The 72,089-nt window shown below is 42.1% G+C and overlaps 1 protein-coding gene and 1 pseudogene across 2 annotated transcripts; both read left to right on the plus strand.

The window, feature by feature from the left end:
- The first annotated feature begins 3,870 nt into the window (after window positions 1-3,870).
- Window positions 3,871-20,690, plus strand: LOC311078929 (butyrophilin subfamily 1 member A1-like; annotated as a pseudogene). The gene is made up of 7 exons (XR_014609575.1): window positions 3,871-4,041; window positions 6,493-6,823; window positions 9,839-10,132; window positions 10,484-10,585; window positions 10,664-10,684; window positions 19,010-19,051; window positions 19,138-20,690. The product of XR_014609575.1 is annotated as a butyrophilin subfamily 1 member A1-like (transcript).
- A 6,184-nt stretch (window positions 20,691-26,874) lies between these two features.
- LOC311078930 (butyrophilin subfamily 1 member A1-like) lies at window positions 26,875-45,689 on the plus strand (the record flags this gene model as incomplete). Its single annotated transcript, XM_084107981.1, has 10 exons — window positions 26,875-26,974; window positions 27,986-28,345; window positions 40,348-40,641; window positions 40,986-41,078; window positions 41,186-41,206; window positions 43,185-43,223; window positions 43,422-43,463; window positions 44,340-44,378; window positions 44,932-44,973; window positions 45,097-45,689. 10 exons carry the CDS (start codon window positions 26,875-26,877, stop codon window positions 45,687-45,689), a joined length of 1,623 nt encoding a protein of 540 aa, XP_083964107.1.
- Between the last annotated feature and the right edge of the window lie 26,400 nt (window positions 45,690-72,089).

A 72,089-nucleotide genomic window follows, 5' to 3' on the forward strand; every position in this document is an offset into this window, starting at 1 on the left:
TGCACATTAATAAACTAATGTCTGAAACCACCACTCACTGTTAACTACGCACAATATGTGAAGCAGAAATATGATGCTGATCACGTAATTCGTGCTGCTGAGACTTGCAAGCGACCACAATAATGTGAGCCACAGTATATGACAGATTATTTTAGCATGATGTATTTCCCGTTGATAAAAACAGTGCAAATAGTTCCGTCTCTTTGGATAAAATGGAAATAAAAATCATAATAGGCTGAACTGTACCATCATATGATGTCCATAACATCGGACGGTTCACGCCTCGCCGTCGTCCATTAATACCTGATAATGGACACCTCGTCGGGCATTAACCCTTACATATATGCTGGCTTTCTCAAGCCAACATAATACAGAAAACTCAGAAAAACATTGACCAATTAAGTATGTAATCAAATTTTATTAGTTTTATAATAAAACTAATAACATTTTAAAGGTATGCCGTGCTCTTCAACCGACATGATTTGAATTAATCCCAAATCTGCTAATTAATGTACGTTCACTGATTCTAGCTTCTCTCTTTTCTGTCTCTTTATTTTCATGTGAACTGAGTAGGATACACATGCTTACAGTCATAAATATAAACTTTATTTCTATTGAATTTTCAAAATTATGTATACGTCACACACGCCTACCTGCCTTTTGATGTAAATAAAAGGCGAGAATGGTAAATGTTACGGACATATTATCATGGTACAGTTCAGCCTATTATTGATTTTTATTTCCACTTCCCTTTTATCCAAAGAGGCGGAACTATTTGCACTGTATTTATTATCAATGTGAAATACATCATGCTAAAATAATCTGTCATATACTGTGGCTCATATTAATGGGGTCGCTTGCAAGTCTCAGCAGCACGAATTACGTGATCAGCAACATATTTCTGCTTCACATATTGTGCATAGTTAACAGTGAGTGGTGGTTTCAGACATTAGTTTATTAATGTGCATTTGTCAGTGCCGCACTCATACTGACTCTTATTCTGCCTGACAGAAAGAAAAGCTTGTAATGAAGGCGGAGCGGTTTGACCAATCAGATGAAAGGGCCGTTTCAGCGCCGCCCACGTGTGCAAATGAAATATCAAACCCATAAACCGATTTGTAAACCACAAACTAAAAATTATTTTTTGTTTTGTAAACTAAACTAAAAAACGAATAAACGAGCTGGTTTTCATTTCTTGTTATTCCATTACAAACAGGAAATGAAATCATCAAAAAGTACACGGACCGTATAGGCCAACATCAGGTTCAGACGTCTGCAAACGTCATCAAAGAAAGTCAACGACGGGGTCGCGCAGATTATGATACAGCATAAATATATATAGGACTACATTCATATTTTTATTTTTATTATTATATTATATATTTACAATTATATTGCACTATTTTACAACTACCTAAAATAAAATCACTTTACTTCACAAACTAGCTAAGCTGGCTGCATTCACTGAGGTAAATTATAATCATCAAAAATAGTATATGTAATATTCACAACAATAACCGTTAAAAAATACTGTCATTTGTATAACAATGGCGAAATGTATGAATACTTACACACATAACGTTACGTAAACTCCTCCATCGTTAGTTATGACCGTTCTGACTGGTGATGACGTGGTGCGCGAAATGACAGATGGGTGATCATCGCTCTCCACTTCCTGTGAAGTGATGTATCGATGTTCCCTTATTCCCTATGCCGTGCGCAGTGCCCTTCGAACTGAACATGTTCGCTCCCTTCGGATTAGAATCTCACTTAAGATGGCGGAAAACCCTGTGAAGTCCACTTCGCAGTCCACTTATGGTCAAATGGAACGCACCTCATGTCTGTCATGTGATTCCCTGTTTGTCATGTGATCCTGCCATGTGTCTTGTCATTGGTTAATTGTCTGATCATTGTTCACAGGTGTCCCTTGTCTTGTCATTAGTCTGTGTATTTAAGCCCTCATGTTTGCCATGTGTCTTTGTCAAGTATTGTTTCCTGTAACCACTGTTGTGAGTCCTGTTCCTGTTCCTGTTCATGTCCATGTCTTGTTTTGAGTTTTCATGCCACGCCATGTTTTTGTTTCATGTTTGGTTTTGTTTATAATAAACTGCACTTGGTTCTCATTTACACTTGCCTCCAGTGGATCCTTTACAGAATACTTGACCTCCAGCAATGAACCCAGCGGTTGCCCTCCTAAACCTACGCCAGGAGAATCTTCCCCTGGAAACGTATGTGGAGAAATTTTGTGGACTGTTTTGCCAGGTAAAATTTAATGATGTGGCTCTTGAAGACATTTTTCGTTTTGGGTTGAACGATCCGGTGCGGTCCCAGTTGCCAGGGGGAAAATTTCATTTTTCCCTGGCCCAGTATATTGACTATGCCCTTTTGTTAAGCGGCTCAACTCTTACTGTGGGTTTAACGGGTGAGGAACACCGCAAACCCCCAGTATCCTCTCAGCCTGAGTCTCTTCACGTCATGCCTGCCAAGCCTGAGTCTCTTACATTTACATTTATTCATTTAGCAGACACTTTTATCCAAAGCGACTTACAAATGAGAACAATAGAAGCAGTTAGGACAACAATATGCAAGTGCTATGACCCTTCTCAGTTTAATCTAATGCAGTTTTTTTTTTTTTTTATAGAGCAGAATAGAATAGAGTAGTAGAGAAAGTGTTAGTATTACTGGATCAAGTGCTGTCGAAAAAAATAAGCGTCTTCAGCCGTTTCTTGAAAGTGGCTATGGACTCAGCAGCTCTGGTTGAGTTAGGCAGATCATTCCACCAGCAGGGAACAGTCATGGGAAAGGTCAGAGAAAGAGATTTTGTGCCTCTTTGAGATGGCACCGCAAGACGTCGTTCGCATGCAGAGCGCAAGTTCCTGGATGGCACGTAAGTCTGAAGTAAAGAGTTAAAGTAAAAGGGAGCAGAACCAGTGGTTGTTCTGTAGGCAAACGTCAGTGACTTGAATTTGATGCGAGCGGCAACTGGCAACCAGTGCAATTTTGTGAGGAGAGGAGTGACGTGTGCTCTCTTCGGCTCGTTAAAGACCACTCTAGCTGCGGCATCTGGATCAGTTGCAGAGGTTTGACCGTGCAAGCTGGAAGACCGGCCAGGAGAGCGTTACAATAGTCCAGTCTGGATAAAACTAGCGCTTGGACAAGGAGTTGAGTAGCATGTTCTGATAGGAAGGGCCGGATCCTCCTAATGTTGTACAAGGCAAATCTACATGACCAGGCAGTTCTAGCAATGTGGTCTGTGAAGTTCAATTGATCATCAATTACCACACCAAGGTTCCTGGCTGACCTAGATGGAGTTATGGATGACGAGCCTAGCTGAATGGTGAAGTTGTGATGAAGTATTGGGTTGGCCGGGACCACGAGTAGCTCTGTCTTCGCAAGGTTTAGTTGAAGGTGGTGGTCCTTCATCCAGCCAGAAATGTCTGTCAGGCAGGCTAAGATACAATCGGCTACCGTCGGATCGTCAGGCTGGAATGAGAGGTAGAGTTGTGTGTCATCACAGGTAGAGTCGTCTCTTCACGTCATGTCTGCCAAGCCTGATCCTCTTCACGTCATGCCAGCCAAGCCTGAGCCACTTCACATCATGCTTGCCAAGCCTGAGCCACTTCACGTCATGCCTGCCAAGCCTGAGCCACTTCACATCATGCTTGCCAAGCCTGAATCTCTTCACGCCATGCAAGCCAAGCCTGAGCCACTTCACGTCATGCCTGCCAAGCCTGAGCCACTTCACATCATGCTTGCCAAGCCTGATCCTCTTCACGTCAGTGGATCCCTTGATAGAACCATGGAGGCCACCCTGACCACCTGGTCCACCTTGGCCACCTGCACAGCCTGCTCCGCCCTGGCCGCCATGCCATGACCCAGGCCCGTCCACACCATGCCATGACCCATGTCCTGTCCCCCTGCACAGGCCTGGCCCACCATCCCTCCCCCAAGACCATCACCGCTCCACCACCCTCCTTGAACATTTTTTCTTTTGTTTGGGTGTCAGGAGCCATCCTTAGAGGGGGATCTGTCACGTTTTGGGTTTGTTCATGTCATGTTTCCATGTCTGTCATGTGATTCCCTGTTTGTCATGTGATCCTGCCATGTGTCTTGTCATTGGTTAATTGTCTGATCATTGTTCACAGGTGTCCCTTGTCTTGTCATTAGTCTGTGTATTTAAGCCCTCATGTTTGCCATGTGTCTTTGTCAAGTATTGTTTCCTGTAACCACTGTTGTGAGTCCTTTTCATGTTCATGTCTTGATTTTTGAGTTTTCATGCCACGCCATGTTTTTGTTTCATGTTTTGTTTTGTTTATAATAAACTGCACTTGGGTTCTTATTTACACTTGCCTTCAGTGGATCCTTTACACTGTGTTTATGTCAGATATTTAAATTTAATAAATTAATTTAATCAAACAATATCTGTTGCCAATGTGGCACAGAAGCTGTAATGTTATGTTTAGTTACACTTACAGGGCCCTATCTTGCACCCGCGCACAGCGGACTTTTCCCTCCACAGGCACACGTCGGTAAATTAGGGTATGAACTTGCACTCCCGGGGGCGGTTCAGCGAAAAGAGGAGGCGTGTTCCGGCGCAAACGTTCCCTGGTGCTATTTTGCAGTTTCAGAAAACAATTCCGCCACAGACCAGGAGAAACCTCGTCTAAAGTCAGTGGCGCGTTTTCAGTGGCGCGTTCAGATGCTATTTTAAGGGCGCATGCTTGGCCATAATGTAGCGTGTGCACAACGCACACACACTTTGCTTCTCTTACAGTATCTACACACAGACGCAGAGGTTCCCATTTTTGCAAACCATACATAATTACAAGGAAAAATATTAACACACGAGGGAAATCATTGTTGTGTCCATGAAGATGTGAAAAAATAGGCATAAATCTAGTTTACACATTTACCCAAATTATCATACGCCTGTTTAACCGAAGCTAATCTGGGTGTGTTTCTCCATCCCCATATAATGTCACTTCTCTGTGTTTTACGGCCCTGACGAGAGCGTCGGTCTCCTCGGCTGTGAACCGCTCCTGGCGTGCGTCTGGCAAATCCGCCGTTATAATAGCAACCCGCCATGGAACAAGCACGCCTACTCCTAAAGGGAATGTGAGATGACGCTGTCATTGGTTTATTTCATGTTACACCCAAACCACACCTATGAGTAATGAAGCGACTTCAGACCAACACATTTTAGATTTGCGTCGGGCGCAAGAGTCATTTATCCCGCCGGTAAAATAGCAACAGCGCCCGGGATCCGCACACAAAGTTACTTGCGTTTCACGTTTGATACTTGCGTTTCAGATCGTTAAAATAGGGCCCTCAGACTGAATAATTCTGCTCAAGGGTGGCATAAATGTATTTACACAACAATTGCATAATGTTATGAGATCAACATAATTTTAAATTGGCTACATGAAGTAGGCCTTTATAAATTGTAAAATTAAACAATATGATCTTCTTACAGGGTAGGGGTGCAATATTATTATTATTGTTGATTTTTGTACTTGATATTGAAAAAAAACAAACAAGTCTTCACATTGCTTATCTTAGTAGCATGAAAAACAAAACCGTTATTTTTATTGGGAATAAATTATAGTTACTGAAAGTGAGAAAAGAACGTTCACATAATTGTGATATAATTGTGTTATAATAAATAATGCTGTCTACACTGCATAAAGATGTTTTTATTGACATCGTATCTGAACTTAGTTGTTCATGATGAGAGAATTTGTGGGACTGCAGAACTCTGTCGGAACGCTTGCTGAACAAAACTCCAGTGTTGCAGATTTCTTCCTCAGCGATGACTAATGTAAACTCCTCTATTTGCCCGTGGATTAATGTGGAAACTTTAATGGTTATGATGCTCAACGCTGTAAAAACTGCTTAAAAAAGCTTTGATGCAACATGAGTAGATATAAATATAATTCCACAATTGACACTTTTTATTCATGTTCACTTTTCACTTTAATCACAACAGTCAATCGTTTTAGCTTTTGCACCTGTATTTTAAATTTAAGGCATTTATGTGAGCATTGGGGGCATTTTTACCCCAAGCCCAAAAAATGTAATGAACATAACAGGTGCAGTCTTTAATCCAGTCATTCCAATGGGAATCTGCACGATTGAAGTTTCGCTTGAGTTTCACTCGTATTCAAGTTGGTCGCTTGAATCCACTACAATGAGAAACATAAAACAGCTTGGTTTTAAAGTGACTTCTGTGTGAGCTGTACTTCATACATTGTTACATTATTGACAATAGATAATGGACACTTTTTGCATCCAAATTTTAGCTGAAATATTGCTAATGCTACGAGTCACTGTAACTATTAAAATAAAATAAATACAGTATATGCATTAAAGACTAATGCATAGTATTTTTTCTGGGGGGGGGGGGGGGGGGGTATATCCTTTATATCTTTATATCTATAGTATATCTTTCTGTCTCTCTCAGAGTCGTTCACTGTTGTGGTTCCTCGTGATCAGACAGTGGCTCATGTCGGGTCCACAGTCACTCTGCCCTGCTGGATCTCTCCTCCTGAGAACGCTGAAGCTCTGGAGATCCGCTGGTACCGTCAAGACCAGTTCAACAAACCTGTTCTCTTCTATCAGCATGGGAAGATCCAGGACATCCAGGAGGAATCGTTCAGGAACAGAAGCTCACTGACTCTGTGGTCAGATAAGTCTGGTGGACTGAAGGATGGAGACGTCTCTCTACGCCTGGAGAAACTCAGGATTCAGGATGAAGGTTCATTTCACTGTTATGTCAGTGGAGAACTTGCATTTGGCAGCAGTAAAGTGGTTCTCAAAGTCACTGGTGAGTCAAAAACTACAATATACAATACATTATGTTTTTATGGATCTAGAACTCATTAAATGAATAGTTCACCTATTGTGTTGCATGAGTAGGCTTTTCTCCAGATTTCAACCACTATAACTCTGAAACCAATGGAATAACAAACCCAGTTTTTTGCAGCATAATGCTGCCATAATTTTCCAAAGAAATTGTCAACCCAGCAATCAGGGAATGTTTTCATAACTGTTCTGGCAATGTTCTCTCAAAATAATGAACAAATATTCTTCTAGTAACATTAATAGAATATTTGTTAAACTTTATCTGGTCTAATAATGCTAATGTAAGGTTAGCACAAAAACGTTATTTATACATTGTTGAAGGTTTTATAAATGTCCTGATCATGTTGGGAGAAAATATTCTTAGAGCAAAGTTTTTGAAAAACATTTAGAATGACAACTAACTTCAAATGAATAAGGCTGTGATTGGTGTTTTAAAGCTGATTTGTAGCAAACCAAGAATACAGACTACTTAGCTGTTATCAGTACTGTTTTTTAATGTTATTTAGTGTTAAATTATTGTAGTTGGTCAGGCGGCTTTGGTTTTATTGTAAATTTGTTGTGTTTTCTATTTAGGCTACTTATTTAAATATATTTAAGGATACTTTGAATTTTTTATTTTATTTTTTTCAATAAAAAAGCCATTATTTAATGTCATTCATCATCGTTTTGAGGCTCTTAAATCTTTTTTTTTTTTTTTTGTATCGGTTCAGGCACAGTTTAGGCACCAGTACCGCTTTAAAAGAATCAATTTGGCACCGGTATCGAAAAAACCCAAACTATACCCAACCCTACAAAACACACCAGCAACTGGTCTGATTCCGCCAATGAGAAGACCTCTGAACATAAATATTGAGAGCTCTGACAGGGCAGGGCAGATGGAGTCTCTCCTCTTCCGCCTTCATGTGAGGTGGAGGATCAAAAGCCTGCAGAACCATGGGCCGTGCCATGTTAGAAGGCACCTTAGGCACATAACCAGGCCTGGGATGCAAGATAGCCTTAACCCTTCCAGGAGCAAACTCCAGGCACTCAGGAGATATAGAAAGGGCCTGAAGATCTCCTATTCCTTTAAGAGAAGTGATTGCTAAGAGAAAATCTACCTTGAGTGAAAGATTCTTGGCCTCTAAAGGTTCAAAGGGGGCCTCGACCAGCCCTTCGAGAACCACTGCCAGGTCCCATGTGGGAACTCTGATCTGAGCCGCAGGCCTCATCCGCCAAGCCCCACAGAGGAATCGTACGACCAGCTGATGTCTTCCCAAAGGCCCATCACCCAGAGGAGTGTGGCAAGCTGCAATGGCAGCAACGTACACCTTGAGTGTGGACGGGGTAAGACCAGAAGAGAAGCGATCTTGGAGGAACTCCAGCACTAAAGCCACTGGGCGGTTAACTGGGTCCACCTCACGCTCTCTACACCCAATGGTGAAACACATTCCATTTTAGGCCGTACAATTTCCTTGTGGCGGGAGCTCTAGAGCTGAGTATGGTCTCAACTACTCCTGCTGACAGGCCAGATTCTAGGTACTGTGCCCACTCAGGGGCCAGACCCACAGTTTCCACAGCTCTGGCCGAGGGTTGAATATTGAGCCCGGCCACAACGGGACTACTAGAAGTAGACTGACCCCTTCACGACCCCACACTTTTCTTTGTGTTGAGCCTTAACCCCACCTCTGAATGTGGGCAAGGACGACATCTCGATGCCGAACTGCCAGCTCCTGCGACTGGGCCAGAATAACCACCCCGCTGGATTTCAGTGGGCAGAAATCGAACCGCTGCCTGTAACCCTTTTCTATTGTACACGGGACCAAGGAGAAATATTCGGCAGGTTTTGCCATGCTTTGAATTATTCTACTAAGGGAACCAGCCTCACAAGGGAACCAGCCTCTCTCATTTGAGATTCGTTCTCGATCCCCTGAAGCGGCTCTCCAGCAGGGTTTGGTCGGTTTTGGACAGCGGGATGCAAACATTGATTTCCTGTGGGCTTCGTGAAAGGAGGCGACCTCAAACGCTCCGCCGCGGAGGGGACAGCCCGAAGAGGCCCTATGGCAGCTAGGACCTCTTTCCCCAAGCCTTCTTAGCCTGCAGGACGGTCCTCAGATCAACCTTCTTCTGAGAAGGCTTCGGCTTCTTCGGTTTCGGGCGGCGAGGAAGATATTGCTCAAAGGCTGCAGACTGTTTTTTCGCCTCCTAAAACCTGTTGACGACCGCATTGATATTGTCGCCGAACAGGCCAGAAGGCGAAATCAAGGAGGAAAGCCCTGTCTTTCCCAAGTGGACAGACGAGATGAATGAGGTTTGTCCCATGATTTACACAAAGAATGGCAAACCCCGGCGGTGAGGTTGTTCCCTCTGCTGCAGGAAGCGCTCGTACAACTTGCTTCTCGCTTGCGTTTCCTGCCTTTCACCTGGCCAGTTGATGTTTAATCTGTCCACAACACGAGAAACCAGCTCCTCATATGCGGGGACATGAAGTGGCGAGTCATCTTCAAAATCCCTGCCTTCGATAATGAGCACATCCACTTCTTCAGAAGCTCAAGCATCGGGTTCTCCACTGCTTGGGAGTGCAGCACACTCAGGCAGATCTCGAGGGAGCCTGTGCAGATTGTGAAAGGTTGCCGATCTGAGTGCTGCCCTCACGTTTGACCATATTCAGTGACGATGGTCAGGCTTACTCTGTTGTGTATCGGCGTCCCTTTGTAGCTTCTGTATTTGCTGTCAGACATTACGCCATGACTCAAAACCAATCAGGATTGGCTTAGTTCCCCAAAGTGTTGTTCCGACGTAGTGCGATTTCCCTCGAAAGGGAACTGGATATTTTAAAGCATAACCAAAACAGAATGTTTGGAAAACGTTCTTAGAACAAACATTTGTTTGCTGGGAAGCAGCCTTCATTAATCCACTAGAGAGGCATTTACCCCAAAAAATTAAAAATATACTTGCACAGTTTGGGAGAACGTCTGAACGTCTGTCTCTTCTCTTCCAGCTTTAGGATCCGCTCCTGTCCTGTTTCCACAGCCTCTGGATGATGGACGTGTGAACATCAGCTGTAAGTCCAGCGGCTGGTATCCAGAGCCGGACGTCACCTGGATGTCAGATGAGCGAACGGCTCTCCGTCCTGGAGGAGTGTCTCGCAGTCGTGGAGCAGATGAGATGTTCTCTGTCCACAGCTGGACGGCCGTCTCTCACTCGGACGCTCAACTGGTCTCATGTTCAATATCTCTCAAGACTGGAGAGTTAAGAGAAGGAAGATTGAACATACAGGCCGTCATGTCTTCAGGTCAGAGAACATTTTCACTTATACTTGATGTTTAAGTTGCAGGACATTGCAGGATATTTGTACTTATCTCCTACAACGTGATTAAGTTTGCTTGAACTTCACATAATTTCCATGTGATCATTTCCAACACCTTAAATGTTTTCCCCTGCTAACTTGTGATTTTAAATTTAATTAAGCCTGCTCATAAATGTTTAAAGTCAGTTACATAAAAACGTGGATTGGCCTAATTTGAACCGGAAAGTAAGACTGATTACCCCCAACTAACTGTTAGTTGGTCATACTAGTTCTTAAGACACAGTCTTAACATAATGGCTATGTTTATGCAACTGGCCTCTGGTTTCTCTTTCTCAGATTCATCAGATCCATGGAAGGCTCCTTTCTTCATTGTTCTCATTTGTGCTGTTCTGGGTTTGGTTGGGTTGATCCTGTACATATACAGAAAGAAACTAACAGGTAAATGACAGAATTCATCTTCAGGAGGTTTTTATGTATTCAGTTTGTCATTTGTTTATATTTTTATTTGTTTTACAGGGAAGAAACAAGAAGTTCAAAGTAAGTAACATGAACTGACTTCATCAACATCTACATACAATCATAAAGTGAATTACCCCTTTCAGGCACAGAGTTACCAGGGGAAAATGCCAGTTTCAAGCAAAAAAAAAAAAAAAAAAAACTTAATATTTTATGAATATCTGTTGCTTCTGAAATTGTTACCAGTTAAACTGAGTTGACTTTTAAATACATTTCTGTATGTTTGACTGAAGGGAACATACAGCATGAGAAGCTATAAAGACAATTATACCACTATAAAATTAATCTTATAAGTGAAACATTGTTTTATCTACATGCATGTTGTAGCAGAAGAAAACATGAATATAACAGGTTTGGAGACTCTGAGTGGAATATTGTAGAAAAGTTGTTTTGAATATTGAAAATAGAAAGAACAGAACAACAAAATAATCATAAGTTAAAAATAAACAAGAATCTGCATTTGAGGTCCAAATATCTGAAAACAGCACTGAAAATATTACTTTTGTATTGGTCTAACCCAGAGGTGGGTATAACGAAGTACATTTTCTTCGTTACATTTACTTGAGTATTTTTTTGGAAAAAAAGGACTTTTAAGAGTAGATTTGAATGTGGGTACTTTTACTTTAACTCGAGTACATTTCTAATGAAAAAACTGTACTTTTACTTCATTACGTTGGGCGACGTTCCTCTCGTTACTTTATTTTAATGCAACATATGTTGTTAAATGCGTAGTTTATACAGTGGCGGCTGGTGAAAAATATCTTGGGTGGGGCTGTGTCATATTCAGCCGGTGTCAATAGTCTGGTAACCGTGGGAGTCTTTAGCGTAGTGGCTCCGAGGTTGTGGAATGCTCTTCCTCAAGACATCCGTCAAACATCCACCCTTCTCTCCTTCAAAAACACATGTTTCATCTGAATATTACTCTTCAGCTCACAGTCTGTAAATTCTACATTGTAATTGATATGCTATTTGTTTGAATCCCTCTTTGTTTGTATCTTTAACCTAACTTTGTAAGTGACCTCTGAATATTAGGCCTACTTTCTGCCCTTGGTGTGTGTTTTGATGTTGATGGTTATTTTGTTCTATTCCTCAACCCAGTCCCAGTGGTTCTCAAACGTTTTAGAGTTGTTCCCCATGAGGCTTTAATATCCTTCTGCGTACCCCCACTCTTCAGTCACACCTTTCTCAGTAAGGGACAATATTTGCCCCCTTAAATCATTTTTCCAGTGCATTTTTACCTTTACAAATACCTTTATAAAATAAATAATGCTTTAAATAATAAATGTTCATAATAAATGTTCAATAGAGAAATATGCAATGATGGTAAAAACGGAGTGATGCTTTTAAATATTAAATTAAAACCGCCAGTAGATGGAGAGTCATCGAGTCATTCATTCACTCAGTAATGAAGCAAGTGGCTGTATTTATGAATTAATCATTGAATCATTGACTCTAAAGATTCGTTCACAAACACTGCTGTGCTGCAGTTCTGCTGTGGCTTTCGTTGGAGCTATTAGTTTGTTGTAAAAAAAATATTGACAACTGTGTTGAAAATGAACATCACTTAATATTAATATTTCGTTTGTTGAACTGTTGTATAAAATCAATGTCACATTCGCAATCGTGTGGATCTTCATATAATGTGATCATCATTAAACACAGGAACTCACACAGGGTATGTGTTTGTATCGAAGAGAGTTTGAATCTTATATTGATCTCCATGCACAGCCTGTGTCTATATTTGTTCTTCATGCTAGTAAGTGCTAAATCCCTACTTTTACAAAGGTAATGTACATTGTTGAGAACGGCAGTATAGCGTGATCTGCCGAGGCAGCAGTCTGTACCAGACCTGTCATATAGCCTACGCTGCTTAAACACAGACAGTTTTGACCGCAAAAGATGAGGTAATTTGATCGGATGTCATATATTTACAGCATTTTACCTGATAGAAATGCATGCTCAGTTTAAATCTTATTTTAAGGTGGGGTAGTATTAAAGGAACGGCAAAATTCAGCATGTTGTTCCCGCACCCCCTTCTGTCAGCTCACGTGCCCCAGTTTGAGAACCAAAGTGACCTTGGGTGTTGGAAAGGTGCTATATAAATAAAAATAAGTATAATAATTATTATTATTAACCACCCAAACACAATTTAACACAAACTGCATGATACCAGTGCTCTGTGAAAAAGTCAGTAATTATTTAATGCCATATTGCAATGCTGAGGCGTCCTTACACAAAAACAAACAAACTGCACAAACTTCCCATTTGCATTTGAAATTGAACTCACTTCCTTCACTCCGGTAACTGTCCATGCCGGATCTGTCCAGTTGTTTTAAAATGTAAAGCAAAACAAGGCATTAGCATTAGCATTAGCCAGGCCGCTGTCTGATGGAGATAGGCGCGCATGAGTGTGCGCGCAGCTTGGGGCGCTAACAGAATCACCCACAGCTGACTAGATTTGAGCTCGCTGATTGGCTACAGTTTATGTCAAACATTTATCTTAAATCAGCAATTGGCTAAGCTGCTCCACAGACCCGCCTCTCTGGGGCGATTGACTCCAGCGCTGATGAGACGTGCACGCAGCTGGAGGAGACGTGTTGAAAAAGCAGACATTTTTCATTTCTATCATATTTTTCACATATACTGGGTGCATTTAATACTTCAAACACACAAATACTTACAATTTGTATGTGGGTGGTTGACATGACATGGCCTTTTTTTGCTCCAATGTGTCAATGTCAAGTAAATTATAGAAAAATATATCAAAAACTGTGGTGATATTGTTCAGAAAGTGCTGTTTTATATGAACATACAGAGCATTCATGGGTTTAATCTTCCATTTTTTCACAATTTTCAGCCAAACCAGAGTAAACTCATATGGCGTGACTGTCCCAAGCACATTTCACAAATTTTGATTTTGAATAAAAACAAGAAAATGAATTAATTTTCTGTTTATTCAATCATATATTGATATCCCAGATGTCTACTTGTGAGTCTGCTTGACTAAAAGTTCAGGCATAATATTTTGAAGCCACCCTTAACTAAAACATTTTGTCCCAAAAATGGATATCAACGGGCAATTGTTTGGAGACCTTTGAGGTGTGGGGGTCCTCCTTCTTTCAGGAGGAAGAGCAACACCTCAGGAGGACACTGAAAGTTACAATGCGAGTTTTCTCCCTTCATGTTTTCAAACAAATCAAGTATATCCGGCACTCCTGCTTCAGTTCCCTTTTGCGCTGTCTTTTGGTGTGACACATTTTACACAAAAATGCCCAAATGAACTTTTCAGTCAATATTACCTTTAAAACTATATTGTCATATTGTAGTTAGCATGGTTTTAGCATGTTAGCATAAAAGCACATTGCTTAATGACATGCTAAGCATAGATATCATATATAAAGGCTAGATGTCTCGTGCGCGCTGCTGGCCAATGGAGGTCGACGTCCGCACGTGGCGGCCATCTTGCCACAGTGTGCTCGCTCACTCGTTTAATGGTGCATGTACTTTTAAATAACCATAACTTGCTCAATTTTCTACCGATTTTCAAACGGTTTGGTTTGTTATAAACGTCAGAGATGTAGTTATGACACTGCATACATACACTGCATACATATGAATAATTATAACATACATGTTCAAGCATTCGGAATTATAGCCACGTTAATAACGTTTGAAAGAAACCAAACTGTTTGTAAAAACCGTCAAGATTTCAGCGAGATAAGAGGATTTGTGTGCATGCTGATCACTCACCTTAATTCACAGCTTCCCTGTGGCAAGATGGCCGAACGGTGATGCCGGAAGTGACTGCGCCATAAGACATCTAGTGGTTATATATGATATCTATGATGCTAAGTGCATGAAACCTCATATGATGTGACACACAATCATAAGGTGTGACAGGGTTTTCTTGTCACACTATATGATATGAACTGCATTTAAATACATAAACAAATATTGCATCACAATAAGTGTAATTGTGATTGTCAAAACATTTGGTAACTAAATAGAATTTTATGAAGTTTAGTGACAACATGTTACAATGTTTACATTGTACAATGACTGGTAGGATACAGTTTTTATTATTGCTTGACCAAAATTTCAAGATTTCAATTCCATTCTTGTGATTTGATTCCGATTTTGATTCAATATTGACTAATTTGGATACATGTTTATTTCAAATTTTATTTAAAAAAATAATCTCACCTAATGCTGTAAACATAGAGGGCCCAATCTGCTGGTATTATTAAAGGTTAAAAATAACAAATTAATTTAAACATAATGGAGTTTTTGTTATAATAACAATTATTTAATGACATAAGTAAAAATATGTAATATAGTGCTCAGCAAAATCTCCTCTCTAGATATTTTTTCTATTCAGTTAACATGCTATGGTCATTAAATGGATTTCCTGAGGTAAAGGTAACGTTATGTGACATAATTGTTCTCCTGCTGTTATATTGACCTCTTTCCGTGGTTGAAAAACACTAATTGGTCGATATTATCAGAGCCCGTCTACGGAGAGCCTTGGCATTTCCTATTAGCCCCATTGTATCGATCTTGGCTGCAGTTCCATTAGAATTCCACTGGAGGTGATCGCGGGCGAGTGCAGACTGAATGGGAGTCTATGGGGCTAGACGGCTAAATGTGTCTCTTTCACCCGATTGCCGTTGAGAAATCTCAGATTTTATTGTAGGTTTTGCAAGTTCAACATGGGTTATAGGTCGAAAGTTGAATGAACGAGTACTTATGTCCTTTCGATTTCTTACAGGTTGAGTTGTTGTTGCCCATAACACGCTAGCATTCTGCTAATGACGTCAGCATTCTGACGTCATTGACATTTTAAAAGACTTTTTAAACCAAATAAGTGACTCTAAAAAATCTAACACCCAGCAATGTGTAATTTCTTTGCATCTCCTTTCGAATACAACATTCAAATTACTAGACAAAAAATTATATCCTGAGAAAAGTGGATTTTGAGGGGTATTTCGCCATAGACCTCCATTCATTCTGCACTCGCCTGCGAGCGCCCCCGCATGGACAGAGGCGTGTTACTGCAGCCAGTCCAGAAACCGGAAGTAACCAGAGAGTGCCAATTCTCTTCCTATTAGACATTCTCTGATATTATGTATACTTGCGGTAAGTTGTACTGCGTCTTTAAATAAAAAAGTAACAGGTGATCGGTTCATGTGCACTTGAACTGAGGCGCTCAGCGATCTGTCACGTCACATTTACAAGCGCCAAACGTATTTTTGTCTGAATTTCGTAATAAAATTGACGGAATCTAAGAGCTGAGAATTAGTTTAATATTAAAAGTACCTCTTTGCTCCGCAATTTTTCTGTGCGTGAGAAAATGGATGTGTGGCGTGAGAGCGTGTGAAAAGTGTCAATTGCGTGAGTCTCACGCTCAATGCGTGAGAGTTGGCAGCCCTGTTATACATTAAATAAGCCATTGTCCACAGTTTTATGAACAGCCGCCATCTCGCGGTAGTGTGTGTGTTGTTGCGCAGTGGCGCGCGAACTCGACTTGACAACGAATGCCTTTGCCTGCCGTAGACACAGTTAACCAGTTTAAACATGCTTGCAGAAATATACATGTAGCGGGTCAAGTGGTTGAGTTGGGAAGTGTATCTTTAAGGCCGGCTGATTATTTGGATCAGGTGGCGTAAGCGACGCATCCCTTTAAAGGTGTTGAGAGGAACAGAAAAATGGTGCGGCTTGAGGGAAGAGTGAGTCTCTTGGTGTATCGGCTGTGCGAGGGGGAGAACGTGGGTCTTTTTGGGAGGTTATGTCTATTCGTTGTTAATATTGAACCGCTTATCACGGCTCTTTGTTTGTTTGTTTGTAGCTCGGTTGGGTGTCTGCGCTTATGGTGTCCAGTAAATGGTACCAGCGCCTGCGGTTACGGTGTCCAGTAAATGGTACCGGCAGTGACGAGCCTTCAGAAACTTGCTTTCATAATAGCGAGTAGTGATCTTGCATAGGTCTTGCAGCAACGTAAGTAACGCAAGTCCTTTTGGAAGTCCATGCCTATTTGTTTTTAAATTCATTGAACTGCTTAACACGGTTCATTGTTTGTTTGTCGGTAGCTCGGTCTGGTGTCTGCGCTTATGGTGTCCAGTCAATGGTACCAGCGTCTGCGTTTATGGTGTCCAGTCAATGGTACCAGCAGTGACGAGCTTACAGAAACTTGCTTTTATAATAGGGAGTAGTGATCCTATAAGAGTTGCAGCAATGTAAGTTCACTGACTCTTGTTTCTTTTAGATATAATGTATAAGGTTTAGCGCTGATTATTCTCTTGTTAATTTCACCTATGAATAGAAACAACACTGATGAGAGTGCGCACAGTTATTAGTCATCCACACCACTTAATTGTATTGCTACGGGGCATACGGCGTTGATTCAAAGAAAAACGTAAGTTTGATCCTTTTCCTGTTTTAATCTTCCAATTAGAGATTGGTTATTGTTTTAAATTGTCATAGCATCATAAACCACTTATGCTTGTGATTTACAGGAGGATTGCCTACGTCGGTCACTAGCCACTGTTTTTCCTGAGCTTAATCTGTCTGTGTCTGTGTCTGTGTCGGCTACTCTCTGGATGACCCGGACCTAGTTGGGCTTAGGATTGAGCCCTGCTTGTGGTAGCCTGTTCATTTAAATGTTGTGTTTGCTTTATTTCCTTGTTTATTTTCTGTTTGGCAGTCACACTCCCCACATTCGGCCGATGGGCATCGAGCAATATCTCCTTTAGGAACAGCGTCTATTTTGTGATGAAATGTTCACTAGTGAAGTGTGAAATGCTGTGTTAGTGTATGTTTGCACGGCCGAATTGGTTTGAAGTGTTTTTGCAGTGTTTTGTGAACAGTACCTATTTATTCGACTTTATGCACTGTAGTTTTGATATTGTTAGACTTTATACCCTGTAACTCATTTACTATGAGGCTTTTATTCACTGTGACCTATTTATTGTAAAATTGTTTACCGTTACCTGGGGGGACTATTTGTCTGCCCTGATTGCCAATTCTTATATTTGTGAGTGTTTAATAAATTTATAATTGAGTACATCAGTCCCATTTCTGTTCCTTCATTGGACGCAACCTGCCTAATTATCTAAAAGGGGAGCGTGGGTTTTTGGGGTCTCTATTCTAAATATCCAAATTGTGCGTTGGAGCGCCCCCTAGGGGTTACATACATTTGATTATATTTTGGAGAACAGACAGAAGAAGATCCGTCGATGTACTTTTGTTTGTTTTTGTGTGTTCAGATGTTCAGTAGCGGTCATGAGCGCGAACACATGTGAAGAGTTTTAACTCTCTTCTCTGTGTCAATCACATGCCTTTGAATGCAACTCTCTGCAGATTCACTTTATTTCCACATTGTCTAATAATCCAAATGTAGTTGCATAAGTTACTATTATACAAATCAAAGGACAGGCAATGATTTTCGGGCTATATACAGATGGCATAAATAATGCTTGTCTCTTCTGTTTTTGTTGCAAAGATAGCCTATCTACTTATGATAATAATAGTCATTTAAATAAATAAAAAATCTAAATAATATCATTTTATATATATGACGACTTCAGATGCAAAAGCCTCTAAGCACCATCTGAAATTTTCTTCTAAAAGAGCATTTTTATCAAGCTTGTATGTCTGTTCAATTATTTCACTTAATTGGCAATGAAAAGTACCTATTAATTGTCATTAAAGTGAAATTACTGAACTTAAATATACGAGCTTGATAAAAATGCTTGTTTTAGAAGAAAATTTCAGATATATATACACATACATACATATATAGGCCTATATGATCCGAAGTAACTCGCTACTTGAGTATTTTCATTGGATAGTTTTTTACTCTTACTCAAGTAACTATGAAGATTATTACTTTTACTTTTACTGAGTAAATATTTTTATAGTACTTTTACTTGAGTACTCTACCCACCTCTGGTCTAACTTAATATCATGCTTCTTAAATAATGTTTTTAGTATATAAAGAGCATTTTGCGCTTCATTGGAAGCCAATTTTACTTGATAGTATTTCTTTGTATAAAAGATTAAAAAATTTGAATGGGATTTTTTGAATCCCAAATTTTTGTATCCCACATTTTATAAGTCTCAGATTTTTGGACAGTATATATTTTACAAACTATTGCAGACATTATAAATGCAATTTCTTATAAATGTCTATGACTAGAACATAATCTGAACAATCAAATATACTTCAATATTCGAAATAAACAATACATGAAAGTTGAATGTTATTTGAAACTATATATCAAACAGCTAAATGTTATCAAGTACAGCTGCAGTTTTCTTCCTGTAAAACCTCATTGTTTTTCATTTTAGTTGTGAGAGAAGAAACTATAGAAGAACTGAGAAAACATGCAGGTATGACATCATCTCAGTTATATATGCATATGTGTAAATATTATACACACAAAGATTATTAGTTCCTGTGTTTTTCTCTTCCTCAGTTCAGATCACTATTGACCCTGAGCATTTACATCCAGATCTGACGGTTTCTAAGGACTGTAAAATAGTGAGAGACGCTCAAGGATATAATCACACTGGAGAGGGATTTCCATATGAGTTATGTGCATCTGGAGCTCAAACATTCACATCTGGCCGTCACTATTGGGAGGTTGATTTGGCAGTTTCACGTAGCCCTCCTAAAATCTACTGGTTAATTGGTGTGGCGAAACGGAAATTTTCGCTTAAATAACAGCTCTGCTTTAACTCCATCAAGCGGTTACTGGTTCTTGTGTTCAGACGGTCCTAATGGCTTTTACATCAGCTCTGATGTTAACAGTAATCCTCTGATTACTCTCTCACTGACGCCGAGACCTGAACAACTGGGAGTTCTGTTAGATTGTGATCACGGTCAGCTGTCATTTTACAGTGTCAAAGAGAGGAAACATCTGCTGACCATGAGGATCAGATTCACTAGACCAGTCGTTCCGCTGTTTAATCCAGGAGTAGGAGATCAGAGTGCACTTATAATTCTGGATTGTCCAAAACCTGTAGAATCAGCTGTAGAGTCCAGTGAACCTTTACTGAGTAACAGCTCAGAGCTTGACTGACCAATCCAGTGTGTTTAGACAGAAGAACGAATATGAAAAAAGTAAATATCTTCTCAGATATACATACTAGAAAAGTGTATAAAATGCACAAATAGAGCATGGCACTAGCAACATCAAGGTCATGGTCATGAATACTGATAAAATGTACAGCTTGAACACAGCAGCATCAGTTCAGTCTTTAAGGTACGACAACTTTAGATGAAGCAATATTATTACAATAATCCCATAAGATCATCAGATCAAGTGCTGCACATTCTCTGCTCACAGCAACACTATTACAGCTCGAGACACTCTTGATCTGACTGATTCAGGGATCTCGTCTTGCTCTGATACTGGCTGAACTGCAGAACAGAAAACTGAACATGAACCAACAGTGTCTGACATTCATCTAGTGTCTGAAAACAGAGATGATGAAGTGAGTTATTACAGTCTTCACATATTAAAGAGTTCTTCATCCTCTGTTACTAACACATATATCCAGAAACACATGAACTTACTATAACTATACATTATACTTCCCTGCATGTAATGTCCATAACCTGGTTATTAATCTGTGTCCTACTCTAAACTTGTGTATTATGAATATTGTTGGCTCTTACGACAAACTGCTTGTTCCTCATTTGTAAGTCACTGATAAAAGCCTCTGATAATGAATAAATGTAAATCTTCAGTCTTACAGGAGGAACAAAAGTCTTCATGCCTTTAAGATCAAGGCTCACAAAACATGATGCTCAGAAATATTTGTACTTTTTTACTGTATATTGATGGAGAAACATGATGTCTAAAATGTTTGATAAAATTGTCTAAAGGTGCCTTGATCAAATACTCTTGATATTTAACAGATGATCGCTGTACTTTGGGCTCTTACTTTTCTCTTATAAAACACTGTAACTAATATTGAAATGCACATTGATTGATGTTTGTGTTCATTTAATAAAAAACACAATGATCTGAAATGTAAACTTATCTTTGATAAGTAAACGAGATATTTTATGCACAAATTAACTTTGTCTAACATAGTTTTACAGTAAATTGAGAAAATATCAATGTTTCCATGGCAACGCTGTACCACAGTAGAATTGCAGTAATGTATTTCTACATTGGGATTTTTTATAGATAGTAGCATCAACAATATGATTGCAGTTATTTATTTATTTGAAGTGTTTATTGTAGTATAGTTGTATTTATGTATAAATAACAAATTGGTTTCTTCTTTTCAGAAAATGAATACAGCAATATTTAACGGGAAGGGCAACAGTGCAGAGTTAGCTCTTCATGTGATGAGAGAGAGGAAGAGTTAGACAAATGACTGGGAATGATGGGATTAAATGATAGGGATCTACTTATTTTTGGTTTGCATGAGTTCCTAGTATATAAATCTAGAAATTAGAATACATTAGAATAAATCTAGTATATAATAGAAAAGAAAATCATAATTTTATAGAAAAAATTAAAGTGTTGTGAACAAACTAATCTAACCTCAGATAGTGGAGATGAAATAAGATTCTTACAAAGTAACACAATCAGACTGTGACATTTGTGACATTTATGTTGATACTAACAACACTGATTGTCACATTGTGTATATTGTAATATAATTAAATGAATAACAGTTTTTTTCCTATCAAGTATTTATACCTTAATATGTCACTATTTTGATATTTTGCCAATTAAAATGTACAATATTTTAATTTCAATCTCCAACTTTTATTGATAAAAAATAAAAGATTGAATAAATCCATCTATAACCCTATTAGAGGATCAGATTCAACCCTTAAACAACAGTAAAGCTCAGACCGTTCGCTTTAACAGGGTCAAACTAAATGCAAACCCAGATTTCTGTATGAAAAATATTCCCAAAGCTGTTCATGCATCAGATTCATCTTCACTGAGCAGAAGAACCGGCTGATGAAGCTTCTCTCCTCATCCTCATAACTAATCAAAAAAAAATAAAAAAAATCTGATTACGTAATGCACATTACTTGTAAAGCATTACTTTACTCGTAACATCAAAAAAGTAATCTGATTGCGTGATGCATGTTATTGTAATGCGTTACCCAACACTGCTCATTTCAGATGAGATTGAAAACCCCTGATCTCTAGGTTTTCTCAGAGGAGGGCCGTGCTAGAAATGTGTCCATCTTGAACATAATCAGAATGATCAGCTAATAATGGTAAATCTCCATACTCTGGTGCACTGGAGGAGCATCTGAGCGGTTTCCACAGTTGTACCGACAGGCTGTAGAAAGTTCTGATGGAATCACGTCCTCATGATATCAAAGACACGCGAAGGTCAACTTGTATGAAGTTCAGTTGCCTTTGCAATATTTCACATTTATATTTTTTGTATATATTTTAGTATGAGGTTCCATTTGTGCCAAAATTCTGTCGACATGCTGTCTGTCTATGCTATGTGTCGTCTTCCATGTCTATGTGTCTGTTCACTGTCTGTCTGTCTACGCTATGTGTCGTCTTCCATGTCTATGTGTCTGTTCACTGTTTATGTCCATGTCTGTCTGTCTATGGTATGTGTCGTCTTCCATGTCTATGTGTCTGTTCACTGTCTATGTCCATGTCTGTCTGTCTATGCTATGTGTCGTCTTCCATGTCTATGTGTCTGTTCACTGTCTATGTCCATGTCTGTCTGTCTATGGTATGTGTCGTCTTCCATGTCTATGTGTATGTTCACTGTTTATGTCCATGTCTGTCTGTCTATGCTATGTGTCGTCTTCCATGTCTATGTGTCTGTTCACTGTTGTGATTGCCCACATGACTCAACTTTTGTCTTTGTCCACTCAACTTACTCCTGTCATCTGTCCTTGTCGTTTGACTGTGTCGTCTTGCGTGTCAATGCTGCATGTGTCATGTGTTTCCATTCTGTCGTTGCTATGTGTCGTTGCTATGCGTCGTTTCCCTCTGTCGTTACAATGTGTCGTCTTCCATGTCTATGCTATGCGTCGTTGCTATGCGTCGTTTCTCTCTGTCGTTACTATGTGTCGTCTTCCATGTCTATGCTATGCGTCGTTGCTATGCGTCGTTTCTCTCTGTCGTTACTATGTGTCGTCTTCCATGTCTATGCTATTCGTCGTTACTATGCGTCGTTTCCCTCTGTCTTCTTCCATGTCTATGTGTCTATTAACTGTCTATGTCTATGTGATTGATTGCCCACATGACTCAACTTTTGTCTTTGTCAACTCAACTTACTCCTGTCATCTGTACGTTTTGATAGTTTGTTTTCCTATTTGAAATGAAATAAGCAGAAACGAGAAAACGGCCCCTTTATTCGTTTTTTCGAAAAAACGAAAAAAGAGATTTCGGCTTGATTTTTCGTTTTTTAGTTCACAGGCAAATAATCGATTTATTTTTTATTTTTTATTTTTTTATGGGTATTATAAAATACCCATATTATAACAAATAGCCTAAATAAAATATATTTGGAAATTGCCCTTTAAAACGAAGGCTCAGGGTCCGTGTACTTTTTCGTTCATTCATTATTCTTTTTCGGAATGAAGATGAAATTTAAAAAAGGGTGCAGTTGGTTTTTTGTTTATTAAAAGAAAAAAATCAGAAATGGCTGTATTTTGTTTTCCAGATGTATTGTTATCTCGGTAACCTGTGTTGAAATCACCTGCTATTATGACTGGACAGTTAGAAAGGTTTGAAATGGAGGAGAAAAAAGTCTGGAAAAAAGATGGGTCATCTGTGTTTGGGCCATTTAGGTTACCAATTGTAATTGGGCTATTATTAATAGAAACGTTAATGATAATAAATCGTCCTTCGGGTCTATAACAGTGGTGTTATGAACAAATGAGATTCTTTTACTTATTAAAATGCATACACCTCTTTGTTTTGTGTTGTAGTGAGCCGAGAATAAGTGGTTGTACTTCGATAATTTCATTTTGTTATGATCTGATTCTGATAGATGTGTTTCTTGTAGAAGGCAAATGTCGGCTTGTAATTTATTTAGATGATTCAAAACTTTGATCTTCTTTGTCTGAGAACCAAATCCACGAGCATTCCAGGTTAAAAAAGTAACAGTTGACATGTTTTAGTGAAAACTAAACATAAACGTATATTGATATGTGGGCCTGTTAGTACACAGTATGTGTAAGTGTGAGTGCATGAGTTTGAGCTGGTATGGCAGTGAATATGTGTGTGTGCATACGGCAATGTTGTTGGGAGATTAACATAAATACAAATACAAAAGTGACTCAGTGTATACATAAGTAAAACAATAACATCAACAGCAAAAAAACTTACATACATAGGGTGGAACATGGGGATGAGGGGCACAAGACCTAGGTGCTAAAATAAGAGCACATCTCAGATACAAAAATAAAAGAGAGAATGAAAGAGAGAGAATTTAGTTGCATTTGTGATTATGGCAGTTATTGACTGTGATTATGAAGAAGTGTTCAGAAAAGCCATGGAGTAATGTCCTTATCGCGATAGAACTGTCCATCTATATATAGTTTATCCACTGTAATGATTGCCTTTTTTCCTTCGATCATTTTCTGTTTTCGGATTGGGAAAAGTTTTTTTCGTCTTTCGAGAATGACCTTTGGGTATTGTTCGTTGATTCCATAGTTTGTGCCTTTAAGTTGCCTGCCTTGCTTTTGAACCAGTTCTTTGTGTTTGTAGTGTTCGAATTTCGCGATGATCAGTCGTGGTCGATTGTTATTGTTTTGAGATCTGATACGGTGCACAAGGTGAAAAGTGATGGTCTGTACAGTTTCAGCTGGTAATTTGAGTTGTTTTATCATAAAGTCCTTGACTGATTTTTCGGAGCGAAAAGATATTTTTTCTATATATAAAAAAAGATATTTAAACTATTTATTTTGTGTTGTTTACAGTCAGACGGGAGCCGCCATATTAGGTCATGCACCGGGTCTCGTGAGGTCTCGCATTACTCAGTTACGTTTAACATTAGTGAACCAGCTTTACAGAGCTGATGAGGAGAGACAATAAGCACAACCTCTTATCACTATTAAGGCTCATCCATGTTTATATCTGTTTATATCTCAGAAATACAATGTGAGAGAAAAGAAACATCCACATTTTGACCAGGATTGGAGTGGATATAAATCTGAGTCTCATCTGCACAGAAGTGATCATTACGCCTGAGTGTTCTTAAGAGCAATCCAGGAGGATATACTGTATATAAATGATAAAAATGAAGGGGCTTAAAACCGAACCCTGAGGGACGCCAGTCAATCTCAGACCTGAAACCACTCATAAAAACAAACTGGTAGCGGTCAGAGAGATAAGATATAAACCAGGTTAAAACAGTCTCAGAAACACCAAAGACAGTTTCAAGATGGTTGAGTAAGAGGTTGTGATTGGCAGGTTTGGATTTCATTCAGTTTTATGGCATATATTCCAAACACACGATTCCTGATAGATCAACAAATGTTGATATTTATGGAGTAGGCCTACATCATATATGTGAACTCTTTCAATTGGATATTATGGCACTGGGTTACAATGCTTAGACATGGAAGGTTATTAGGTCAATGTGACACCAACCAAGCTAACTCATTTTTGTTCTAAGAACGTTTTCCAAACATTCTGTTTTGGTTATGGAAACGTTAAAATGTCCAGTTTTCTTAATGTTAGAGCGTTTTCTAAAAGTTTAGTATGGTGTTCTTGAAACATTCTGTAACTTAGTCCACTGAAGCAAGCGTATGTAGAACCCATATGCAGTTTAATGAAAATCAGAATCAGACATAGAAACAAAAAACATGGCAAGGCATGGCGAACACAAACTCAGGAACATGAACTTACTAAGTGGTTACATCAGCAATACAAGACCCCGACACACGGCAAACATGAGGGCTTAAATACACACAAGACTAATGACTAGACAAGGGACACCTGTGAACAATGATCAAACAATCAGACAATAAACTCATGACAAGACACATGGCAGGATCACATGACTACAAGGGATCACATGACAGACAAGGAAGCAAACATAACAAGAACAAAACCAGACCAAAACCGTGACAGAATCCCCCCCTCTAAGGGCGTCTCCCGACGCCCTGCAAAACATAAAAGTTCAGGTGGGTGGTGGAGCGGAGGCGGTCTTGGGGGAGGGATGGTGGGCCAGGTCCGTGCAGGGGGACAGGACATGGGACGTGGCATGGCGTGGACGGGCCTGGGTCGTGGCATGGCGTGGGCGGACCTGGGCCGTGACAAGGCGTGGGCGGACCTGAGCCTTGCGGACCTGGGCCGTGGCAAGGCGTGGGCGGACCAGGGCCGTGACGAAGCTTGGGCGGACCAGGGCCGTGACGAAGCTTGGGCGGACCAGGGCCGTGACGAAGCTTGGGCGGACCAGGGCCGTGACGAAGCTTGGGCGGACCAGGGCCGTGACGAAGCTTGGGCGGACCAGGGCCGTGACGAAGCTTGGGCGGACCAGGGCCGTGACGAAGCTTGGGCGGACCAGGGCCATGACGAAGCGTGGGCGGATCCGGCAGTGCAGGAAGCCAGGGTGGATCTGGTAGTGCAGGAAGCCAGGGCGGATCCGGCAGTGCAGGAAGCCAGGGTGGATCCGGCAGTGCAGGAAGCCAGGCCGGATCCGGCAGTGCAGGAAGCCAGGGCGGATCCGGCTGTGCTGGAGGCCAGGGCGGATCCGGCTGTGTGGGAGACCATGGCGTTGCAGCCTCCATGGTCCCATCAATGACCCTATTACCCCCTCCCAAAATTTTCTTGGGGAGAGCCAGGGGGTATAGGACTGGCTCAGACGTGGTGAGATCAGGCACTGCCTGGGCAGACGAGGCGTGGTCAGGGGCTGGCTGGGCAGACGAGGCGTGGTCAGGCGCTGGCTGAGCAGACAAGGCGTGGTCAGGCGCTGCCTGAGCAGACGAGGCGTGGTCAGGCGCTGGCTGGACAGACGAGGCGGGGTCAGGCGCTGCCTGAGCAGACGAGGCGTGGTCAGGCGCTGGCTGGGCAGACGAGGCGTGGTCAGGCGCTGGCTGAGCAGACGAGGCGTGGTCAGGCGCTGGCTGAGCTGACGAGGCGTGGTCAGGCGCTGGCTGAGCAGACGAGGCGTGGTCAGGCGCTGGCTGAGCTGACGAGGCATGGTCAGGCGCAGTATAGGCCGACCACACACACCAAATGGCTGTGGCAAAAATGGTGAGTGTGGCTGTCATTGAAGGCTCAGATGTAGCGGCAGCCATTTTGTCCGAAGACATGGCGTGGAGAGACTCAGGCATGGCGTGGAGAGACTCAGGCATGGCGTGGAGAGACTGAGGCTTGGTGAATATTATGGAGTTGTGGGGTTCTTCATAAAACCTCACGTTCTCCACCTCACCCACTGTGTAATTAGAACCAGTTAAAAACAAAATAAAGTCTATTTGCTGGCATAGTGTAGAATGGTGATCAAATGAAGGCATTAACTCAGCGAGTTCATCATCCAATCCATTTTGAAAGCACCATTTTAAATAAGTCTCATCCCAAGATACCTGATCCGTGAAACATATAAAATCCTTAATATACGCTTCCAGGGGACGATTCCCCTGCCGTAGATTTAGGAGTGCAGCTGCTGGGTTCATGGTTGGTCTTGTATTATGTAACTTAGTCCACTGAAGCAAGCGTATGTAGAACCCATATGCAGTTTAATGAAAATCAGAATCAGACATAGAAACAAAAAACATGGCAAGGCATGGCGAACACAAACTCAGGAACATGAACTTACTAAGTGGTTACATCAGCAATACAAGACCCCGACACACGGCAAACATGAGGGCTTAAATACACACAAGACTAATGACTAGACAAGGGACACCTGTGAACAATGATCAAACAATCAGACAATAAACTCATGACAAGACACATGGCAGGATCACATGACTACAAGGGATCACATGACAGACAAGGAAGCAAACATAACAAGAACAAAACCAGACCAAAACCGTGACACATTCTTTCAACTTACTTTTTATCAACTATTTTTCACTCATATTCAAGTGTTTCCTTGAATTCACCGCAATGACAAACAGAAAGCTGCTTAATTTGAAAGTGACTTCTGTGTGAGCTGTGCTTCATACATCGCTATGGACTTTTTTCATGTGAAATTTCCCTGAAATATCGATTCGCTAATCTGACCAAGTCTTATTTATTTTATTTTTGTCACAAAAAACATAGGCTACAGATTTAGAATCACTGTGACTAGTAAATATAGCACATAAATACAGTATATAATGCATGTATTACATTGGGTGTGTCTCTCTGTGTCTCTCAGAGTCGTTCACTGTTGTTGTTCCTCGTGATCAGACAGTTGCTCATGTCGGGTCCACAGTCACTCTGCCCTGCTGGATCTCTCCTCCTGAGAACGCTGAAGCTCTGGAGATCCGCTGGTACCGTCAAGAGTTCAGCAAACCTGTTCTCCTCTATCAGCATGGGAAGATCCAGGACATCCAGGAGGAATCGTTCAGGAACAGAAGCTCACTGACTTCGCGCTCAGATCTGTCTGGTGGACTGAAGGATGGAGACGTCTCTCTACGCCTGGAGAAACTCAGGATTCAGGATGAAGATTCATTTCACTGTTATGTCACTGGAGAAAGTGAATATGACAGTGGAGAGGTGTTTCTCAAAGTCACTGGTGAGTCAAAAACTATAATTAAAGTATTGTTTTTATGGATCTAGAGCTCATTAAAGGAATAGTTCACCTATTGTGTTGCATGAGTAGGCTTTTCTCCAGATTTCAACTACTATAATTCTGAAACAAATGGAATATCAAAATCAGTTTTTTGCAGCATAATTGTCACGATCCACACTCAAAGAGACAAGGGAAGATCCAATAATGCAGTGATATTTTATCAGGGTAAATCCAAAATCGTAGTCATCCAGGCAGGGTTCAAAATCCATATAAACAATCCAACACTGTCACATGCCTGTCCTGTCTTGTGTTGCACATGGGTGTTTTGTTATTTTGGGCCATGTGCTCATGTCATGTGCACATGACATCTGATCCCTCCCCCTTGTTATCTGATTATTGTTTGAGTTCTTCCACCTGTTCCCTTATGACTAGTTCCCTTTATAAGTCCCCTCTTGTTTGCAGTCTGTGTCGGTTCGTTGTCTGATGTTTCCTGTTCCCTGTAAATCCCTAGTAAGTTCTGGTTCTGTTTTTGGTTTTGTATTTTCCAGTTATGTTTTTCCCCCTCGTGGGTTTTGTTTTGTATTTGTTTTTCCATTTATAAATAAACCATCATATCTCTGCTCTTGAGTCCTCGCACTTTTTTGCAATCATCCCTACCGTGACAGAACGAACCGACCATCTGAGGACTCAGCAGAAGAAATGGGCATCTTCCTTTTCCCATCTCCCTGCCCCTCCGCTCAACAAGTGGATCAGTGTAGCAAACTCCTTTCGCTTCAACAAGGCAATGCCAGCGTAAAGGAGTTTGCTCACCAGTTTGTGGTTGTAGCGGAGGGGCTCAACATCAGCGACGCAGAGCTCAAGGACATTTTTAACACCAGCCTTAATATGCCTGTGCCTGCCTGGGAGATGGGAATGCTGGGGATATTGTCATTCTGGCAGTTTGTGGGGTATGTTTACCATCGCGGATGGGAGGGTGGTCTTCCGCCCCTTGGCCCACCTCCCATTTACCTCACAAACTCCCAAGTCCCCAGTCCTCCGATGACCCCTTCGGGGAGAGGGAGGAGGAAGAAATGCTCCAGCCCATCTGCCACCTATCCTGAGGTGGAGGAAGGGGCGACAGAGGACCCGACTCCGGTGGTCCCGAGACGGAGGAGGAGAAGGAAGACCTCCTCCGTGACAGTTCCGGTGGTCCCAGTTCCGGTGGTCCCGAATCCAGTGGTCCCAGTAGTCCCAGTTCCGGTGGTCCCAGTTCCGGTGGTCCTGAGTTCCGGTGGTCCCAGTTCCGGTGGTCCAGAGTCCGGTGGCTCCAAGACGCAGGAGGAGGAGAAAGGCTCCCTCCGTAACTGTTCCGGTGGTCCCTGTTCCGGTGGTCCCTGTTGCGGTGGTCCCTGTTCCGGTGGTCCCGAGTCCGGTGGCTCCGAGTCCGGTGGCTCCAAGACATAGGAGGAGGAGAAAGGCTCCCTCCGTAACTGTTCCGGTGGTCCCTGTTCCGGTGGTCCCGAGTCCGGTGGTCCCGAGTCCGGTGATCCCGAGTCCGGTGGCTCCTAACACGGAGACCATCCCGGAGGTGACTGCCATCCCTGACGCACAGCCCAGGCGTCTTGCTCTGCCCGCGCCGCCCAGGCGTCTTGCTCTGCCCGCGCTGCCCAGGTGTCTTGCTCTGCCCGCACTGCCCAGGCGTCTTGCTCTGCCCGCACCGCCCAGGCGTCTTGCTCTACTGGCCCCGCCCGAGCTGCTCGCAGTGCCTGCACCACCCCAGCGATCCGTCACGTCTGCCCAGCCAGAGACTGTTCACGTCACGTCTGCCCAGCCAGAGACTGTTCACGTCACGTCTGCCCAGCCAGAGACTGTTCACGTCACGTCTGCCAGTCCAGAGACTGTTCACATCACGTCTGCCGAGCCTGTGTCTTCGGACAAGATGGCCGCCACAGAGACTGTTCACGTCACGTCTGCCAGGCCTGTGTCTTCGGACAAGATGGCCGCCATAGAGACTGTTCACGTCACATCTGCCGAGCCTGTGTCTTCGGACAAGATGGCCGCCGCCGAGCCGGCGTCTGTTCCTGAGCCGGTGGTGTCTGTTCCAGTTCCTGAGCCGGTAGTGTCTGTTCCAATTCCTGAGCCGGTGGTGTCTGTTCCTGTGCCATGGCCGCCCGAGGGGTCGTCTCCGCCCTGGCCGCCCGAGGGGTCGTCTCCGCCCTGGCCGCCCGAGGGGAAGTCTCCGCCCTGGCCGCCCGAGGGGAAGTCTCCGCCCTGGCCGCCCGAGGGGAAGTCTCCGCCCTGGCCGCCCGAGGGAAAGTCTCCGCCCTGGCAGCCCGATGGGTCGTCTCCGCCCTGGCCGCCCGAGGGGAAGTCTCCGTCCTGGCCGCCCGAGGGAAAGTCTCCGCCCTGGCAGCCCGATGGGTCGTCTCCGCCCTGGCCGCCCGAGGGGAAGTCTCCGTCCTGGCCGCCCGAGGGAAAGTCTCCGCCCTGGGCGCCCGAGGGAAAGTCTCCGCCCTGGTCTGTCCCTCCCGTCCCGCCCTGGTCTGTCCCTCCCGTTCCGCTCTGGTCTGTCCCTCCCGTTCCGCTCTGGTCTGTCCCTCCCGTTCCGCTCTGGTCTGTCCCGCCCTGGTCTGTCCCTCCCGTCCCGCCTTGGTCTGATGGAGCATCTGGTAGCCGCTCCGTAGGGAGGGGGTAGTGTCACATGCCTGTCCTGTCTTGTGTTGCACATGGGTGTTTTGTTATTTTGGGCCATGTGCTCATGTCATTATCTGATCCCTCCCCCTTGTTGTCTGATTATTGTTTGAGTTCTTCCACCTGTTCCCTTATGATTAGTTCCCTTTATAAGTCCCCTCTTGTTTGCAGTCTGTGTCGGTTCGTTGTCTGATGTTTCCTGTTCCCTGTAAATCCCTAGTAAGTTCTGGTTCTGTTTTTGGTTTTGTATTTTCCAGTTATGTTTTTCCCCCTCGTGGGTTTTGTTTTGTATTTGTTTTTCCGTTTATAAATAAACCATCATATCTCTGCACTTGAGTCCTCGCACCTTTTTGCAATCATCCCTATCGTGACAAACACAAGAAACAAAACGAGAACAGGCAAGCAAACAGACTTCAGAAGTGGCGTGACATTCAACAAGGACTCCGTAACAAACACTGAAACAGACAGGGTATAAATAGACAGAAACTAACAAGGTGACGGGAAACAGCTGTGTGCAATGATCAATGAGTGACAGAACAGGATGATGGGAAATGTAGTATGAGTGAAAGACACTGTGGGGGAAGAGGACCTCTAGTGGTTACCCAGGGAAACACAAACCAGACAATGTGACATAACCCCCCCTCTACGGAGCGGCTACCAGACGCTCCAAGACGTACAAAAAACAACTAACACAAGAGTCCAGGAGGGAGGTGGAATGGTGGCGGATCAGGGGGAGGGATGGGGGGCCAGGTCCATGGAAGGGAACGGAAACAGGGGGTGACGGTTTAGCCGGCGGCCAGGGCGAAGCAGATAGTCCATCGGGTGGCCAGGGCGAAGCAGACGATCCATCGGGCGGCCAGAGCGGAGCAGACAGTTCATCAGGCGGCCAGGGCGGAGCAGACAGTCCATCAGGCAGCCAGGGCGGAGACTTTCCATCGGGCGGCCAGAGCGGAGACTTTCCATCAGGCGGCCAGGGCGGAGACGACCCTTCGGGTGGCCACGGCGGAGACGACCCCTCCAGAGTGGAAAATGGTGTCGGGATTCCTCTCGACCACCTCCTCCACTGCGGCCTCCACGGGTCCCGTGAAACTTGGCCAACCGGGTCCCCTCAAAAAACTGTCTTCTCTCCCGCTCGGTGGCTGGGGAAAAGACATTGAGAAACATACCGCTGGATCCTTGTAATGACGGAGTCCTTCTGTCACGATCCACACTCAAAGAGACAAGGGAAGATCCAATAATGCGGTGATATTTTATTAGGGTAAATCCAAAATCGTAGTCATCCAGGCAGGGATGAAATCCATAGGGTCTGCTTCGACCTCTAGTGGTTACCCAGGGAAACACAAACCAGACAATGTGACAATAATGCTGCCATAATTTTCCAAATAAATTGTCAACAATCAGGGAATGTTCTCATAACTTCCGCTAATGTTCTGGCAATGTTCTCTCAAAATGAATATTCTTTCAATATTTTTCTAGTAACATTAATAGAATATTTGTTGAACTTTATCTGGTCTAATAATGCTAATGTAAGGTTAGCACAAAAACGTTATTTATACATTGTTTGTTGAAGGTTTTATAAATATCCTGATAATGTTGGGAGAAAACGTTCTTAGAACAACATTTTTTTAACATCCTTTAAACATTTAGAATGAAAACTAACTTCAAATGAATAAGGCTGTGATTGCTGTTTTAAAAGAACATCCTTGGAACGTGGGAAAGTTTTGTAGACTGTCCCATAGTAATTGTTCCTAACTTTTTTTGAAATCACCACAGATTGTCATTAGTAGAAATCATTCTTTGAACATCATTCTTCGAACGTCCATTAACCATCAAGCTTCACTAATGGCTACACAGCAAAACCCCCTGTATTTCATTAACCGATTGTTTCAAAGAAATTTTACAGGGATTACAGGAAAATTATGCATTTCTGCTGTTCAACTGAAGTCAGTTCAGTGTTGATTTAATTCCGTTGTAAAGATCTTCAATTATAAAATTACTTAATTTAATCTATAATGCAGTTCTGCAAAAAATTATGTCATCAACCAGACTATGGTAACCTTGGGATAAGGACGAGACATACAGACTAATATTAGCGTTGCGTAAGAGCTTGCTCAAGTACTGGGAAGCTAAAACATTTAGTGCTTTGTAAGTAATCAGCTATATTTAAAAATTGATATGATGTTTAATAGGGAGCCAATTCAGTGTTGACAAAACCTGGCTAATATGGTCATACTTCCTCGTTCTAGTAAGAGCTTCTGTGTTTTGGACCAGCTGGAGTTTGTTTATTAAGCGTGCAGGGCAACCACCCATAATAGCATTACAATAATCTAGAACTAACTGTTCCACATTTGTGATTGAGAGCAAATGTCGTAGTTTAGATATATTTTTATGATGGAAGAATGTGGTTTTACAGATGCTAGAAACGTGGCTTTCAAATGAAAGATTGGTATCAAAGTGCAAACCCAGGTTCCTAACCGACGACGAAGACTTGACAGAACATTCATCAAGTGTTAGACAGTATTTTAGGTTATTACGTGCAGAGGTTTTTGGTCCAATAATTAGAAACTCTGTTTTTTTTTTTTCAGAATTAAGTAGTAGAAAATTATTCATTTATAGTCATCCAATTTTTTATATCAGCTATGCATTCCAATTTTTTATTTTTTTTAATTGGTAAGTTTCATCGGGGCGTGAAGAAATATGGAGTATCATCAGTAAAACAGTGAAAACTAATTCCATGCTTCCTAATGATATCTCACAAGGGTAACATGTACAGGGTGAACAGCAGCGGTCCAAGTACTGAGCCTTGTGGTACTCCATACTGAACTTGTGATTGAACATTTTCTGGTCTCACACAGATATCTTCATCTTTTCAGTGTTAATGCACTACAGTGATATCACTATAGCTGGTTCTGTTTTTTTGTTTTTAAATTAATGCTCCAACTTCATAGTTGTTAAATTTAAGCCTATCATGAAAGTACAGAAAAAGCAGTTGTTTAAACCACTATAATGCAGTAATTTGACTATCATTAAAGGTCCCGTTCTTCGTGATCCCATGTTTCAAACTTTAGTTAGTGTGTAATGTTGCTGTTAGAGCATAAATAATATCTGTAAAATTATAAAGCTCAAAGTTCAATACCAAGCGAGATATTTTATTTAACAGAAGTCGCCTACATCGAACGGCCCGTTTGGACTACATCCCTCTACTTCCTTCTTTAATGACGTCAGTAGAACCGTTTTTTGACTAACCTCCGCCCACAGGAATGCTCCCTCAACTCTACCGAAATTCGTTTATGTACTTGCGCACTTCTTATAACTTACTGTGTTTACTCATACATACAAGCAGATGACAAATACGTTATAATAACCGTAATTAAACTACTAAACTATACCTGTTTCATCTCTATACAGCACTCTGACTCTGTAGGCATTATTGTCCGACTCGAAATGAACACCGTTACTGAGAGTTTCTGATATCATCATCATTCCGTGAGATGAAATTGTCCTGAGAGACTGAGCACGAGCTCATGAAGCTCCGCCCCCTGGGTCGTCCAGCAGCAGCTTATTTGCATTTAAAGGGCACACACTAAAACAGCGCGTTTTTCTGTGCCCCAAAAAATGACAATTTAAACATGCTGTAAAAAATGATCTGTTGGGTATTTTGAGCTGAAACTTCACATACACACTCTGGGGACATCAGAGACTCATTTTACATCTTGTGAAAAGGGGCATGATACGGGACCTTTAAAGTAGTCATGTTGATATGTTTTTTCATTAATCTCTTTTTTTTATCAATGCAGTAATGTACTCTGAAAACAGTAATGCAATTTTCTGAAAGAGAAATCAACAAAAGTCAAGGGTCAAGAGATCAACTAAAGATTTTGCTGTGAAGAATGTTGTTGTTAATAAAGAATATAATGGGAATATAATGGAATATAATGCTGACTGTAAAAACAAAAAATCCTCTAATATAAGGAAAACGTCTCGGGTTACGACTGTTCCCTTAGAAGGGAATAACGACACATTTTAGGGAACGCCCCTCAGTGTAGCGCCTCTGAAGCATGAATGAAACTAAGCCAATCGTGATTGGTGTTGCGTCATGATGTAGTGTGTGACGACATACACAGAAGCTACAAGCTACATAAAGCTACTACTACTACTACTACTACTACAAGGGGATGCCGGCACACAACAGAGTTAGCTTCTGTGATGAAGCAAGTTGCTCCCAGGCAGGGGAGGCATGGCAAAGGGACGCAGTTTCTCATTCCCTTCTCAGGGAACAAGGCTTGCAGTCATAACCCGAGATGTTCCCTTTCGAGGGAACTCACACTGCGTCGGTAACGACACTTTGGGGAACAAATACCCACTATGCCACAACAAACCCCGCCTGTCACAGTGTGAGGCTGTCACAGGCACAACTTAGGACAAAAGCACTCGTGCACTCGTGCACCCGGCATCGAAGGAAGGTCCAGACTATAGAATCTTGTAAATGTATGAGGGGTGGCCCATCCAGCCGCATCACACACTTCCTGGATAGAGGCCCCTGAGAGGAGGGCTCTAGAGGACGCCATGCCTCTGGTTGAGTGAGCCCTTATGGCCAACGGTGAAGGCAAACTGCAAACTGCAAAGGGCCATAGACCGCATCACCGCGAGTATCTGTTGATGGGTATCCGCACGCATTTAGTGACGCACGCAATGAACGGATCGTTCGCGAACGACACACATCACTACATTTCAAACATTTTAACATGTCATACCTTAAAAATCTTCTCATCTTCAAATCGCGTTCTTCTGAGGTAAATCCAAGGAAAACAGCACAGCACAGCACAAACACAGTCTTCCAAACTCAATGAAAAGCAGAGAGGAGTAAGTCATCAAAGTCTCTGATTCTTTGTTTTTAGGTGATGAGGGCGTTTATAGGTCTGCCGCGTGGATCGTTTGCATGTCAATCGCTCGTGCGCGCATGGGTGTGGTCACATTATAGTTAATTAGGACGCGTTTGAGAAACTGTACATGCCGCTGCTTTCTTACGGATTACTTAAACAGAGAATATTTGTTTTTTATATAATTTACATACTTTAAAAATAGAGACTCCAAGCGTTGTATAGACATGTGTTTCAAGTCTGCGTGACAAACATTCGCTGAGTTAAAGGTCATTTTCTGACGCGTTTCAGAATGAGATTCTTATTGAGAGAGATGGCAGAACGTGCATCATGTTTATTTTCTTTATTTTATAAAAAAGACAACATTTTGTTTTTATTATGAGTGTACACAAATAAAAGAAGACATTTAACAGTTTTAAATTATGTATAACACTTGCCTGTATGACAAAAATCGACAGAGTTATTTGAGTCAATAAGAACAAAAGTGAGCTGGTATCGCCGGCGATACCGCCGACCCCAGGGGGTTAACTGGCTCCACCTCACGATCTCTACACCAACACATTCCATTTTAGGCCATACAATTTCCTCGAGGAGGGAGCTCTAGAGCTGAGTATGGTCTCGACTACTCCTGCTGACAGGCCAGCTTCTAGCTACTGTGCCCACAGGGGCCAGACCCACAGTTTCCACAGCTCTGGCCGAGGGTTGAATACTGAGCCTTCTTCCTGGCCACAATGGTGCTACTAAAAGTAGACTGACCCCTTCACGACTCCACACTTTTCTTTGTGTTGAGCCTCAACCCCAAGCTCTGAATGTGGGCAAGGACGACATCTCGATGCCGAACTGCCAGCTCCTGCGACTGGTCCAGAATAAGCCAGTCGTCGATATAATTCAGCACCCGGATGCCCTGAAGCCTCTGCGAGGCTAGAGCTGCATCCATGCACTTGGTGAATGTGCAAGGGGAGAGATCTAGGCCGAACGGAAGAACGCGATATTGGAACTCTTTGCCCCCGAAAGCGAACCTCAGGAACCTCCTGTGAGATGGATGGATATGTGGTATGGGTATGGGTCCTTTAGATCTATCGTGACAAACCAATCCTCAGATTTGATCTGACTCACGATGATGGGAATAGTAAGCATCTTTAACCTGAATCTCCTCGGAGACCGATTCAAGTGCTTTAGATCTAAAATTGGATATGACCAATTATCACATCAGATGTGTGTACACTGCTTGGGAGTGCAGCACACTCAGACAGATCTCGAGGGAGCCTGTGCAGATTGTGAAAGGTTGCTGATCTGAGTGCTGCCCTCACGTTTGCCCATTTTCAGTGACGATGCGCAGGGGCTTGCGTTCCCTGGTGGTTCGGGTCCGGGCGCGGCGTCTCAGATCATGGGGTTCCCAGATGGAGCTGACAGAGGACCCTGAGACTGCTGAGGCACTTTCTCAATCTTCCTTTGCCAGCTCTGATGTTCTCCCTCCTCGTGCGGAATCCTTTCACAATATGTACAGGCTCCCTCCAGAGCTGCCTGAGCGTGCTGCACTCCCAAGCAGTGTATACACATCTGATGTGTGTCCCCATCTGTTATGAATCTTGGACAGGGGTGCACACATCTTTTAAATGATTTTGCCATGTTTGCTGATAATATACAGGCTTGTTTGACAGAAAACACCAAATAAGATAGACAAAGACAGAGAGTGCTTTCTGAAGAGCAGAAAGCTAACTCTGTTGTGTGTCGGCGTCTCTTTGTAGCTTCTGTATATGCCGTCACACATTACGTCACGATGCAAAAACAATCAGGATTGGCTTAAGCCCTATTTGGATGGGATTAACTTTACAAGGGTAGATAGAGTAATGTAATTTTACCACAGGACATCTGTAATCTTCTTTCTGATCTGAATGGCATGTGGAAAACACTTGCGTTTTGTCCCAGCGTCTAGAATGCAACTGAATGGTTTTTCAAGCGTCTCCATATTTGAAAAACTGCGGAAAACTACTTTTAAACAAGAAATGCCGAAATATTTACGTACATGTTTACAGCGGGTCTATTCGCATGGGATTAGTATTACCTGAGGTACTTTTTCCGGACCTTTTTACTGAAGGTAAAAGTCGCCGTAATCTTTACTGAATTTGTCTGTGATGATTACTGAGATGCACATTCGGACGGGACTAAAATCACAGAGAAGCTCTGGTCATTATTACTTTACCCCACCTCTCCATGCTAAACTAGTCCCGTCGGAAGTGTTGTTCTGACGCAGTGCGATTTTCCTTGAAAGGGAACTAGATATTTTAAAGTTACCATAACCAACACAGAATGTTTGGAAAACGTTCTTAGAACAAACATTTGTTTGCTGGGAAGCAGCCTCCATTAATCCAATAGAGATTGCATTTACCCAAAGAAATTAAAAATATACTTGCACAGTGTTTGTAGAACGTGTTTTCTCTTCACTGAGAAAATAGAAAGCATCATAACCACAATTGTAAACGTTCAATCTTCAATCGCGCCTTATAATTCAGGCTCAATTATCACCCCGCAAGAACAATTACAGTGCTTTACAACTATAGAACAAAAAGAGTTAAATAAACTTATCACTTCATCTAAAACAACAACATGTTTATTAGACCCTATACCAACTAAACTACTGAAAGAAGTGTTACCTATAGTGGAAGAGCCTCTCCTCAATATTATTAACTCATCTTTATCTTTAGGTCATGTTCCAAGAACATTTAAATTGGCAGTTATAAAACCACTCATTAAGAAACCACAATTAGATCATAATAATCTAGCAAATTATAGACCCATTTCAAATCTTCCATTTATGTCTAAAATATTAGAAAAAGTTGTGTCCGCTCAACTGGGCTCTTTCTTGCAAGAAAATGACATCTATGAAAAGTTTCAGTCTGGATTCAGACCGCATCATAGCACTGAAACTGCGCTCGTTAAAATTACAAATGATTTACTTTTAGCATCTGACCAAGGCTGTATCTCAATACTAGTTTTACTTGATCTAAGTGCTGCGTTCGACACTATAGATCACACAATACTCTTAGATCGACTACAAAATTATACTGGTGTTCAAGGATAAGCATTAAGCTGGTTCAGATCATACTTATCTGACCGCTACCATTTTGTCTATTTAAATGGAGAAAAATCGATCATTACTCCAGTAAACTATGGAGTGCTGCAGGGATCTGTGTTAGGCCCTCTGCTATTCTCAATATATATGCTGCCACTTGGAAATATTATAAGGAAACATGGAATTAGTTTCCATTGTTATGCTGATGACACTCAAATATATATTTCATCACGGCCGGATTAAAACACTAAATTATCCAAATTGACAGAGTGTGTTAAAGATATAAAAGATTGGATGACGCGTAATTTTCTTTTATTAAATCCAGACAAGACAGAGGTACTAATCATCGGTTCAAAAAACCGCCCACAAAACCTCTCACAATACAACTTTAACATAGTAGGATGTCCTGTTACTTTATCCTCTACAGTAAAAGACCTGGGTGTTATACTAGACTGCAACCTGTCTTTTGAAAATCATATTTCATATGTTACAAAAACAGCCTTTTTCCACCTTAGAAACATTGCTAAGCTACGTAACATGCTATCAGTTTCTGATGCAGAAAAGTTAGTTCATGCATTCATGACCTCGAGACTAGATTACTGTAATGCTTTATTAGCTGGTTGTCCTGCATCCTCAATAAACAAGCTACAGTTAGTCCAAAATACCGCCGCTAGAGTTCTTACTAGATCAAGAAAATATGATCATATAACACCAATTTTATCATCACTACATTGGTTACCTATAAAGTTCCGTATTAATTACAAGGTATTGCTACTGACTTATAAAGCCCTAAACGGCTTAGCTCCAGTCTATTTAACCGATCTTCTATCGCCCTATAATCCATCGCGCTCTTTCAGATCAATAAATTCGAGGCTTTTGGTCATACCTAGGATATCTAGGTGCACCAAAGGAGGGAGAGCATTTTCACATTTGGCTCCGAAACTCTGGAATAGTCTTCCTGATACTGTTCGTTGCTCGGACTCGCTCTCCCAGTTTAAAACTAGATTAAAGACGCATCTTTTCGGCCAGGCATTCATATAATATTGTTAATCTTACAGTTCAAACTACAGTCCGGCCTCTAGTTCATAAATGCCAGAGGAGAACTGGCCCCCGACTGAGCCTGGGTTCTCCCAAGGTGTTTTTTTTCTCCATTAGGTCACTTGATGGAGTTTTTCGGTTCCTTGCCACTGTTGCCTTTGGCTTGCTCAGTTGGGGATATTTAATTTAATTTTATCAATCAATAAATTCCACTAGAAACAAACCTTGTTGTATTATTTTAATTTAATACTGTGAAGCTGCTTTGATACAATATGTATTGTGAAAAGCGCTATACAAATATACTTGACTTGACTTGACTAGAACGTCTGTCTCTTCTCTTCCAGTTTTAGGATCTGCTCCTGTCCTGTTTCCACAGCCTCTGGATGATGGATGTGTGAACATCAGCTGTAAGTCCAGCGGCTGGTATCCAGAGCCGGACGTCACCTGGATGTCAGATGAGCGAACGGCTCTCCGTCCTGGAGGAGTGTCTCGCAGTCGTGGAGCAGATGAGATGTTCTCTGTCCACAGCTGGACGGCCGTCTCTCACTCGGACGCTCAACTGGTCTCATGCTCAATGTCTCTCAAGACTGGAGAGTTTAGAGAAAGTAGGATTGTCATACAAGCCATCATCTCTTCAGGTCAGAGAACATCTTAGAACAAACATATTTGTAGATATCAGAACAAAGGCTGTGTTCACAGACAATGCGGTTTTGAGTTCCGAAAAGTTTCGGGTGTAAGTTTGGTTAGTCAAATTAAATTTTACATTTTTCAACCATCCAATTAAAAATAAAATCCCATCCTACATTTAGTTCTCAATCCTGTTTCAGAAGAAAAATGGATTATGAATGACATTTTTATGTTTACAAAGTAAAAAAAAAAGAAAAAAGTACTCTATAGATTTATATATTTTGAAGATATTAAGATTGATCTGGTTTGTCTTCCTCAGATCCACCAAATTCCTCAGATCCACCAGATTCCTCAGATCCATGGAAGGCTCTTTTCTTCACCCTTCTCATCTGTGCTCTTCTGGGTTTGACTGGGCAGATCCTGTACAAATACAGACATAAACTAGAAGGTACAATCTGGTTAAAAGATTACAATTATTTCATCTTTAAAAGCTTTTTATGCGGGTATTTTATGCTTATGTGTTGATTTTTTATTTATTTTTGATCTTTCTTTCAGGGAAGAAAACAGTTAAAGAAGGTAATTAAACTACACATATTTCATTTTAAGATCTAAAACACATGTGAATCCACTTAACAGCAAAATTTATTATGGTTTACAAATTCTGGAATATTTGTGGAAACAATTAAAGGAGCTGTATGTAGTTTTCAGCGGCCTCTAGCGGTGATGTTTCAGATTGCAACCAATAAGTTTACAAGCGCGTGCTCTTACGCGTGCTCGAATTTATGAGCGAGCACTGTGGGTACCGGCCAGACTGAGACGCAACACACAAAGCATCCCACAACATGCTGGAAACTCAGGTAAACTCCCACTGCAACGTTACAATAATAGGCTACTTTTATTAGCTTGACGTTGAACTAATGCTCCATGCTCGTACCATGATAAGTATGGAACCCTATCAACCAGGGCCGGAGTGGGGCCACTTTTCAGCCCGGGAGTTTCAGGCCCAAGACTGGCCCTCTTTTTCCATGGTGGAATTCCAAATTAGCACTTTTTCCAAATTGGATAAATGAAGCAACAGTTCAGCTCTTACCATTGTGTAGTTTTTATTAATAACATGGTTCAACAAATAATGTAAAGGTTAAATAATAATTCACTTAAGCTGAGAAGTTAACAAAAAATGTTCCACAAGGATAGGTTGATAAATTAACAAAAGCAGAAAGAAAGAAAGAAAGAAAGAAAGCATTTGAAATGTATCCCACTCTTCCACAAAGAGGCATATTGAACTAATGTTTACAGATTTATTTGTATTCAAAAATAATGCTTTTTTAATTAAAAAAAACGTGATACCTAATGACATTTGAGGTTATTAAAACAGTAAGTCCCGCCCATCGACTGCCAAAAGTAAAAGTGTTCGAGCGAGCAAAAGCAGGAGATCAAGAGCGTGGGGAATGATCATGCGCGTGCGAAGGCTTGTATTGCGTGCAGAGGAGATGTCATGCACGCGCGCAGGGTTTGAATGAGCTCGCGAGTTCCCGTTTCCTCGCTTGTAGAGCTGTTATCCTCTCGCGAATGTCATTTACTGCGCGCGCCAAGCATCAGTTGTGCGCTCCGTTAATTTTGTCATTGATTTTCCGCCATAGGGCCGGCCCAGCTATCGGTAGGCGCCGGCGGTGCCACGGTAGCCTACCTGAGAAAACGTTTTGGAAAAGATGGGCTATGGACCCAACCAACTCCATGGAAGGGGAGGGGAGAACTCCCTCTCATGGTACAACCCATGCAGAGGCTGCGCGCTGCGGTGTCAGAATGCGGAACGTGTGTAGCCTAATGTAACTAACGTGACAAATGTAAAAAAATAAAAATAAAAAAAAATCCTCGACCGGCCCAAAAGTGAAGCGGCCCACCGGGAATTCTCCCGATTCTCCCGATTACCCACCCCGGGCCTGCTATCAACCGTGCCGAATTTTGCCACTGCAAGCACTACTTCACATTTTCTTCAGGAAATGTACATTCTAGGTTTGTAGATAAGGTTTCTCCATGATTCAAATGCCCTGCCGATGTTGATCCGTGTTTTTTACCCGAAGTTCATCCGATTCACGTCTGGCCTTTAATATGAGCTTCAGCAGAAAAAACTTTTTGTTTTGTTTTTTATCAATATGTGGAGTTTGTGTTGGAGTCGGTGTTTTGCTGGGCGCAGGTCGTTTCTTGGTGTTATCAGACATGTCATAAGTTGCATAAGTCATAAGTCCATGTCATAAGTTGCAGTGTCGTCGCTGTTGAGTGCAAAGTCAGTAGGCTAGACGAGTCGAGAGGCTCGGGAGCGCGCATGCAGGTCTCGGTCACGTCACTGGCGGTAAATCCGACCCGGGACCTTCACATAAAAATAAGAATTCTTGCTTTCAGAGGTAATAGCAAAACCCGCAAAGTGGATAATTTTAATGTGAGATTACAACCCCTTCACACACAGGCAATAAAAAAAGGATTCGTTTTGGTAAAAAAGCTACATACAGCACCTTTAATAATTAAATCTTCAAAATGAAATTTTCTCTTATTTTAGCTTGTGACGATGAAACTATGGAGCGTCTGACAAAAGAAGGTATCTGAAGAAATATCTGATATCAGCAATAATATCTGAAGCTATTCACTAAACTTCAAACAAATGCTCATGTGTATTTTGCAGCAGAAATCTTATACCAGAACACATTTCCAGCTAATAGTAATAACTGTATATGTCCACAGTTACAGCTGTAGTTTTCTTTTTCTAAAACCTTGAACTATTTGTTTTTTAATTTAGTTGTGGGAGACAAAATTACAGAAGAACTGAAGAAAGATACAGGTATGTTATGATGATATCTCAGTTATATATGCATACACTGTACAGTATTTGTAACGCTTGTTGTTTGTTCCATCCTTTCCTCTTTTCTCTCCCGCTTTGCTCCAATCTCAGACTGATTAAAGACGAATAACGGTAAACAAATAAAATAACATTACTGCCCAATCCTGTTCCTGGAGATCTGCTTTCCTGCAAAGTCCATCTCTACCCCTGATCAAATAAACTTCATGAACACTTGATAATCACAGATGGTGTGTTGGAGGAGGCTGGAACTGAACTCTGCAGGAAGATCTCCAGGAACAGGAAAAAGCTCTCCTGATCTAAAATCTCTCATTTTGCTTCAGAGTTTATAGTTGAAATGTTTACTTTTTTACAATCTATAAATACAATCATACCATTTCTAAAACATTTTGATTGTATAAGGTAAATGAGGGGGTTACACACAGAAGCCACAGTGCATTCAGAGAAACACCAAATCACGAGGCAGATGTGATGGAAATCATTCAGTTTATGACTGTAGAATTCATAACCTCAGCAAACACTGATACAGCACTTTTCATTTCTTATTTGAAGATATAATTGATAATTAAGAACATCATCATTTCAAACCAATCTGATCTGAATGTCTTGAAAGACTGACACAACTAAAGTAATTCCTGGATGAACGGATGAACACGAAGAGCAGTGTGGTGTTTTTATGAGGCTAGAATGACCTTTGACCCTGAGCCTAAGAAGCGTAACTGACAGCATTACAAGTTAATATCTTAAAGAGATTCTGCCTGAAAGAGTTCAAAGAGTTATTGAGGTTTATAGTGTCTGGAGTATTTGTGGAAGCTGAATGATAATTAATCCCTCCAATCAAATTTTCTCTCATTTTAGTTTGTGACGATGAATCTACAGAGAAACTGACAAAAGAAGGTACTTGAAGTTGTTTTCTTTGATATATATTACAAGAACTGAAACCGCTGAAGTGACGCACTAATCATTAACTAAACATTAACATTCATGTTGTAGCAGAAGAAAACATTAATTTTACAGGTTTGGTGACTCACAAAACACTGAGTTTAGGACTGAAATATTCACACACACACACACACACACACACACACACACACACACACACACACACTCACACACAAACTCACACACACACACTCACTTAAACAGTCTCACGCACTCTCTCACACACACACACACACACACTCACACACACACAAACATGTATTGTGATTAAAAATTGTATTTACAAGTGTAGAATTGTTGTATCCCAGATTGTCTTCTGACTTTTGGATTCTGCTGTATATTTTACAAAGTGTTGCAGAAACAGTGTGAACATAATCAAATACAACTTCACTATGGGGAATAAACAATTCATAAAAGTTGATAAAAACTAATAATTGCTGTTATATATTGATGATACAGATACAGGAGTCTCAAATTCTCTAAAGTCTCAAATTATTTTTCATTTTAGTTGTGGGAGACACAAATATAGAAGAACTGAGGAAACATGCAGGTATGATGACATCATCTCAGTTATATATATTTCATCCTCTTTAGTCATATATGCATATATTTGTAAATATCATCTCACACACGTTGAAGTGTAATAATAATTGTTGCATTATTTTCTTCACAGTTCAGATCACTATTGATCCTGGGCGTTCACATCCAGGTCTGAAGATCACTGAGGACCGTAAAATAGTGAGAAATGCTCCAGGATATAATCACACTGGAGAGGGATTTCCATATGAGTTATGTGCATTTGGAGCTCAAAGATTTACATCTGGCCATCACTATTGGGAGGTTGATTTGGCACGAGAAGATACTCCTCCTAAAAACTACTGGTTAATTGGTGTGGCGAAACATGGACATTTTCGTGTAAAAGACAGATCTGGTTTTACTCCATCAAGCGGTTACTGGTTCTTGTGTTCAAACGGTCCTAAAGGCTTTTACACCAACTCTGATCCACCAGTTAAATTCTCACTGACGCCGAGACCTGAACAACTGGGAGTTCTGTTAGATTATGATGACGATCAGCTGTCATTTTACAGTGTCAAAGAGAGGAAACATCTGCTGACCATGAGGATCAGATTCACTGGATCAGTCGTTCCGCTGTTTAATCCAGGAGTAGGAGATCCGAGTCCACTTATAATTTTGGATTGTCCAAAACCTGTAGAATCAGCTGTAGAGTCCAGTGAACCTTTACTGAGTAACAGCTCAGAAGTTTGACTGACCAATCCAGTGTGTTTAGACAGAATGAAGCATGTGCACAGAAACTGACAGAGATGCTTTTCCCTCTTTCTCATCGTTACACATCAGAGTTTATCAGAGAGAAGAAACATGAGACAACTGAAAGAAAACACTATAAAACCCAACAGCAAATGGGTGGTAATATGGATGAGGAGTGTCTCAGCTCTCATTCTAACAGCATCTCTACTGAATTCATCATATTTCTATTCAGTTTGTGAGGTGTAAAATCACACCAATAGAAGAGAAACAGTCCAGATGTAAACTGGGATTGCAAACTCAACTTCTTTCCCACATTCATCTAGTGTCTGAAAACAGAGATGATGAAGTGAGTTGTTTTTAAACTTCTCACATATTAAAGAGTTCTTCATCCTCTCTGTTACTAACACACATCCAGAAACACATGAACTTACTATAACTATACTTTTTTTATACTTTCCTGCATGTAATTTCCATAACCTGTGTATTAATCTGTGGTCCTGCTCTAAACTTGTGTATTATGAATATTGTTGGCTCTTACGACAAACTGTGATGTTCCCATCCGAATGCTCAGTCTTACAGGAGGAACAAAAGTCTTCATGCCTTTAAGATCAAGGGTCACAAAATATAATGTTCAAAATATTTCTATTTCTTTTTACTTTATATTATTGGAGCAACATGATGCATAACATGTTTAATTAAAAAATGTCTAAAGGTTCCTTTACCAAATACTTTTGATATTTAACAGATGATTGTTGTACTTTGAGTTTTTACATTTTTTTCATAAAACATTGTAACTAATATTGAAATGCACATTGATTGATGTTTCTGTTAATTAAATAAAACACAATGATCTGAAATGTAAGGTCTGATACAGATGGATGAGGGTGATTCCACAGAACAAGGCGCTTAAAGGGATAGTTCGCCCAAAAATGAAAATTCTGTCATCATTTACTCTCCCTCAAGTTGTTTCAAACCTGTATGAATTTCTTTTTTCTGCTGAACACAAAAGAAGATATTTTGAAAAATGTCGGTAACCAGAGAGTTGATGGACCCCATTGACATCCATAGTATTCTTTTTTTCCTACTATGGAAGTCAATGGGGTCCATCAACTGTTTGGTTACCGACATTTTTCAAAATATCTTCTTTTGTGTTCAGCAGAAAAAAGAAATTCATACAGGTTTGAAACAACTTGAGGGTGAGTAAATGATGACAGAATTTTCATTTTTGGGCGAACTATCCCTTTAATGTAAATAAATGTTCTCAATCGCTTTGGCTTAGTTCACGAATGATAATTTTTAAGTTCAGAACTCTAAACACTTAGTTTCTTGTTCACATCAGATTTTAATGTTTTATCGATGTAAACAAATGCATGTGTTTTGGCTCCCTCCGGCTCCGCCTCTGTCCTCCGTCCCACTGGCTTCGCCTCAGTCCTCCTTCCCTCAGGCTCCACCTCGGCCCTCCTTCCCTCCGGCTCCACCTCGGCCCTCCTTCCCTCCGGCTCCGCCTCGGCCCTCCTTCCCTCTGGCTCTGCCTCTGTCCTCCGTCCCACTGGCTTCGCCTCAGTCCTCCTTCCCTCCGGCTCCACCTCGGCCCTCCTTCCCTCCGGCTCCACCTCGGCCCTCCTTCCCTCCGGCTCCACCTCGGCCCTCCTTCCCTCCAGCTCCACCTCAGTCCTCCTTCCCTCCGGCTCCACCTCAGTCCTCCTTCCCTTCGGCTCCACCTCGGCCCTCCTTCCCTCCGGCTCCGCCTCGGCCCTCCTTCCCTCCGGCTCTGCCTCTGTCCTCCGTCCCACTGGCTCCGCCTCAGTCCTCCTTCCCTCCGGTTCCGCCTCTGTCCTCCGTCCCACTGGCTTTGCCTCAGTCCTCCTTCCCTCCAGCTCCACCTCAGTCCTCCTTCCCTCTGGCTCTGCCTCTGTCCTCCGTCCCACTGGCTTCGCCTCAGTCCTCCTTCCCTCCGGCTCCACCTCGGCCCTCCTTCCCTCCGGCTCCACCTCGGTCCTCCTTCCCTCTGGCTCCACCTCAGTCCTCCTTCCCTCCGGCTCCACCTCTGTCCTCCGGCTCCACCTTGGTCACTCTGGCTCCACCTCATGTGCTTGTCACCGCACCCTCGCCTTGATCTCCAGAGCAAGCGGTGTCACTCAAGCCCATCGGCTTTCTGTCTGCACCCTGGGCTCCACATCCATTGCCGACTCTTTGTCGGTCGTCCCCTGGATGTCGTCAGCCAAAACTCCATGGTTCCTACCTCCATCGAGTTCGCCGTGGGCTGTCGTCCTAACTGACCATCATTGCCCCCACTGATGCTCCCACCATCAGTTCCTCCATGGATTCTCTGCCTGTCTGCTTGCTTGTTATTACCAGCCCTTCGCCTACTCCTAGACCATCTCCAAAAAACCCTCCCTCCCTCATCTCCTGTTCGTTTTTGTTACGACGTGAGGTCGTGCCTTCTGGGGAGGGGGCTAATGTCACAGACACTCATTCTCATTTCATTATCATATCTTCTTGTTCTTCCTTCAACCTTGTGTGACAACAGAGCTGTGATTTCTTGTTTAAGTTTATTGTCTTGTTTGTCACAAGGCGCAAATTCTTTTATTTTCAGTGATGTTTTGTAGGGTTGACCTGCCCTTTTCTTTTGAAATCACGTTTGTTCTGTTTTGTTAGTGTATTGAGGGTAATTTGTTGGATTTTGTTTTGGATACTTTGAGGGAAGTTAGTTTGACATTTTATTTTGGGCCATGGGTCTTCCTGAAGATTATTACACCTACTGGTTCTTTTGTTACTCTGAAAACACTCAATTTTATAAATTTTTATTTTTTCCCATCTTAATAAAACATTTATCGTTTATCTTGAATTTTGTAGTCTTTTGAATCTTTCGAGTCTGACGACTGGGCCTGGGAGTCATGTCTATAGTTTTGTTACGATTAAACCTAGACGAATCGTAATACTTTGACACTGGTGATATCCACATAAACGCTTTAAAACACATCACACATTAACAACACAAACACAGAATTAACTAAATTATACAATTAAACACTATCCCCATCATAAAAAACAAAAATCCATCAAAAAACGCTATAATGCCAGCTATAATGCCATTCTCTTGTATTATATTAATAAATAAGATAATCACTGCCATTGGGACAAACAATTTTTTTTTAATACACGTTTCTTCTGGCCAAAGGAATTGAGTCTACGCTCAGATGGGAGCATTTTAAAAGTAGAATGAAATGGATGAGTATGATCTTTAAAATCACAATTGCCTTTTTTCATAAAACAATCAAATAAGCCATGACGTCTCTTTTTAGCATGTCGATCATGGTAAAATTTTTGCTTCATCTGTTTTTCCTGCACTTGACTTTTAAAGTCAGGATGGATCAGATCCAAGGTAGACCTTAGTTTTCTTCCACACAACAGTTCCGCAGGAGATTTCCCAGTAGTCGACTGTGGTGTGATCCTGTAACTGAACAATGCTCTAGCATTGAGCTTTGTCTCAAATGGAATCTCCTGTGCTCTTCTTCATTAGACTTTTGAACGTTTTCACCACCCGTTCAGCCAGTCCATTAGAAGCTGCATGATACGGTGCTGTGGTGATGTGTTTGATGCCATTTCGAGTCATTTGTGGCACTTCTCTCAGTTCATTAAATAATGAAATCAATGGTTTGTGATCTGTTACAATGGTGAACTGCCTCCCATACAAGTATGTGTGGAATTTCTTTACACCAAAAATGACAGCTAGACCTTGCTTCTCTAATTGAGAGTAATTCTTCTCAGCTGCATTTAGTGTCCGTGACACAAATCCGATCGGCCGCGCTGTGCCATCCTCCATCCTGTGCGACAACACGGCTCCAACCCCGTATGGGGAAGCGTCACAAGCCAGAATGATCAGTTTCTTTAAGTCATAATGCACTAGTATGGCTGATGACTGCAGAAGATCTTTTGACTTCTCGAAGGCTTTTTTTTTGTTCAGAGCCCCATGTCCATTTAGTCTCCTTCCACAACAGTGCATGTAATGGTGCTAACAAGGTGGATAGACTAGGCAGGAACTTATGATAATAGTTCAACAGGCCTAAATAAGCCTTCAGTTCACTCACAGACTGCGGTGTGGGGACTTCCTGGATCGCTTTGACTTTTTCAGCAACTGGTTGCACACCTGTGGCACTGATTTTGTGGCCTAGAAATACCACCTCCTCTCCAAGGAACTCACACTTGCTGCGTTTCAGCCTCAGCCCACTTCTTTTTAGCCGAGACAATACCTCGTCCAGGTGTGTGGCATGTTTTGCAGGATTCCTTCCATGGTGCGTTGGAAGATGGCTGGGCTTGACACTTTGAGAATTTCTGCCCTCCAGCTAACTGTGCAAACAAATCATCCACTTGAGGAATCGGATATTGTTCCACACTGGATGCTCTGTTAACTGTGAGTTTATAATCCCCACAAATTCGAATGGAGCCATCTGGCTTCTTCACAGGTACAATGGGTGCTGCCCATTCTGAAAACTGCACTGGTTCTATAATTTTCTCTTCCACCAGTCTTTGAAGCTCTGCCTCCACTATAGGTTTTACTGCGAAGGGTAAACGTCAAGGCTTATAGAATCGTGGTTGGCTCATATTAATCTTCGGGGTTAATATGAATGTTCGCTGTGGTGCCTTTAAGCTGCCCCAGCTCTTCTTTGGACACTTCAGTGTGCCTGTCTAAAACATCTGACAATTTTAGAGCTGGAGTGGTTGTTACTTTATTTACCAGCTGTGGCAGCAGCCCTAAGTCTCTTAGTCAGTCACAGCCCAACAAATGTGGCCCTGCCCCTTCTACTACGACCATCACCAGTTTTTTTTCTACTTCCTGGCATGTCACTCTTCCGGTGACTTGTCCCAGCACCCCCATCTTCCCACCGGTATATGTCTTCAAGTTCAGATTGCATGATCTCCACTTGGGCATGTCTGTTCTTTTCCATAGCTTGGAGTATTGCTCCCCGCTGATGATTGTGACACCACATCCTGTGTCAACTTCAAACTCCACTTCCATGCCATTCACCTTTAAATTTTGTGTGATAGGAGCCACTTTAGGTAGGTTTTGTGATACACTGTAAATTGTATTGATGTCGCTTGCATCCTCTACATCACTCACCTCCTCTTCTTTGACTAAGTGTGACCTCCTACCTTTCTCTTTTTTCTTTCTCTCCACTCTTTGTCCTTTGAACGGTGCTTTCTGTGAACTAGCCCCAGCTTGCTTCGACTTGCATGCTCGTTTTATGTGTCCACTGTTGTATTACAAATTTATGAAATGTTTAATTTAGGTTGCAACAGTAAAAGTTGAGTACATTGAAGTTAGCATTTTATCTATTGTAAATCACCTTTTGTCTTTAATGGCTCGAGCCCCAGCCCTAGACGATGAATCGTTAGGTTGATTGGATTAGCTGTAGGGGAGACTTTCACCTTTTGTCTTTAATGGCTCTGGGATGGCTCTTGGAACCGGAGTTCCTGGCCAGTATCAGCATTTGAATAAGTTATGCTGATTCAATTGGACTGGTAGCGCTCTCAGAGTAGGGTGTGTTCATACTTAATTTACATGCTTTGTTCAGAGACTCCACCTCTATGTAATCCCTCCCCTCTTTGAGAAGTATATTTACACTGAATACTGTATTAGATTTAGACTTTGGAAGAACTGCAGCCACGTCAACGCGAAGTCCTCAATAAAGAATAACTTCTTGAACGTGACCCCAATGTCTCCTGGTTTCTGCTTGGACAAAGGAAAAAGTTTCCAACACCACGCTTCCCACATTTATTCCTCGGGCGCATGGTTTCCTTTGCATCTGTAACACACAAAGTCCTTTTTTCGGGCTTTTCTTTTCCACTGAATACACTCTATGCACCAATGTTTGTCCTTTCAGCATCCTCGTTGCTTGCGCTGTCTCCTCTGTTAACATTCCTTGTAAATCTTTGCTTGACAGATATTAAGTGCTTTCTCGAAGTTTAAGTCCACTTCCGACAATAGCCGTCTCTGCATCCATTCACTCCACACACGAGCCTGCCATGCAGCATTTGCGAAAGCGTTGCTCCGTACTCACAATGTTGTGCTAATTTTTTCAATTCAGCCACATAATCAGCAACAGTCTCTCCATTCTTCCGTGTGCGTGAATTAAACTTATATTCTTTGCATGATTTCACTCGGCTTTGGATTGTAATGGGCTTTGAGCACGTTTATCAACTTCCCATATGTTTTCTCCCCTGGAGTCATAGGACACAGCAAACTTCTCAACAAACTATAAGTGGCTGCACCTACCCCACTTAAAAGCACAGCTTTCTTTTTGTCAGCGTCGGTAATCTCGTTTGCTTGAAAGAAAAATTCCAGCATTTCACTGTATTCCTCCCATAATTGTGTCTCACCGTCAAAAGGGCTCACCGTTCTCCGTGTACAATTTTCAGCCTGGTTCCTTAGTGCCTTTTTATCCTCGTCGCCATTTATGTAATATCCTTTGGTGCATCATAAATGTGGAGACATGGAGATAAATTACTTTGAATCTTTATTAACAGGTGCAGAGCGGACAACGCATCTCGACACCGCCTCAGCAGATAACAGGCTGACACCGGAACAACACTACTCTCTACTCCAGTGCATCAAGAGAAAAGGTAACATATGCAAACCCATGCTGCCCTCTACTGGACAACCTTGTCTATAGCATCCCATTTACTACACTTATGTAACGTCCATCTATGCATTTCCTCCAAAACGCGCATTTTCGTTTACTCGCCATACAATCTGCAGTGTGTCTTTGAAACGTTAATCTCCTCAGCTGAAATAGACGCCTGACAAGATTGACTGAACCCTAAACACGTTTCGTCACAAAAGCCGGTATTGTCCACGGTCGAAGCATCGCGAGTTCATGTTTTACAGCAGAAACCGGCAAGCACCCTTGTTGTTTGTGAACACAACCCAATAAGTCCGCTTTAGCAAATCAGCGCGCGGTATTCAGGTCAGGTGACAAGGCTGCTAGTCACTTCGAAAAGATGTGCTAGCTGAGAGGAGTTTCATTAAAGCTGATTAAAAGTGATCGAGGATGGATAATTTCAACAAACTTGATGAACCCGTGAAATCTTCTTCGGGGCGTAAAAGGAAAATAAAAGCTGAAATTTTTTCACGGAACCTTGCTAAAGCAGTACGTTACAGTGTTGAGGGAAAAGCTCCCAGTATTGCGTGTAACCACAATAACAAAGTTTGTCAGCGGACTATGACAGACTATGTCAGTTGAGGAGATTAACGCTTTAATATATGAAAAAACATACTTTCAATTAACTTTAATTTTGCAAGTTACCTGTATTTTTTTACTTATTATTACTTTATTAAAACAACCCAGCTGCAGTTTCATTGATGGAATGCACAATAAAATAAAAAAAACATGATTGATGAAAATTAATAACAACGGAGTTATCTGTTTTTGCAAATTAACTCTTCTGTAGTAAATGTCCCAATTGGGAGATGGCATGCAATTTTCAAATAGTTTAATTAAACATTAATGTTATATATTTTGGTTGCATTTGTGAGTTAATAAAAATATAGCTGGTTGTGTAAACTTGGCACATAATTTCTAAATATCGATAAATCAATCGATATAGCCCTGAATCAAATCAAATCGTAATCATATCACAGAACTTTTTGAGGTATCTTCAAATATCGTATTGCTGGCTGAGAGAATCGATATCATATCGTATCATGATGAACTGTCCGATTTACACCCCTACAAATAATACTGTCAATATACTCGAAGTATAAGGAGCAATTAATTTCTTTCTGACAGGAGACCAATGCAATTTCATCAGCATACTTTATCATTGGACTGAATGTTCCCTTACCAGCCTGTAGACGGCGCTCTCTCTGCTTTCTGTGCCATTCTGTAGCTGTTAAAATGAGACACAATCAGATAAATGTTGATATCAACATAAATTACATACTATTGTTGTATTACAAATCTATTAAATGTTTAATTTAGGTTCCAATCCAATAGACTATAAACTGAGAAAGTTTAGTAGACTGAATTCAGCTGTTAAACAGAGTTTCCAGCAAGAGATTCCTGCCAGACCTGTTTTCTCTATTGTAAGTTAAATGAGTCAAATTACTGAGACTCTCACCCCCTGCCTTAATGGCTCTTGGAGCCCGTGCCCGAGCCCCAGCCCCAGCCCCAGTCGTTGAATAGTTATGATGACTGGATTAGCATCTATGCATTTGAATAGTTATGCTGACTGGATTAGGATTGGTAACACTCTAGAGTCTAGGGTGGGTTCCTAAATCTGTATACTTCATTTACATGCTTTGTTCAGAGTGTATCCACCTCTATGTAAATCCCTCCCCCTAAATGTATATAAATTGCAATGTAAAGTTGCTTTAGTCTGACTTAATGACTGCAGCTACCGACAGCTCGTGTTCTCAATAAAGAATCCTGCTGAAGAAACAACAAGTCTCCTGGTCTTCGCTTCTGAGTTTCCAACACTATGACACTCATAACAACATAAAATCAATTGTGGTTTACTCAAGTATGTTTCTTCATATACAGTCACACCAGGATTTCACGATTTTTTTTGTTTTGTTTTTTTTGCAATCAAAATGACCGATTTTGTTGTGGCAATTTCCAGAAAAAATTTTGAAATGTTTTATTTATAATTAGAGCAATTTACCAGATTATGTATTATGTTAGATGCACAATAGTCATAAAGGACAAATAAACTAAATTTAGCTTATTTTGGTGTCTTGCTAAATTCTGGTGTAAAACGTAAAATAAAAAAAGATGTAAAATAAGCCTCTAATGTCCCCAGAGTATGTATCTGAAGTTTTAGCTCAAAATACCCCACAGATTAATTACACACAATGTTAAATAAACCCGGGACCTGAAGTAATAGATTGGGACATGACCTGGACGTGGCTGACCATTTAAAATATAGACTCGAACCTGTCTGACCGGGTCGGATACTGGGTCCTCGGGTCTCAGGTCCTCCATGAAGACCTCTACCCCAGAGGGTTAAACAACCATGTAGGAAGACACATCATGGCCATATTCCAGGATGAACATGTCAAGATCCATCAGGCTCAGAATGAGACGGTATAGTAAGTGTGCATGGTTATGTCACACATGTTCGCGCTCCCACAGCCACGGTAATGTGTGTTTTAACGCGTCAATGGTTCATCTCCGTTTCACGTGTAAGACGACGCTCAACACCCGGCACACGAGGAGGTAGAGGTAGATGCAGAGTTTGAAATGTTGCCGCTGACAAACGCTTGGAAAAGGATGACATAGAGCGTGTGCACGTGTTGAAACGGACAGTGGAGGAGATTTAGACGCTCCAGGCTTATATGGTGTGGAAATGAATGTGTCTTTTTCATAGCTGAAGCGAACAATCACAAATGAAAAAAGCATATTCAAGCAAAAGCCAGCCTATATTAGTTCTGTGAAACAAAGCTAAACAATGTTACTCACATATCGAGAAGAAAAAAAGCAACCTCAGCGTCCGATGTTAGGCCTTCCCGCTCTTTGAGTTCTCTCCAGCGCCGGGAAGCTTCTCCGATATTAACATGACTCCTACACGTCTAGAAGGAGAAATAGGTTCCCATGTACCCCCGTTTGCCATTTTTTTGTAACCTGATTTTTTCGGGAGTCTAATGGTGTCTAGTTAAAATTTTTGATGTTGCCGAGGTCAACTAATGTCCCATGGGGTTTGTTTTGCGGCCAAGTAATGTCAGCGCTAGGGGCGAAAAATGCAAAAATCTCCTGAACTACACAACATACAAAGGCAAATTAACCAACTTTTTCATATAATTCTGACACCAGGAATCAAATGGGTTAAGGTCGAGGTCATTGACATGGTACAACCAGTCTTTATTAGTAAAAAAAACAGGCAAATAACATATTTTAGGCTCATAACAATGTAACTTTTGCTATTTTGTTTTTGCAAAAGTTTCCTGCATTATAGTTCTATTTGTCATAGACCCATGAATGAGGTGTCAAATTGTGCGGATTATTGAGGAGAGGTACAATATATATTTTACAAGCGATCAGGCATACGATGTTCACCCGCGAGCAAAAAAATTAGACATAGACTTAACATTGCAACGGATTTTGGCAATGTAAGCTCCGCACTCGATCGGCCCAATGGAGGCATCTGGTCAGCGGGGAAGGTCTTTACGCGTTACTGTCTTTCCTCGTGGCAAAGTATGCTATCGCTTTCGCGCAAACATGAAAGCATTGACGTTGATCGTGGGGAATATTCCCTTCGAAAACAAAACTCAGCCACTGCGTCTTCAGCGGTTCGGATTTAGGAACATCAAAATGATGCTGTGTTCCTTATTACACCCAAGAACAGAACACCACTGGACGTCCGACCATGTGACGTCACAAAATCAAACGGCTTGATTTGAGACGGGGGAAAACATATAACAAGATTTAAAAAAAAACACTGGATGGATTTTTATCATTTTATGATGGTTGTGTACAGGCACTGCCAACACACATTTCAGTACAATCAACTTGTAAAAGTGCATGTACCATTATATGACCCCTTTAATTGTAATATTGATTTAGCTTCATCCAATTAATCCAAATATTCATAATTAATCATGGGACATTCTATCAGAAACGTACATTTCCACTTTAAAAAATATCTTATTCTTAAATCTGAACATTGAGTCATATGGAGGACATGTTAAACTATGAGAAACACACATCATGCCATCTCAGCATGTTTTAATGATTGAATAAAATACATTTTTATAAGCATTTCACCCATAAAATGTCAGGCCCTGCCACAGACAAATTTGTATATGTTAGAATGGTTTCCTAATGAATTTCTTTGATACAAATAGCATTTTCTTATTGGTCACATGTCCCTGATTGTATCTAACATGGTTTTAATTCCTATAAGAAATATAAGCAACTTTTCGGTCAACCGTAGTAGCCTACACAAAATCACAGAATACTTGCCAGGCACTCATATAGTTGTAAAAGAACTACCATTACATAGGAGATTTTTCAAAAACATAGTGGTGTATATATACCCCCACCTTACACAGTTAAAGAGATTAATTCATCAATATTTCCTCAAATAGTACATTTTAATATCTCCTGTGTGACAGGACTGCCTTTATGGACTTCTTTGATGCATAAAAAGTTATGTTTTGTGTTCTTTATTTAAGTTTTGATAAGCATTCCTTTTTAAAATTATTATTATAATATTAATGTTAATGTAATATTAGACTATGGTAAAGTCCAGCCAAGGTCATAAACTATATTGCCAAAAGTATTGGGACACCCCTCCATATCATTGAATTCAGGTGTTCCAATAACAAGTTAAGCTCTTTGAGCTAATTTGTTAGTTCAGTGAATAACATATGACACAGTTTATTTTCTATCAAGTATTTACCATAATGTCACTATTTTGGTCTTTGCCCAGTGTAGCGGAGGCGTGCTACAACTTTATAATATGCTGATTGAGGCGGCCAAATATGGACAGGATTCCGGTCAGAGAATCAAGGGTCGGAGAACAGATTCTTCACAAAGATGGATTTATTGAACAGTCTTTGCGTTGTCATCTAGATCAGTTATTCTTTGGCAACGATGTCTGTATTAATGGTCTAAAGGAACAATAAAGAAATATAATTACAATCATATTCTGAGAATCATTTACACATTCGCATGATAGTCAAACAAATGCAATAAACAATGATTAAACACTCAAGTCTGCATTCTTAACATTAATAACAGCCCTATCAATGCAAATAGTCAATGCAAATTGTGCAATGATACATTATTAATGTAAACAACATTAGTGACGCAGTTTAGAATACTGCCGAGGCTAATACTGATTAGCGTGTTTCTCTCGCGGCAAATTACGGCCGCTACGGCGCTCAAAACTCGCCGATGGTAACCGCAGAACGATCGCGAGACATCAATAACATACACGCAATAAACATACATATGCAAATGTACTTACATCATTACATCACTTAAACGCATTAAACAGAGCAAAGACAAGTGTGCAGAGATGAACATTCTCCAAATCGTCTTCCTGCGTGTCACACTATAATCAGTCCGTGTGGCCAACAACTTTAGTCCCTAGGACAGGCTTTCGTACACAGCCGTCCCCAATTATCTGACAGGATAATTGTAAACACCAAGAAAGTCTGTCTACAGTGTCTAAGGCTCTTCCTCGAAGTGAGGAAGTGGAATCAACCTAATAACTGGGCGAGTGTAGGATTTCTCATTAACTCTGACACGAGCAGTACGAACTTTCCCGTCAAGTCCAGCCAACGTTTCAGTCACTGTGCCCACAGGCCAGAGGGCACGAGGAAGTTGGGGATCAACAATGAGAACCACTTGGCCCACAGTTAGCTCTTTGCCATCCTTTCTCCACTTATGCCGATCCTGTAAACTTAGGAGATAATCTCGGATAAAGGCAGTCCAGAAATGATCCGCCAACACCTGGCTGTGTCTCCATCTGCGTGTTCCAAGCAGGTTGGTAGAGTCGAAAAACACTTGAGGTAAGGAGGCATCACGATGGCCCATAAGGAGTAGGTTCGGAGTCACTGGGTCGACGTCTGCAACATCGGAAGATATGTAGCTGAGGGGCTTGGCATTTAGAATACCCTCAACCTCCGTTAACAACGTCTGCAGCACTGGCTCTGGCACCGTTTGCTCTCGCAGAATGACCCGTAGTGCAGTCTTTACAGACTTGACTTCACGCTCCCAGGTTCCTCCGAAATGAGGAGCATTAGGTGGAATGTAGTGGAATCTGATCTTCTGTGGAGCAAGCAGCTCTTGAAGCTTGGGTGCCATGACATCAAAAGTGTCACGTAGTTCTCGGTCTCCTCCTACAAAGTTGGTACCGTTGTCGCAGAGCAATTCCATGGGCTTACCTCGTCTTGCTATAAAGCGACGCAGAGAGAGCAGGAATGCATCAGTGTCAAGGTGTTCCAACAGATCAAGGTGCACACATCGGGTTGTCATGCACTTATAAAAGATGCCCCATCTTTTTTCGCGGCGACGACCAACTTTGACTGAAAGGGGGCCGAAACAATCTACCCCAGTAGAATAGAACGGCGGTTGGTGAAGTTGCAGCCTGCAGGATGGAAGATCGGCCATTTGGGGGACTTCAGGCTTGGCTCGCCAGAACTGACAATCTTGGCATTTGCGTTGATGCTTACGGACGGCTTCCCTGCCCCAGAGTATCCAATACTGGCGACGTAATTCCGCTAGCGCCCTTTCAGAACCAGGATGCAGAAGTCGGCGGTCCGTCTCTTTAATTAACAGCTTTGTTGTAGAATGACCAGGATCCAACAGTATTGGGTGGATGACATCAAGGTCGAGGTCACCCGCTCTACGTAACCGTCCCCCTACTCTGATGAGACCTGTGTCCTTATCATACTCTGGTGCAAGGGATGCCAAACGGCTGGTAGCTGGAATCGGCTGTCCAGTCTTCAAAGCTTGGACTTCTAGTGGGAATGAGTCCTGTTGAACTTGGGCCAGGATAAGTTTCTCTGCTTCAACATAGTCATCAGCTTGCAGTGAAGAGTCGCTGTCTGCAACAGCCGCCCCGTGTAGGGACCTGACAGTGGCCTCAACAAGCTCTTGCCATGTGTGGAATTGATTGGGGTCCACAAGTAAATTATTGGAGACTTTGACAGTGCCAATGAATGCAGTTTTCCTCAACTCACTGATCTCCGATTCTACCTTAGTGACGGGTGTGGATGGCCACTGGTCAGAAGGTTGAAGGAGGAAGTCTGGTCCTGAACTCCACTGATGGGGTCTTGCTATCTGGGTCAGTGTCAGGCCTCTTGTGATGTGGTCAGCAGGGTTGTGAGCTGAATCAATGTACCGCCATTCAGCCGTGTCTGTGAGGGTCTGGATTTCTGCTATGCGTGTCCCTACAAATACCTTGTAGCAACAGGACTCAGAGGTGAGCCAGTTCAGCACGGTTGTTGAGTCAGACCAGAGGGTGACTGTATGGAGATTAAGAGACAACTCAGTCTGGATCACTTTAGCTAACTGGGCGCCAGTCAGGGCTGCACTCAGTTCCAAACGAGGCATGGAGAGGCATTTTCTGGGGGCCACTCTGGATCTGGCCAGAACAAAGGTGACATGGATGTGTCCTTGATCATCTGTAGTACGCAAATAGGCCACTGAGCCGTATGCTCTTTCTGAGGCGTCGCAAAATAAAAAAAAAAGTTCTCGGATGGCACTAGGGTAATCAGCACAGGCTGGGGCATAAGGTCGAGGAAATTGCAGCTGAAGCAGATTAGGAATCTTTTGTATCCATGTTAGCTACTTCTCTCTTAGCTGTAAAGGTGTTATTGGATCGTCCCAGCCCAAATTCTGCTTCCAGAGATCTTGGATGAGAACCTTGGCCCTGGTGGTAAACGGGATGATAGAACCCAGCGGGTCATACTGGCTGGCCAAGGTCTTGTACACGTTTCTCATGGTAGGTTCTAGAGGCTTGGTTGATCGCAAATTATAACCTAGGGTGTCACTGAGGCAGTCCCACCGTAGGCCCAGAGTGGGTTCTTGTAGGTCTGTACTGGCTTTGGTCAACCACAGTTCACTGTTAGCAGACCGGGCTTCTGCGGGAAGATGTTGGATGACAGAGGGTATGTTGCAGGCCCACTGTCTTAGGTCGAAGCCTCCCTCAGACAGTAGTTGACGAAGTCCATCAACTACCTCCTTAGCTTCATCAGAGTTCGAAGTGCTGTGCAGGCAGTTATCAACATAGAAGGAATTCTCAACTATGTTAACCAGACTGACCTGGTCGTTCTGGTGGTTCTGGGCACTGCGCTGGAGGGCGTAGATGGCGCAACACGGGCTGCAGGTAGTTCCGAACGGAAGCACCTGCCATTCATATATGTCAGGCTCCTGGTCTCTGCACATGTTCCTCCAAAGAAACCGCAACACTGGCTTGTCCCTGGGCAATAAGCGTACCTGATGGAACATAGCTTTTATGTCCCCACTCACAGCCACCGTGTGTTGTCGGAACCTCAGGAGCACACCTAACAAGGAGGCTCCCAGCATTGGACCAGGAAGCAGCTGACTGTTTAAGGACTGACCCTGATGTTGGAATGAACAGTTAAAGACGATCCTGTTCTTGCCATTGTGTTGTACGATATGGTGCGGAATGAACCAGGATTCCGAGGTATTGTGTGCTGCTTCTGTGGTTATCTTGGCTACATATCCAGCATATTCCAACTTGCGGATTTCAGTGCAGTATGCTTTTGCTAGTTCAGGATATCTTGCCAATCTGCGCTCGGTACTTCGAAGACTAGGAAGGACAACATCCTTATCGGTATGGAATATATGGTCATGGGCATGCGTCGGAGCAATGGTGTGGTATAACGTTGAACGCCGTCTACGTTCACAGTGGTGGTGGCTTTCTGGAGCATAGCGAGAGCGTCTTTGTCTTGCTTGGACCTGATGACCATCTTCTCATTGTATGGGAAGGTGTCGACCTGCCAGAGACGTTCGACGTGCCGAATCAGATCATCATGAAGCGGAGTGGTGGTGATATGAAGGCACTGCTGATAACACCGTGAGGGCTGCTTGGGACTCATGGGACCCTGAAGAGACCATCCCAGCTGTGTTCTGATGGCTATTGGACCTCCGTCCGGTCCTCTACATACAGGCTGTATCGGCATTAAGAGGTGTGGCATGTCAGAACCAATGAGGAGTAATGGTTTGACTTTGTCAACAGGGGGAAGAGGAAGATCTCTCAGATGACGATAAGCTCGTTGGAGTGCAGCCACTGGGTAGTTATGTTCTGCAAGACTCAAACCGGTTGCAGTAAAGGCATTGGGGATAGTGAACCTCTGCATGGGTTTGGTGACTGCTGAGACCTCGAAAGAAACGGACGAACCTTCGAGTTCTGTGTGTGATTGCTGAACCGTCTGTAAATGAAGTAACTCTGGGGTGACCACAGGACTTCACTTCAGCAGCAAAATGGACATGCGGTTGACATATCACACAAGGACAATGATAACACCACTCCGCCACAACAACCTCTGCTCACGGACACAATCTCAGCTGAGCCCTGCCCACAGAGAGACATATCAGAACTGCTTGAAGATTCAGCACCCAAGGACGACTTCCTGGAAAACAGCCAGGGAAGCCAGGACAGCATATCACAGCCTCCTATAACACCAGAGCAACAGCCCCTTTCACCAGACACGCTATCCCTCTCTCCAGCATCGCCTCTTCTGTGTTTCTCACAGAAAATGGAAGAACTGGTGTATGCTGGAACCAAACTATCCCACTCTTTTGCTGCAAGCCCCCAGATACCAACCAAAAAACGACAGGCACCATTACCACCCGCACCAAAGCCTGCGGGCCCAGCTCGCCCTCCCCCTCCTGTGAGAGCACTTCGGCCTCTGCCACAACGCCAGGGCCCACACCCTCCTCCATCTGCTCGAGGTGAACCAAAAACAACTGATACCAGCTCTCAGTGATGTGTTTTGGGTCCCCGCTCTGATAACAGTAACTTTCTCAAATGTTTACAGAACAAGCGGGAACCCAGTGTGCCGGTATCTTTCTCTATTGCTGTTTTATTACAAGATAGAAAATCTAAGGCCTTCAATAGCCGTGCAGCAAACCAAACTAATCTGGTGCCTATTACACGTCAAAGTAAGATTGATGTGGGGACAAAAAGTAAGACTGTTAAGTTAGCACTTTTAAACATTCGTTCACTTAAAAATAAATCACTTCTAGTCAACGATTTAATAACCACAAACAACCTGGATTTTATGCTTCTAAATGAAACCTGGCTAGAAGACAGCTGCAGTGCAACAGTCCTCAATGAAGCAGCCCCTCCTAACTTTACTTTTATGAGTGTCTGCAGAGCTGTTAAGAGAGGTGGGGGTCTAGCTGCTCTTTTTAAAGATATCTATCAATGTAAGCAAATATCATTTGGGAATTACCCTTCTTTCGAATATCTGGGTATTGTGTTAAAAGGTGCTCCACGCATTTTACTTATCATTATTTACAGGCCTCCAAAATACTCTCCAGCCTTTGCTGAGGACTTTACAGAAATGTTATCAGCAATTACCTCAGAGTTTGACTGTTTTGCCATTGCTGGAGATTTTAACATCCACATAGATAGTGCAGAAAACAATATGGCAAAAGAAATCAAAAGTGTTTTAAAAACTTTTGATCTGACTCAGCATGTACATGGACCCACACACAATCGTGGACACACTCTAGATTTACTTATCAGTAAGGGTCTAAACATTTCATCGATTGTTATTAAGGATGTAGCACTGTCTGATCATTTCTGTATTTTCTTTGATATATTGATCTCTCCTGCCACTGAAGCTAGATCTGTGTCTGTCAAGAAGAGATGCTTAAATGAGAACACTAGTGTACTATTTATGAAGGCTATATCCTTAACACCAAGCATATCTGCAGACTCTGTTGATTTTCTCCTTGATTCTTTTAACTCAAAAGTTAAAGGTGTAATTGATGATATTGCTCCTGTTAAAGTCAGGAAGAAGAGTGGCAGACAAAAAGCACCTTGGAGAAACTCAACAGCAGTGCAAAATATGAAAAGACAATGCAGAAAAGCAGAGCGCATGTGGCGGAAGACAAAACTTGTAGTCCATTATAACATCTACAAAGACAGCCTTCATGCTTTCAATATGGAACTAGGCAAAGCTAGACAGACTTTCTTCTCAAATATTATAAACAGTAATTTAAACAACACACGCACTCTTTTTGCTACTGTAGAGAGACTGACAAACCCCCCAAGCCAGATTCCCAGTGAAATGCTGTCAGAGAACAAGTGCAGTGAGTTTGCTTCTTTCTTCTCTGAGAAAATCAGTAATATCAGAAAGGTGATCAGCACATCATTGAGTTGCACTGAGGTCAGACAGATCAAACCACCTGAGAAAGTAGTTACTATGTCTGACTTCAAAGAAATTGATGGCAAAATTTTGGAAGAAACCGTACAGCACCTTAAAACATCAACCTGTGCTCTTGACACACTTCCCACATCATTTTTCAAAAGTGTGTTAAACAGTTTAGAAGCAGATCTTCTAGAAGTGGTAAATGTCTCAGTTCTCTCTGGGAGTTTTCCAAACTCCCTGAAAACTGCAGTTGTCAAGCCCCTCCTGAAAAAGCGCAATCTGGATAAGACCATATTAAGCAACTATAGGCCGATCTCAAATCTTCCTTTCATAGGCAAGATCATTGAAAAAGTTGTCTTCAATCAGCTGAACAAATTCTTAAGCTCGAATGGATCCTTTGACAATTTTCAATCTGGTTTCCGACCGCACCACAGCACAGAGACAGCGCTCATAAAGATAATAAACGATATTCGCTTAAATACTGATTCAGGCAAACTATCAGTGCTGGTGCTACTCGACCTCAGTGCTGCATTTGACACTGTCAATCATAACATACTTCTTGACAGGCTAGAAAACTGGGTGGGGCTTTCTGGGATAGTCCTAAAATGGTTCAGGTCATACTTAGATGGGAGAGGTTATTATGTGAGTATAGGAGACCATAAGTCTGAGTGGACATCCATGACATGCGGAGTCCCTCAAGGCTCAATTCTTGCGCCACTCCTGTTCAACCTGTATATGCTCCCAATGAGCCAAATAATGAGAAAGAACCAAATTGCTTACCACAGCTATGCAGACGACACACAGCTCTACTTAGCCCTATCGCCTAACGACTACAGCCCCATTGACTCCCTGTGCCAATGCATTGATGAAGTCAAAATTTGGATGTGTCAAAACTTTCTTCAGTTAAACATAGACAAAACTGAAGTCATTGCATTTGGAAACAAAGATGAAGTTCTCAAGGTGAATGCATACCTTCACTCTAGGGGTCAAACAACTAAAAATCAAGTCAGGAATCTTGGTGTGACACTAGAGTCAGACCTTAGTTTCAGTAGTCATGTCAAAGCAATAACTAAATCAGCATACTATCATCTGAAAAATATTGCAAGAATTAGATGCTTTGTTTCCAGACAAGACTTAGAGAAACTTGTGCATGCTTTCATCACCAGCAGGGTGGATTATTGTAATGGACTCCTCACTGGCCTTCCCAAAAAGACCATAAGACAGTTGCAGCTCATACAGAACGCTGCCGCCAGGATTCTGAGCAGAGCCAGAAAATACGAACATATCACACCAGTCCTCAGGTCTTTACACTGGCTCCCAGTTAAATTTAGGATTGATTTTAAAGTATTATTACTGGTATATAAATCATTCAATGGCCTAGGACCTCAATACATTGCAGATATGCTCACTGAATATAAACCCAACAGATCACTCAGATCACTAGGATCATATCAGCTAGAAATACCAAGGGTTCACTCAAAGCATGGCGAGTCTGCTTTTAGCTATTATGCCAGCCGCAGCTGGAACCAGCTTCCAGAGGAGATCAGATGTGCTCCTACTGTAGTCACATTCAAATCTAGACTCAAAACACATCTTTTTAGCTATGCATTTACTGAATGAGCACTGTGCCAATGTTCGTCCGACTGTTTGTACTGTACTGTATTTTATTTTTTTATTTTTCTTAACTGTTTTAATTATTCTTATTTCTTTTTATTATTTTAATTTCTTTTATGTAAAGCACTTTGAATTGCCATTGTGTATGAAATGTGCTATATAAATAAACTTGCCTTGCCTTGGGGTACAGGTAAGCTTGAGCTACTGCACGACAGGGGAAAGTACGAGTGTTCTCTCTGACCCATCATCAAGAACGGCATGTGCCTCCATTGTGTGGTGTCCATTGTGAAGGAGGACCTTGACGACCTTCAGCATGACTCTGGGTGTACGGTTCGGTCTGTCCAAGTCAACCCGGGTCGATGGGAGGCTGACGGTGAGGACAGCACTGGTGGTATCTTTAATGGAATCGTGAAGAACTGTGAGATGTAGCTCTTTACAGATTCTACATGGACGTTTGAGGTTGCAAGACTCTACAGCATGGGACCGCCCACATCTCCAACATCGTTTGCAATCTTTAATCCAAGATACAATCTGGGAGGTGGTCAACTTCTTGAATGCCTCACAAGAGTTGAGGTAGTGATCCCTGTTGTCACAATGGGGACAATATGGCTTGGGCTTGGAGCTGGACTTAGGGGCTGTCGACTTAGTCTTAGCTACACTCTCACGTGTCAGGAGAACTGGCCTTGTCTGTCCTCTTGGATGAGTTTCACTCTGGAACATAGTCGCAGCTCTGTTAGAGATACGTTTCGCTTGGGACTTGATCTGGAGCCAGTCTGCGAAATCAGGTAGTGTGTAGGTCTTGTCGGTGCCGGTCTGGAGAATACCCCGACTTAGGCAGTATTCAACAAAACTGTCGCAATAGGCTGGTGGCAGTTTACTCAAGAGATGGTCCACATGTGAGCCACACAAAAGCTCATAACCATTCTGGCCTTCAAGAGTTCTCAGCATACCCACTAAAGACTGTACTGACAATGCAAATGAGTCAAAGGCATTGGCGTCACCCAACTTAAGAGGTGGAGTGCTTAGGATGGCACCCAACTCGGACTGAACAAGCTGTCTTGGTTGTCCATTCTTGTCTTGAAGTGCTTGCAGAGCAGCAGTGTAAGGCTGTGGATGATACATGAAGGATTTAGCGAGCTGATGGGCACTAGGAAGTTCCAAATGACTTAACAGAACATGGTATTTATACTGTTCACTGATATGATGGTGATTACTCAACAAATTGTCCAATGCTAACTTAAACAAAGCAAAGTCACTCTCAGCACCACTCTCGAAAACTGGTAACGTGGGTCGTGGAATGCCATAAGCTGATGCGAGCAGGAGCTCTGGACTCGGTTGAGGTGAGTAGGCAGTGGGGGGGGGAAGGCACAGATGCTTTAACGTAACCAGGAGCATGAAGTGTTGTTGCCAATGCTTGGTGGCTGAAGACAGGGAGCTGTGACGGACCTGGAAGTGTTGTCACTGGCGTTGTTGCTGTCTGTTGTAGCCTGTAGCGAAGGGTAGGTACTGTGGCAGTAACAGGTTGCTGTGTCACACGCTGCATGCTGCTGCTCATGGGGTACGCAACGGAGGTCGGGATGGTGAACACTGCTGAAGGCTGAGAGGCTACATTCGACGGTAATGACACACAGTGTACTGGAACGGCAGTAGGAGCCGATGGTGCAATGTCAGGGACTGGCGGTGAGAATGCTTGTGGCCCTGGGTCAAATGTAGCAGGCATGGGTGCATCCGCAGAGTGAAGAGCAGGTGAGGCCCAATGTGGCGGTCTAGGAGACGCTGCAGAGACATCAGGATCAGGCAGTGCTGTAAGACAGGGCAGCAGCGTTGACGTCACAGCGGGCAACTGGAAGAGGGGCTGCTGAGATTCGGAAGACATGAGCTGCGGTGAGCAAGCCTGGCTGCGCCGTGATGCAAGCTGTTGAGCGTTCGGAGAACCAGAGTCTGTAGAGACTGGAGTGGTCGCTCTAGAGTCTACAGAGAGCATGGAGGATACAAGCTTAGCTACTTCGAGTTCAGTCTCTGCTTCTTGAAGCTTGCGCTGTCGTTCTAGTTGTTTCAACAGGGCCTCCTTTGCGGCTAGCGCTTCCTCTTGCATCCGCTGGGCTTCTTTAGCTTGTGTCTGCAGTCTTTGGTATTCCAGATCAATCAGTGAGTCCTCTTCTACTTGCCGCCTTAGACTGTCATACTGTCTCTGTTTAATCTTTTCCTCCAACATAGCAGTCTGGACGCTAGAGAGCTCTGGCGGGACATATATGCCAGCGGACATAATGGAACGCCTACTTTTCCTGGATTGAGAGCTGACACCACTGTGAGACGTTTTCCTCGAGCTGCTTCGGGGCTGACTAGGACAGTGAGAGGAAGCCTTTGGAGGAAGGTCACCAGCAGGATGGTAGCCAACATCGTAATCATCCAGATGTGTAGGCAGATTAATCTTGCGTCGAGGTCTGGACGTTGTCTCAGATAGGTCACTTTCTGCTTTGTCCATATTGGTTCGATCTTGCTCTCAATCCGGCTCGAAGGACCACCTTTGTAGCGGAGGCGTGCTACAACTTTATAATATGCTGATTGAGGCGGCCAAATATGGACGGGATTCCGGTCAGAGATTCAAGGGTCGGAGAACAGATTCTTCACAAAGATGGGTTTATTGAACAGTCTTTGTGTTGTCATCTAGATCAGTTATTCTTAGGCAACGATGTCTGTATTAATGGTCTAAAGGAACAATAAAGAAATATAATTACAATCATATTCTGAGAATCATTTACACATTGGCATGATAGTCAAACAAATGCAATAAACAATGATTAAACACTCAAGTCTGCATTCTTAACATTAATAACAGCCCTATCAATGCAAATAGTCATGACAAATTGTGCAATGATACATTATTAATGTAAACAACATTAGTGACGCAGTTTAGAATACTGCCGAGGCTAATACTGATTAGCGTGTTTCTCTCGCGGCAAATTACGGCCGCTACGGCGCTCAAAACTCGCCGATGGTAGCCTAACCGCAGAACGATCACGAGACATCAATAACATACACGCAATAAACATACATATGCAAATGTACTTACATCAAGGCATAAACGCATTATACAGAGCAAAGACAAGTGTGCAGAGATGAACATTCTCCAAATCGTCTTCCTGCGTGTCACACTATAATCAGTCTGTGTGGCCAACAACCTTAGTCCCTAGGACAGGCTTTCGTACACCCAGGGATGGATTACTGACCGGGCCTATGGGGCCAGTGCCTAGCGGCCCTTGACTACCAGAAGCCCGGGGGGGCCCCGGGGTTTAAAGCCACGCAATCCAGTTTGGTTCAGAAAACCCATTAACAATGAAAACAAAGGGACTTCCGGTAATGGCGCTTTGCTGAAGAGACGCACGAGTTAGCCCCGCTGTAATCTGTTTTAAGATTTCTTAAATATATCCCAGCTCCGTTCAACTTTCGAACTCACTTTGTTTATAAGTGAATACTGTTCACGATGTCACCTAAACGAGCAAAGCAAAAGCAGAAGAAAGTAGAAAATACAGAAGATACCTCCGACTCCGAAAGCATGGAAGAGGGGGCGCACCTTACACATGGCGACGAAGACTCATCGCGGGTTAGTGGAGATCAAGCAGGCGGCTTACACGCTGATACAAGTGGTATCTTACAAGCAATAAACTCGATGAAAGTGGATATGACCTCTCAGTTCGAAACTGTCCTTTCAGCTGTACAAGAAATCAAAAACCAAGTTGCAGTGTTTCGGAAGATTAACGCAGACAGAGGAACGCATTTCTCAAACGGAAGATTCGGTCTCCACACTTCAATCAACGACCAGCGCTCTTGAAAAGAAAGTCACTGCGCTTACTTGGAAAATAGATGATCTGGAAAACCGCAGCCGACGCTCCAATCTGAGGCTCCTAGGTTTACCAGAAAAATCCGAGGGCAACGATGCATGTACGTTCTTAGAAAGCTGGCTATCTGAAGCACTGGATATGGAACCACTCCGAAAGCCACTGGCCATAGAGAGGGCCCATAGGACCGGTTATATGCGAAAAACTGCAGCGGACGTGAATTCAACCCCGAGAGTGATGATCGTGAAGTTTTTGGACTATAGAGACAAGGAGCGCGTGATGCATGCGGCCAGAGAAAAAAAAGATGTACTGTTCAAAAATCACCGAATCATGTTCTTTCCGGATCTTTCTGCTGAAGTGAACAAACAACGGAGGCAGTTCGACGAAGTAAAGAAGAAGCTGTGAGCTAAGGGACTGATGTATGGATTCATCTTTCCAGCACGCCTCCGAGTGACCGTTGATGGTCAGGCTCACGTCTTTCAAAGTCCGTCAGAAGTTAACGACTTTCTAATGAGCATGTAAGATGGTGCTATTTTCTGTTCTTTGTTCACTTTCAAGAACACATAAGCAATAGACAAATCAATAGGTTGAATTCCTTATAAGGGGACGATGTAAATTGCACAGCGGGGCTCAAATGCGATGCGATTCACCGTACGGATCTTTTCCCCAAGTTAAATTGGGTAGATTCAGTTAAGGAAGTTAGAAGTAAAGAATTGTTTGGATTTGCTGGTGGTTCTCGGCAGGTCGCAGTTGTGGAGTTAAAGTGTTTTTTTTATTGTTTTTTTTTATCTACTTAAATTGGATGTTTATAACCATGTTGTTTATTTCAGCTTGTTTTAAGCCTCATCTTTACAAGGTACAGGTGATTTTTCGTTTTAAAATATGGAAGAGTGTTGGATTATTTCATAATATAGAAGGAAATGACAGATACCATTGGGGTTAAATTTATTTCGTGGAACTGTAGGGGGCTACATACTTTTTCTAAAATCAAACAAGTGATGTCCAGATTAAAGCAACTACAGTCTAAAATTGTTTTTCTTCAAGAAACACATCTAATGCCCAAAGACATATGTAGAATACGTAATAGGTGGCCTGGTCAGGTATTTGCAGCTTCATTTAGTTCTCAAGCGAGAGGGGTAATTACAATGATTCACAAATCAATTCCATTTCAGATGGATAAGACAATACAGGATCCTTCAGGTAGATACCTAATTGTTCAAGGGACATTATTATCCAAACGACTGAATCTTATTAATGTTTATGGCCCTAACGATGACGTACCCAAATTTTATAGTAATATCTTCTTAACTTTATCCACCTTTTCTGGGTTTTATGTGATGGGAGGAGATTTCAACTGCACATTGGATCCAATTAGAGATCGTTCATCTGGCCTTGATCAATCCCATAAACAGACTAGAAAGACCCTAAATTATTTTATAAAGGATTTAAACCTTGTTGAATATGGAGACATTTGCACCCTAAAGATATTCAGTATTCTTGCTTTTCCAGAACACACCAGTCCTATTCTAGAATTGATTATTTTCTTATTTCTGCAACACTTATGTCATACATTACTGATTGTTCTTATGATTCTATTGTAATTTCAGACCATGCCCCTATTTCACTCACTTACATTGACCCTAAATTACTAGGAAACCCTCCAAAATGGAGATTTAATCCCAAATGGCTCCTAGATGATCAATTCAATAAACATATTCTACAGCAGATAGATATGTATTTTGACATTAATACAACGCAAACATCAGCTAGTATAAGATGGGAGGCTTTTAAAGTCTTCATTAGAGGTGTTATTCTAAGTGTCACAAGTAGTAAATCAAAAAGCTTTAAGAAAGAATTGACTGAACTGGATACTAAAATAAAACTGTTAGAAAAGACCTTATCAAATAAAAATGACTCAAATATTCATCAGGAACTGCTGAATCTTAGAACTAAATATAATGAACTATCTGCCAAAAAAGCAGCAGCTAGTCTAATGATGTTAAGACAAAATTATTATGATCAAGGTGAAAAGGCAGGGAAATTGTTAGCTTGGAGAATTAAACAAAAGCAATCAGAAAGAACTATAAATTCTATTGAAGACAATTGTGGCACCATTACAGTGGACCCAGTAAAGATAAATGACACTTTTAAATACTTTTTTGAGACTTTATATTCCTCTGAGTATGCAGATAGCAGTACACAAGAAGAATTTCTTGACAGCCTGTCTATACCTATTATTTCTGAAGAGACAAAACTGTCTCTAGATATGGACACAGAAGCCATCGACAGTTTAACAGCAGGTCGAACACCGGGACCAGATGGCCTTAATGTAGATTTTTACAAGAAATTTAAAAGAAAACTTGCCAGACCTATTTTAGATATGTTTAAAGAATCCTTTGCAAATGGTATGCTCCCAGAATCCTTAAGACATGCTCTCATTACGCTCATACCCAAGCCTAACAAAATAAATACAAAATGTGATTCATTTCGACCATCTCATTACTTAACACAGATGTTAAAGTACTAAGTAAAATTTTAGCAAGGAGGTTGGAGACACTTCTACCTAAGATAATACACAGAGACCAAAATGGATTCATTAAGGGTAGGCAAGGTTTTCATAATGTTAGAACCTTGCTTAATGTTTTATATCTTAAAAAAGGGGCTTGTGATGCGGCCATTCTTTCCTTAGATGCCGAAAAGGCTTTCGACAGGGTGGAATGGCCGTATCTATTTGAGGTCCTTAAAAGATTTGGATTTGGGGAAATTTTCTGTAAATGGATTAAGATACTTTACATGCATCCTATGGCTGAAGTACTAACTAACAATATAGTTTCTAAGGCTTTTAACATCCAAAGGGGTACTCGTCAAGGGTGCCCCCTTTCACCCCTTCTTTTTATCTTAGCAATTGAGCCACTTGCCATCGCGGTAAGATCTCATAGTAATATACTAGGTATCAGATCAGACACAATAGATTTGCGCATTTCGTTGTATGCAGATGATGTAATTCTATACTTGACAAATCTGGCTCACTCCATCCCTTCTCTAATACGACTTCTTTCACTCTTTGGTAACTTTTCTGGTTATAAAATA

This window comes from Abramis brama, assembly GCF_963993115.1.
Source record: "Abramis brama genome assembly, chromosome: 3".
NCBI classification, from domain to species: domain Eukaryota; kingdom Metazoa; phylum Chordata; class Actinopteri; order Cypriniformes; family Leuciscidae; genus Abramis; species Abramis brama.